The sequence below is a fragment of the Schistocerca nitens genome, chromosome 7 (genome assembly GCF_023898315.1).
Source record: "Schistocerca nitens isolate TAMUIC-IGC-003100 chromosome 7, iqSchNite1.1, whole genome shotgun sequence".
Taxonomy (NCBI): Eukaryota; Metazoa; Arthropoda; class Insecta; order Orthoptera; family Acrididae; genus Schistocerca; species Schistocerca nitens.
The window spans coordinates 80,062,815-80,134,903 of NC_064620.1; positions in this window are offsets into that span (position 1 = coordinate 80,062,815).

Sequence of the window (72,089 nt, forward strand, 5' to 3'; positions counted from 1 at the left end):
CTCATTGCAGCACAAATACACTTTACATGTACTACAATGTGAATGTGGTCTCGACTGAATTTTATTTTTCACACATATTTCGCATCGTCCTCTTTTACAACTGAACACTACAAAATGGTTTCCTCGGTTGCCAAGACGTACATCCTTCGGAACAGAAAAGTTATCCTTCCTTCTCTTTGGGAGAGTTATTTCATCTTTACCAGAGTTTCTCTTTTTGAGATTTGGCACTTGCTGTTCATTCATTAGCCCTAGTGACACAACACGCCTGAATTCCAGCAGTGGCAGTGCCCCATATAGATCACTGAAAATGACGTAAACATTGACAAAAACAATTTGTATTGCTCCCCAGAAGAGACGGTGTCACCATTTCTTTGATCGCTTGTCAAGACCATAAGTTGAACGTAATCTGTCTGCATGATCCACACCACCCATGTTTTTATTGTAATCACATACAATAACTGGGCATGGTATAGTCCTACTAGTTCCATCTTTCTGTTTTCTTGTCACTGTGCTCTATTCAGTGCCATGGAAGTTTGACGCAAAATACACTACTTTATTTTCCTTCCATTGAAATACTGTTAGGTCTAAAGATGACTCTCTGTGATTTGATTTAGACATTTTTCTTTAGGTAAATTCCCTGGCAAACCTTTCCTGTTTGTTCTAATTGTTCCACAGGCAAATGTATTTACCGATTTCTGTGTGAGAAAAAGTGAACAGAACAACTAGTGAGAGGTAACGCATTGTTGCTACAATAAAGTGTTCGCACAACCTGACGGTACTAATAAGTCCGCCTTATATTTTCCACTTTATCTCATTCACTTGTGACGTAATGCTTCAAACCATTATAAAAAAACAAAGAAGGTAAGTACGTACAATGGAAAACTCAACGGAAGTTTCAATAAACTGCGCGCAAGTTCAGGCAACACCATGGAAACAAGTACATACAATCTTCTGTTTTCACAGCAGCGCGCGAAAAACAATTTCAAGCTCTGACCGCCAGAGAGGTCTATGTATTGCACAATAACATCTATGAAACAGTAGATCAGAGTTACTGTTACGTACCGACAGGCTCTCAGATCACGAAACTGCACCATGAGAAAATAATGAGAGTCAAAACTTACTGGTACTTTTAAGTACCGTCAGGCAACAAAGGGTTAACCTAAATTGTCATAATGGCAAACACACACACACACACACACACACACACACACACACACACACGCACACGCACCCATGCCCGAGGGAGGACTCGAACCTTTCGAAGTTTCTTTCAAAGGAAAAAGTAGGAACTTCCCCTCACCGATTTGATCCATATTGATAGAGTGTACACGTCACGAGTAAGACTTCAACATATGTAAATAGGAAGACATAACTATTTACCGTTTTCGAGAAAATCGAGTTCGAAAATATTGGGCGTGGTTTTATATATTTCGTATGGACTCTAGGATTCAGGGAGTACACCGCTGAACGAGTAAGCACTTAGCTTCATAAGCACGAGGTCTGCGGATAGAATTTCGCTGCCACGGCTGCTTTTTTTTCCTCATTCCCGGGTAATTCTATTAATACAAATACTTGGTACGTCAGGAAATTATTGATGAAGGAGAACCATTTATGAATGTAAACCAAGTTGGTTTAGCAACACACGCACTGAAAAAGAAAAACAATGCACATGCAAAACTTCGGCTTTAATTAAAAGTGTTGTATGTTGCAATAATTGTTGTAGTCCATATTTTATGATCTACATCGTCCTGAGTCATGCACTGATCCATAGGTTACACTTATATTTTTTACAAACGTACATATAATAATATACAAACAATGACTATATGGATTTGATTGAAAGATTTTGTATATCCTATTGTTTCGTCCAGTCACCTCAATGAATTCTTTTCTCCGTTTTCCTGGAAAAAGGTTTTGAAAATAATAGATATATTATTAAATATTGATATTTTCAGAGTCATATTAAATCTGTTGTTAAAATTACTTGGGAATAAAAGAAAAATAAGTGCTGGTAGGAAGGTTCCATCCAAAGACCTCGTGCTTTATTAATTAATCCATTAGTCGCTAATTCCTTTAATTCAAGCTACCACGCAAAGTAGAATTAGGTGAGGGGAAGTTCGTACCGTCACCTTGTTATAACTTAAAAACAAAATAAAATACAAAGAATAAAGAATAAACTGGTGTTGTTTGCTGCCTTCTAACTATTGTTTGCTGTGTTTGTAAGTGTTCTTTTGTCTCGCAAGTAGATATGGACGACACTTTTTAGACTCACTCTTTTCGCAATTTTCCGTGGAATCTTTGCAAAAACGTCCGCTATGAATAATTTTTTCGTGGCTGTTGTTGGTTGTTCCTAAATTCTGTTACAATTTTTCGAATTTTTCGTAAAATGGATGGTTCCTCAAAATTTCATTTTCGCTGTTCGACTGTCGTCAAACCGCACAGCAGAAAGCTCACACAACACTTGCTGTTTGGTCGCTGACATGTAAACGAAAACGACCACTCGTGAAAGGCGAGATTCAGTACAGTAATAAAACGCCATACGCGTTGTGGCAGACTCAGTTGCCTTAGTCGATTGAGACAAGAACTGGTTTTTACACCCAAATCTTCTGTCTTCAGTCCCCATATTGGCGTGATTATTAACCGCTGTAGTGAACGGACACTGAACTGTAGCGCTTGGTTCTGAGCTCACACTCCGCTGAGCTGCAACCTTACCGGATGTACAGTACATTACGAGCAGACGTCACGCGGGAAGCGGCCAAAAGTCAGGCAGCCGGCGCCCCTGGAAGGTCGTTAGGGCTGTGGTCGCTACGCGGCCCGGAAATGGAGAATAGCCCAGGCACGTCGCACAGGAAACTAACCTGCTTTAATATGTATGCGGCGCTGCGGGCAGCAGAGGCTCCCATACGCGGAGCGAGGGACCGGCAACCGTTTCCCAGCGGAGGAGGCAGTTAACAATGCGTTTCAAGTACAACATACGGCAGCGGTTAGAGCACTGCGCTCCACATACGTTCGTGGCACCAGCGAGGGAAATCTGATGCCTGAGTAAATACGCTTATACCTGTGGTGGCTGCTGTACACAATGACAAACACGATACGAGATACGGTTGACTCCTTGACCAGCTCGTGGAGAATGTTGATGTAGGTTACACAACTGTTGTACAAGAAAACGACGCACCACGGAGGACTCACGCAAACTTTTCACAAATTTATATTCGTACAGGTATTGACGGAAAATACCAGATTGTAAACTTGGGTGCCGGATGAAGTGGCCGAGCGGTTCTAGGCGCTACAGTCCGGAGCTGCGCGACCGCTACGGTCGCAGGTTCGAATCCTGCCTCGGGCATGGATGTGTGTGGTGTCCTTAGGTTAGTTAGGTTTAAGTAGTTCTAAGTTCTAGGGGACTGATGACCTCAGAAGTTAAGTCCCATAGTGCTCAGAGCCATTTGGACCATTTGTAAACTTTGGTGGCCGGTGGGTGAATGTGTAACCTCCCCGCAAGAAATTAGAAAGTCAATGATTATAAAAAAATGTGCCAAATGTTGTCTTCCCACAAAACTGAATAGTAAAAATGAGCCAAGCGTAACCTCCTTGCAAAATTAAAGAATAATAATTGCCCAAAATGTAAACTCCACACAAAAGTCAAGTAATGAAGATTGCTCATTAAACCCACAATAATGTTAATTAAATAATGAACCATGAACTGAATGTAACATCTCAACACAAATAATTAAACCTGATAAATCTTATAAGGGCAGCAACGCTGACCTTCGGCCCTGTGTTCTGAATAGAAAAACCAAAATTCTTATCTCAGTAAAAAAATGTATCTATATCTGCTCTTATTTTTCGGCACAGCTCCGTGCAATGCTGGCCTATATTTAATTTTGATTCTTAGAGGAAATGCATAGGAAATATTCTTTAAATTGAAATGAGTATTTTCTTTAAAACAGTTACTTTATAGAAAAATTATTATTGGGGCATTTTTTTTGAACAAATTAATTACAATTAACATACGTTATTAGCTGAGTGCAATGCTGCTTCATTACCTTCTACAATAATACACATCGTCCACCACAATCCTGACCAGATTCGGAAGAACAGCACGCCGTCGACGCATGCCGACGCCTGCTCAGTACAACCGTCCACTCGCTACAACTACTGCCGACTGACTACTACTACTGCAGACAGAGTGCAACTCGCAACAGAACTACTCCCTCTGCCGACTCGCTACACACAACTGCACCAGACTGCTACAACTATCCAACAGTCGACTCGCGCGGTCAAGCGCAGACTAGCAACGATAAAAAAACTCTCTGGTCAGAGATTCTGTCATGCCTCGCCATCGCTGGTAATGAATACATACGTGTTTCAAATGTGTGACACCGTAGCACAGTTTCACCATGCAGTTCGCAAGGAGAGTCAACAGGGGTCATGTTGATCTCAGGGCATGAAGTCTTCACTGAATTTGTGACATTAACTATGCTTCGCAGACAGGTGCGTAAACAATATACGTAGATGTAAGTAATTGAGAGAGGACATGCAATTTAGCTCAAAGCAGTCGGCTACAGTACTCGGCGAATCGCTCGACATTGACTAGGAGCGATGCCAATACTCGATGATGCTTGCAGGAATGGGTGATCCTTGGCTGAACACAGCGTCAAGAAGAAGGTGTCGACCTAGAGAGACGACAGAACGAGGCAAGCGAGCAGTCGTCAGCGTGACACTCAGATCCCCGGATTAATCGTTATCATCGATCGGATGTGCAACGAGTGTTTCAGTGATCACAAGGACCATTGATAGGTCGCTCACAGAGAAGGGCTGAGCTCATGGCGCCCCTTGGGCCGACTGCCATTGACCAACAAGCCCGTCTGCAGAGGTGTTGACCACATCCGCCTCTAATCGGATTGACTGTATGCCTCAGGAGGACATCCAAGAACAGTGTCAGGGAGTGTTAAGCCGAATAACTGCTTGCATAAGGGCCAGAGGTGGACCAACGCGAAATAACCTTAAATAAATCACTTTTTGCGGAATTGTAAACATTTGTTTGTCTGTAATTGTGCATCAGAGCGGAGCTACCAATTTCCGTCCAGTTCAGATAATTCAATAGTAGTGCGTCTATTTTTTTTTAACTCGTGAGAATAAAGGCGACAGCAATGTGTGCAGGTGAAGTGCAAGGTGATTTGTTGTTGTGTCTTCAGTCCTGAGACTGGTTTTATGCAGCGCTCCATGCTACTCTATCCTGTGTAAGCTTCTTCATCTCCCAGTGCCTACTGCAACCTACATACTTCTGAATTTGCTTAGTGTATTCATCTCTTGGTCTCCCTCTACGTTTTTTACCCTCCACACTGCCCTCCAATGCTAAATTTGTGATCCCTTGATGCCTCAGAACATGTCCTACCAACCGATCCCTTCATCTAGTCAAGTTGTGCCACAAACTTTTCTACTCCCCAATCCTATTCAATACCTCCTCATTAGTTACGTAATCTACCCACCTTATCTCCAGCATTCTTCTGTAGCACCACATTACGAAAGCTTCTATTCTCTTCTAGTCCAAACTAGTTATCGTCCATGTTTCACTTCCATACATGGCTACACTCCATACAAATACTTTCAGAAACGACTACATGACACTTAAATCTATACTCGATGTTAACAAATTTCTCTTCTTCAGAAACGATTTCCTTGCCATTGCCAGTCTACATTTTAAATCCTTTCTACTTCGACCATCATCAGTTATTTTCCTCCCCAAAAAGCTAAACTCGTTTACTACTTTAAGTGTCTCATTTCCTAATGTAATTCCCTAAGCATCACCCGACTTAATTCGACTACATTCCATTATCGTCGTTTTCCTTTTGTTGATGTTCATCTTATGTCCTCCTTTCAAGACACTGTCCATTCCGTTCAACTGCTCTTCCAAGCCCTTTGCTGTCTCTGACAGAATTACAATGTCATCGGCGAACCACAAAGTTTTTATTTCTTCTCCATGGATTTTAATACCTACTCCGAATTTTTCTTATGTTTCCTGTACTGCTTGCTCAATATACAGATTGAATAACATCGTGGAGATGCTACAACTCTGTCTCACTCCCTTCCCAACCACTGCTTCCCTTTAATGCCCCTCGACTCTTACAAATGCCATCTGGTTTCTGTACAAATTGTAAATAGCCTTTCGCTCTCTGTATTTCACCCCTGCCACCTTCAGAATTTGAAAGATAGTATTCCAATCAACATTGTCAAAAGCTTTCTCTAAGTCAACAAATGCCAGAAATGTAGGTTTGCCTTTCCTTAATCTATTTTCTAAGATAAGTCGTAGGGTCAGTATTGCCTCACGTGTTCCAACATTTCTGCGGAATCGAAACTGATCTCCCCGAAGTCGGCTTCTACCAGTTTTTCCATTCGTCTGTAAAGAATTCCCTTTAGTATTTTACCGCTATGACTTATTAAGCTGATAGTTCGGTAATTTTCACATCTCTCAACACCTGCCTTCTTTGGGATTGGAATTATTATATTCTTCTTGAAGTCTGAGGGTATTTCTCCTGTCTCATAGATCTTACTCACCAGATGGTAGAGTTTTGTCATTACTGGCTCTCCCAAGGCCGTCAATAGTTCTAATGTGATGTCTCGGGGCCTTGTTTCGACTCAGGTCTTTCACTGCTCTGTCAAACTCTTCACGCAGTATTGTATCTTCCATTTCATCTTCATCTACATCCTCTTCCATTTCCATAAAATTGTCCTCAAGGTGATTTAATGGTATTAAATTGTCACCCAATGGCACCACAATTCCTCCCAACGCCACAGTGGACGCATAACACACTGGGAACATCGCCACATCCCCGCTTACTCTCATTTCACCACTTCTCTGTACGATGGACGTCAGAATCGCGAGACCCAGCGTTGAAATCTCGCGGTCTGCAGAGACACCACGGATCCGAATTGACACGAAAGGCCTCAGGAAGTGGGATAGAAGGGGTAAATGAAACCACCGTTTCCACTGGGCCGTTAATTCCCACACATTTCGCGGTCGAAACTAACACTTCGCAGTCCGATCAGCAACAGGACTACGCTCTTAACATTTTCTGACACGTGCAGGCACCCTCCGGGCAGTTCAACCCTTCTATAAGGACATCGTGGGACTTCAACACCACTGAAAGTAGTCTGATCTCTTTGTGACGCGACCGAATTTTTTCTCTGGTGCATAGGGTGAATCATTCGAGCAAACGGCAACTTGATCCGCAGCAGCAAAGGGATTTTATGCTATTTCAACCCCCCCCCCCCTTTCGGGGCCCCCTGTGGCCCAATCGCGGATGGGATTGGGTGAGAGGCTGAGGTCGGAGTGGTGGTAGAATTGAAAAATACATGAATCAAACGGCGATCGTTAAACGGCGATTGTTGGGAGTGGTGGTAGAATTGCAAAATACATGAATAAAACGGCGATTGTTGTAGGCACCTTTGAGCCAAAGTAGTAACTTCTGCATTGCAATGGGAGTCTATAACAGGGTTTCAAGAAAGTGACCCTTTAACTCTGTTGTGTGTTTTATATCGAATAAAATGCCAGCATTAGCTGCACTTTTCTTATTATTTTAAAAACCGTGACTGGTTTCAATATCTAATGCCATTAGCAGTGCTGTATGTCAGATGTCCGGCGAGCACAAAGAACTATTTGTGTCTTCACTGGATGTTTGTCGTATATCACTGGATGATGGACTTCAGGACCAAAACTGTGATTTTTTAAGATTAGATGTGTAACGGGTGCTTTCATTTTATTAAAAAATTATAGTACTCATGTGTGGTGTGTAGGTCACTAGGAGCGTAAAAACGCAGACTTGTGATTATATATCACATACTGAAGATGTAAAGAGCTGTAATTTGTTAAGCTTAAGGCTACTGAAAGCCAGCAGTGGCAATCAAAGACAGGAAATCAGAGACACAATGCAGAGAGCAGGCAAAAGTAGTAGTTTTTAGATTACCAGAGGGCAACAGTAATGCTAGAGCTGTGCGAAATGCAGACGTTCTGTACAGCTGTTCCAAGGAAGAAGTTTCACTTCAGAGAATTAATCAGTAACTCCACCCACCGAATAGACACTGTTCTAAGGCGTCGTAGCAGAAGATGGTCACAAAAGACACGCCTTAGCAGAAGCAGTTAGCTTGATACTTGCCCCTCACAACTGCAAAGTCAGTGACTGTACACTGCTCAGAATGCTACATCACCGGTACCCCTGGACGGGGCCAAATGATGTAACAGATGTGGAGCACTGTTGTTGCTGGCCATAAGAGGAAGGACATTTAGCTTTTAGCTGAACGCTGCTGCGATCAAACTTGGAGTTTATTACTATAAAGTTCAGAAACATTCCTGTTTACCAAGTAGGAGAGGGGAGAATCCTGAATGTGGTTGCTCAGAGGCGCCCTACCGGTGCAGGGCCACTCGTCTGAGTGGCTCAAGCCTTTAAAGTTCTGATGGATTTATTGGCTGCCTATAGCAAGGGACATATAGTGCGTCGTCACAATTGATGGGATCTTCCGTCTGTGCTTGGAGGAAAGTTTGGGGCAATCATACATCCTCGCTTAACAAGTATTGGTGTGGAATGGTTAGGAATAGAGTCTTTACCAGTGGAAGCTGACAGCATTATCAGATAAGCAGACATTTATCTTGCAGTTCTTCTGTAACAATAGTTACAGAATAAAATTATTGTGTTCTTCCAGTGTGTCTGAAGTGGTAGACCAAGGTCCCTGTGTACCCTTTACGAATAAGTTTGAGACTGAAATGGTCAAGGAATCAAGGATTGGGAAGTGTGAGTGGCGAGTAAGCCCACCATTAAAAGAGAAAAAATGACAACTTTATTTAACATAAAAATTTGTGTAATGCACACACTGGTAAAGTGAGCACATTTTATTGTTCAATCAAGCAAATGGAAATAATTACTAAACTGCCTGCAATACAACAAGTACTATTAACATGAAGAAGGTGCCAATAAAAACATCTGTTAGTGTACCACCCAAATAAATATTTAAAATGGTCACTAATTAAGCCAGCAGCTCAACATCAAAATTTATTTCAAACCCCAAAGATATAAGGGTACAATTTGACATTAGATTATTTAAAAGGCAGCCAGTAGTTGGATCAGAAGTCACTGTTGACAACATAATTAAAAGAAGCTAATAAAAAGACAGTTTAGCATTAAAAAACCTTAAGAAACCAAAGACCAAATTGAAAAATGTAATATCAAAATTTATTTTGCAAATGTCAACAGTTAGACCAAACACTGTACCGTCTCATAGATTGGAATTTGGTGCAAAGAGACTTAAAAAGCGGGAGGTTAAATTTGAACCAGACCCTACGCTGATGAAGAACAGCAAGGCTCGGCCTGAAGACTTTGCCTAGAATGTGGCATTTACATTCTATGTCGGTTGCAACAGGTTGTCCCACTAGTTTTGCGCGTTTGCAATTAAAGCAGTTAAGTTTTAAAGCTCCAAAACAGAAGAAAACTTTACCACTCATACAACAGAAACTTAAAAGAATTAGATGTCAGCCCGCATCTCGTGGTCGTGCGGTAGCGTTCTCGCTTCCCACGCCCGGGTTCCCGGGTTCGATTCCAGGCGGGGTCAGGGATTTTCTCTGCCTCGTGATGGCTGGGTGTTGTGTGCTGTCCTTAGGTTAGTTAGGTTTAAGTAGTTCTAAGTTCTAGGGGACTTATGACCACAGCAGTTGAGTCCCATAGTGCTCAGAGCCATTTGAACCAATTAGATGTCATCTAAGAGCGGAATTAGTTTGGCATCTTACCTATCACTTAAAATATAAATGAATTTCGCAAATGAGTAATCAGTTAATAGATGGTCACTATGGCTGAATCGCACAAATTTAACCGAGTACAATCTCATGGGGTTAAGGGTCAAGCATCCTTTGACAGATTACCGTCAGGGAGCATAATAGTTACAAACGAACACACCTAATCTAGCACTCGCAGTGCCACTGTAATTTTGAATTAAAGGAAACATGAAAATTTGTTGCACCCGAACTCCCACAATAACCAAAACAGTAAGTTCACGCGCCTTTGTCTCAGCTCAGTTATTTCGCAGTACAGCAGACAGGAGCCCACCATTATAAGATAGTAATGCCTGTCGCACAACCTAGAAGCAGGTACATCTCGATGAAGTATTTTGCGTGGCGGAATTTAAACCTGGATCATCAGCATTGACTGTTCCACAACAGATGTGGAGATGGCTTGGATGAAAATATGATTTTTACATTTTGAAATTACGTGACGTTGTCAGTGTTCTAGGAGGCGATCTCTAAATACGAGTGTGGTGTTGTAGATTTTTTCACGAAAACTTTCTATTAGCCAAGACTGCAAGGAAGCGTACATCGATTATTAGTTTCACCCAATTAAATGGCCACCTTTAAATCACATAATAGAAAACAGTGTCTGCACCGGATACATGGTGATTCAGCGTATCGATGGATATTATCCGTCCACAATTCCTTCAAATTCAACACGCTACATTTTCGTATTCTTTCGCTTGCTGCATGCAAACTACCAGTCCAACGGATAAAACGGACCCGACCTTGTAGTAGAAAATTGACACTACTGGCCGTTAAAATTGCTACACCACGAAGATGACGTGCTACAGAAGCGAAATTTAACCGACAGGAAGAAAATGCTGTGATATGCAAATAATTAGCTTTTCATAGCATTCACACTAGGTTTGCGCCAATGGCGACACCTACAACGTGCTGTCATAAGGAAAGTTTCCAACCGATTTCTTCATACACAAACAGCATTTGACCGGCGTTGCCTGGTGAAACGTTGTTGTGATGCCTCGTGTAACAAGCAAAAATGCGTACCATCACGTTTCCGATTCTGATAAAGGTACACTATCGCGATTGCGGTTTATCGTATCGCGACATTGCTGATCGCGTTGGTCGAGATCCAATGACTGTTAGCAGAATATGGAATCGGTGGATTCAGGAGGGTAATACTAAACGCCGTGCTGGATCCCAACGGCCTCGTATCACTAGCAGTCGAGATGACAGGCATCTTATCCGCATGGCTGTAACGGATCGTGCAGCCACGTCTCGATCCCTGAGTCAACAGATGGGGACGTTTGCAAGACAACAACCATCTGCACGAACAGTTCGACGACGTTTATAGCAGCATGGACTGTCAGCTCGGAGACCATGACTGCGGTTACCCTTGACGCTGCATCACAGACAGGAGCGCCTGCTATGGTGTACTCAACGACGAACCTGGGTGCACGAATGGCAAAACGTCATTTCTTCGGATGAATCCAGGTTCTGTTTACAGCATCATGATGGTCGCATCCGTGTTTGGCGACATCGCATTGAACGCACATTGGAAACGTGTATCCGTCATACAGGTCTCGGTCACCTCTTGTTCGCATTGACGGCAATTTGAACAGTGGACGTTACATTTCAGATGTGTTATGACCCTTCACTCTAGCCCTCATTCCATCCCTGGGAAACCCTACATTTCAGTATAATAATGCACGACCGCATGTTGCAGGTCCTGTACGGGCCTTTCTGGACACAGAAAATGTTCGACTGCTGCCCTGGCCAGCACATTCTCCAGGTCTCTCACCAATTGAAAACGTCTGCTCAATGGTGTCGAGAAACTGGGTCGTCACAATACGCCAGTCACTACTCTTGACGAACTGTGGTATCATGTTGAAGCTGCATGGGCAGCTGTACCTCTACACGCCATCCAAGCTCTGTTTGACTCAATGCCCAGGCCGTTATTACGGCCAGAGGTGGATGTTCTGGGTACTGATTTCTCAGGATCTGTGCACACAAATTGCGTGAAAATGTAATCCCTTGTGAGTTCCAGTATAATATATTTGTCCAACGAATACCCGTTTACCATCTGCATTTCTTGTTGGTGTAGCAGTTTTAATGGCCAGTAGTGTAATAGTGTGTGTACTGTGATATGATTTCACCCAAGGGCATGGTTTTCGAATGATTCAAGGAAACATACAAAATTGAGAATAGCCCGAAATCTGTGACGTCCTCTTCATTTACCTGTAGGGCTAACAGCTTCCACGAAGTAAGTGGGAGAATATGAAAATCTTGTGCGTGGTTTTTGAAGGCACTGTGGGTTGCATAAAACCCTTCGTTAGGGGCAGCTGAATCTCTTTCTGTTATGTAGTGTGAAGATGGCCATTTAATTGGCGGAAAATGACTGTATATTTATACAGCTGGATCAGGGTGAAACGAACGACAAGGAAAATGGGAAGCGCATACGGTTCAGTTTCGCTTTTATTTTGGACAGAACGCTCGTCTGGATGGAACCACCAGCGATGCTTCCGAAAGAATAACACAGCAGCGCGAGTCGGAAACAAAACACGGACACTCTTGCGCTCCGTAATTAGATAGTGGCTGCGGTGTCGTTTGCACGCCGCGCTCAGTTGTAAACGCGGCTCCGCTGGGCGGACACTAATGCCAGCAAAACAACTCAATAAATTTCAGATTACGGATGAAGCGAGCGCCCGGGGTAAGCCGATCCGAAAGCGTCCCCTCGCGGGCCTGTCATAGCCTTTTAATTATCATCCAGCTTCATTAGAACTTAACGACTGCTGTTAATCAAGTCGGCGGATAATCCGCTCAACTCCCGTCCGGTGCCGGTACGCTGTCGCTCCCCAGAACTCCAACTGGGCGTGTGACAGCGGCCGACACTCGAGGGTCGCTGCAAAGTGACTGAGTGCTCCAAGCGTCCACTCACCCCTCATTTTTCTGCCGGAGCCTTCCTTTTTCTAAAAAAAAAAATTGTTGCGTCGCAGTTAATTTTTTAGGATTCGACTACTGTAGAGGGGTATCGTCTGTGAGTGGCGACGATATGGGATCCATTATTCACATCTTCTGGCCCCATTTTTCTCTCCACCTTCCTAGAACTGCTGGCTGGCAGCTATAGTGGGTGGTAGAATGGGGTATCTGAGGTTAGGATGCTGGCAGTCACCACCAAGGAGGGATATCAGTAAGGCGGTGAGTGATGGATGGTAGATGTCTGTGTCAGCAAGGCAAATGACAGCAGTAAGTTAGCTGTACACAGCTGCTGGGGCAGGTGGTGTGGTCAACACGTGGCTCGGCGATGTCGTTCAGGTGAGGAAACGGTGACGCCAGTGGCAAGCCAAGGCCACTGACTCCAGTACTTTAACGTCCCACTGCGGCAGCTGGTCCTGCCTAGAGGTGGCCAAGTAGCCTCGGATGACGCACGGCTTGCCGGACATATTGTAGAAGGGGCAGATCACCACAGCAGACATTGCTGGAAGCAGCCATGAGTATTCCTGCCCAAGCGATGGCAGATGAGTGGTTGCACAGCCCTTTACGAGAGCCAGGAACCTCCAAGGTGGAAGTCTGGCAACAGCTAGAGTAGGACCCGAAGTGGTCCAGCGAGTGGAGGACTCAAAGTTCACAACGTCGGATGTGCCATCAGCCGTGGGGCTGCAGCTGACAGTGGCGGAATCTCGACAGAGGGCTGTCTGAGCCGCGGAAGTCTGACAACAGCTAGAGTAGGACCCCAAGTGGTCCAGCGAGCGGAGGGATCAAAGTTCACAACGTCGGATGTACCATCAGCAGTGGGGCTGCAGCTGGCAGCTGGTAGGGCTGGTTGAGCCATCTAAGCTCATAGACATGCAAACGAAGGTCCATCCTCATGACTGGTGGCCAGCGGGCTGCAGTACCTTTGATTAAAGAGACCAGTATTTATACAGTATTCGCACATCACATTCCCATTTTGTTACAACTTCTTGTATTATTACGTAAGTGGTGCAGGAAATTTATACCAAATCTTATCTACAGCTTAATTAATAAATCACTATTAAAATTATACTACCAATTCAATTAAAATTACTAGCTACACATGAAAATATGAATATAACTGAAATAAACATCTTTGGTCATGAACTTAATAAGTATTTCTTCATGTCATTTCTATACCGTGGTGAACCCTGTACGTAATTTTTTTGTGTTCCGAGTTCCCTTCCTGACCTCCAGAGCATGATGGCCACTTGGGTATAATATTAAGTGTGTAGTAAAACTGTTTTCCAGCAAACGCCGGAGTCCCTGGCACGTATGCACTGAGCGGCAGCGCTGTTTGGGATGGAACTTGGTGTCCCAGTGACAGCTACAGCAGGGCGCAGAAGGGCGAACTCGGCAACTTATGAAGTCATACTGTGAGTAGCAGTGAGAAGAGCGCCATCTAAAAACGATAGAGATCTGCAAGAGGATGGGATAGCATGAGACACTCGGAGCCAGAGTAACCTGATGGCCTGAAAGGAGGTTGGCATTAACTGAAGTGCAAGATTTGTAAGGAAAGCCCAGGATTGGCTCACCACAATTATTTTCGTGATGGGAACGGGAATTCACGAATGTCTATGTGCAGCCGCTATCATTGGCCGAAACGTGAAACCAACCATACAGTGGGAGAGAATTTCTGCTTCCTTCCCCAGTCTATGAAAGAAATGTGCGTTACTGGTTACTCACAGCAGATTCTTAAATAAGAGGGAAATAGCTAATATTTTTTTACGAACTTTTCAGTGGATGGAACTCGGAAGAGCCACAGTGATTGGCTAAAATCACAAGGCAGATGCTAAGGGTTTTGTTTTGAGTCAGATTTTTGCTTTTCTGAATTAATTCACCCATCCAGCTAGTTGAACTCGACATCTGTTTAGGCTACTTATATGTAATTTTCTGCGACTCTCCTTTAATCTGTTACCTGATTTAGGAGTCATCGGCAGTTTCTGTGGAGGCAGCTATTGTACATCATTATTATAGTTTCCTTTCCAATTCTATCCACCTGTCCCAAGATGTTAATGTGTATGTTTAACAGTTCGCTTGAACCACTGTGTACTTAATAACTACTTGTGTTATCTATTCATTGCCTGTAGTCCACGCATTTTAGCAACTAATAGGACATTATTATGAACTTTTGTTTTGCTCCACAGCAAATATCTGTGTGAGATATGATACTCATATGTCATGTGTGACTGGGCTTCCTCTATTGATTCAAGAATCTCACGTAATTATTTGTTGTGCAACTTTCACTTAATTAGGGTAGAAGCTTGTAATGGGACATTCTTTTTTAACATAACTTTTTTTTAAAAATAGAAATAACCGATACCATTTATCCTATCGATTCTTGTATAGGTGAACATTACCTCAGCTGTTTATGTAAAAAATTTCATATGCTTTTGCATACGATGTATTATATTTCAGACTAAAATGTATAAAAAGAAATTAATTTGTTACACTCTGTATGTACAATTAAAATTTTTCTTCTTTTGGAAATACTTGAAATTAAGAAATTTCTGTCATATTTAAAATTCATATTATTAATTGCACAATGTATTGCGAGTTATTAGATTTATTTCTGGACTCATTTACAAAACAATGATATATTTTAGCGAAGACTCTTCTTTTGTCAAGAAAGTGTGTAGACTCTTTTGCTTTGTAAATTCTTTGGAATATTATGAGTCCTGCAGAATGGAAGGAGTGGTAGGCATGCCTCTGATGGATACAGACGAATTTCTAATCTTGTCAGCAACAATGTGAATTTATGTTCTGAATTGGAAACTGTAAAGGCAGTGTGATATAGAAGAATTGGATAATATAAAAGAAAATAGTAGCAAAGATATTACTTCATCAGTTATTTAGTCACCTGGAACCCAGTAAGTCTATATTTCAGTGCAAGAATGTACCCCTAGACGCAAGACTTGGAGCCAACAACAAGAAGAGAAAATTAAGATAAGTAAAGAGTTTTTCTTTTGTATATCGTACGTCTCTCGGAGATTTTGGAAATAATGAAGAGACTAAGAGAAATTTAGTGGTTATGTGTAGAAGGGTAAGATTACAAGCTGAAGCAATGAATTAAGCTTATCCACTTATCGAGCATTAAGTTGACAGGCATATGTCTCAGGGAAAATGTAATTCCATTTCATTCAATTATTCATATAATGATATGACGTGTTTTCTGTTCACTGTGAAGGTCACCAGGTACAGATCTTAACAGTATTGCAGGTGTATGTTTAAAGTTCAACTGTGGTCCCACGTAAACCTCGAGAAATCTACGTCTCGGAAGTGAAATAGCCGGCCTGTCGTTCCTGTAATGGCTGTGCCATCCTACTGCGCCACTGATATTTCCAATTCCGCTGCACACTGTGATGTGGTAACCACCTGGCGTTTTTCAGCAGCAGTCCCTCTCCAATAACCTTCCGTCAGTTATGGTTCTATCCGCTCATGCCGCTCCCTGTGTTAGCCTCGGCAGATGTCTTAATTTTTACTTAGCTGCACCTGATTAACTACTCGCAGGGCAAAAAAAAACTATTTCTTGTTGCTTTAGCGACAACGTTGAAACATCGTTGCAGGTAGTTACACCATAAATGTTGCAGATTAGGTGAGACATTTATTACTTTTGGCACATTAGTGAAAAGTAATTACACATTAGCGTAACAGTTCACAAACTAAAGATTCATACATGAATGCATGTGATGAAACATTGTCAGTAAATATTTAGTATGTTGCTATGATTTAAAAGTTGAATCTAATGGTACACTTTCCGTTCGTTTTTCAGGTCTCCAATATAATGTTAATTTCAAATGCGAAAAAGAGGTTAGTGGATCATAAACTGTTGTTGACAGATGGTTGAAGGGCAATAAGTGTAAAAAAATCTCTGGTTAATAATTTTAAAAACTTTTTCTTCAAATTCACTGATGAAGCGCTTACTTAATTAAATCGCCATCTGAAGCTAAGAAAAACTTTCAGTCTTTGTTTTACCATTCAATGTTCAGTTATTTGATTAATGGCTCACGTAGGGTCCGTAAAATTTTTTTATGTACTTGTATGCTAAAATTTAGGGCCCCGGTTATGATTTTTACACTGGTAGCATAATGGTTCCTGTTGATTTTATTTTAAACGCTATACTGCGGTTGTTCACCCTTGCAAAATTATAAAACTAAATTACACATTACAGATAATCTTCTGAATCTCTTCTGGGGGAACTTAATGCAAGCTGGATATCCTAATTTGTGAGAAATGTTGTTATTATTACTAGCAAATTTAACAATTGTTCGCAGTTGCTAAATACAGGATGTCTATAATTAAAGTTCCAGTTCCAGAACGCTGTAGGAAGAAAACTGCTCAGAATGACATCAGAATTGAAAAACATATTATTGTCGCAGGGGAAAACGTCATGCAAAGAGAAAAACATTAATCGAAAATTTGCGTTGTAAGCATCAGAATATGCACACCAACAGACGCGCGGAATACTGCTGTTCTCATTTGGCGTCCCAAACGCCCAACATGAGTGTCCCCATGAAGATCCGAGAGCTGCTGATAAAAAACTTTTACAAGAAAGGTGACTGTGCACCATTGGCGTTGCAGAATATCGGGACACTCGAAGGTGTGAAAGAAAGCACTGGTCCGACGTATGCTGAGGGTCTGGAGACATTGGTTATAACATGCGAAAAGACAGGTTATTTCGAAGTGCTTTGCTGCGGGCGTCTGTCGAAGATGGGGTCACAGCATTACAGGGGGGCTCGTGCGGTGGTGTGAAAATATGTAGTGCACGGGAAATGATCCGTACGTTGGACATGCCTGCGAGCACCGTGCATAAAATCGTACTAAAAATCCTTCATTGCGATGCACACAAAACACTGAACAACAAATTTGAAGTGAAAGGGTGTGTAAATTGCATGATTTTGAGTTATTTATGTTTATTGCAGTATAAAATGGTATAAAATCATCACATCCATAAATATTTAGCTCTAGTTTTTTTAAAAAAGTAATCTACAATTTTGTCTAGATAACTCACTAACTAAATATGCATTCATGTTCCAAGGTTCAGCATAACAAATTTTAAGTGAATAATTACTTGAATTATGTTATGTGCTATGCACTGATAAATTTCAGTGCCATTCTCGAAGTACAGAAGTAAAATATTGAGAAAATATGAAGATAATGATACATGAATGAAAATACATTGTAAGTCTACTTTGTACAAGAACTATGTAAAGCACAAAAGAAAATATATAAATTAACAGGCCACAAACGTATATAAATGATTACAAATGTTAAGTATCCTTATGTACAGTATATACAATTACCTATTTAGTTCAAAGATAAATTGAGATGATGACCGTTTTCGCTTGCCTTGACGTTTATACACATACTCGGGAACATCCTTTATGACAGTCCAGCAGTAATCTGCTAAAATAGTAGGGCTCCACTTTCCGGCATACTTCTTCTCAAATGTGGCAATATCTTGATGAAATCGCTCCTGATGCTCATCACTTACTGCACCCCAATCGTTGGCGAGGAAGTCATAATGATTATGTAAGAAATGCATTTTGAATGAAATGTTGCAAGCTAGTTTTTCAGAAGATGACAACATGTTATCTACAATTCCCTTGTAATTTATTGCTCGTTTGTTCCCTAAGAACTGTAAACAGATTTTCTTAGAACATTCCCTTGTGTGATTCCATCAAAAGTAGGTTCTCCAAAAAGCTCTCGAATCTGTGGGCCTACAAAGATGCACTGCAAAGGGCGTTAAATGTCCTTTCCCATGCATCCAATTTCTGAGGTTGCTGGCACAAGTGTTGCAGATCACATGGTAAGCCCAGGGTTTACCCTGATCACCTACTTGGCACCCAAAATAAAAACAGTACTTTTTTAAAGCAAATGCAACTTTTCCACACACATAGCAAAATGTCAGCACTGTTAGCACAAACTCGTGGCATTTTTTTCCACTTCAATAACAGTTAACTTGAACAACTGGTAGTTAATCTGGAAACACACGTGAAAAAAAATTTACACCCATTAATAAAATCACTGAAGTTGAAGAGGAGGGAGACAAAAGGATCACTAAAATTGGTATCCAAATGTTTATAACCAAGATATTGAACACAAGTAAGACCAGGAACAATAAAATCATCCATTGTTACTAGTTATTATGACTTTGACAAACCATTAAAATTTTTGATTTTAAAATTAATATAAACAGCCGTATGTAATTATCTCAACGTAATAAAACAGTGTAAAATGAAAACTAAAGCTATTTTTTATTAACTTTGTGATATTCGCGATTAGCACATTAGAATTGATAGGAATTGGCTATTTTCATTCGATTTACATTTTCATTGTTGCAGAGTGAAGTCAACCACGTTCAAAAGTTGCTTCCTGCTGACCAGTAAGCCAGACATACGTTCGATCTGGAATTTCTTGCTTGCATGGAAGTGAACAGTGAATTACGCTGGAGCCTTCTGTGGAGAGGCGAAGGCGATTTCCATCTTGAAGGACGTGCCAATAATCAGAATTCCAGGATATGGGCAATGGAAAATCCGCATGCACATCAACCGGTACCACTTCATTTTTTAAAGGTGACTGTGTGGTGCGGATTGACTTCATTGTTTATCGTAGGGCCGTGGTTTTCGAGATGAGCCTACAGCTCCGCTTACATGTACCATCGCTGGTAAACGCTGTGAGACACTCTTGCGCACCAACGTGGTTCCATCCCTTCAACAGCGTGGATGTGTGGGTAGCATCATTTTTGTGGAAGATGGCGGTCCTCCGTACATTGCACAGCCATTGAAGCAGCTGCTGCAAAGGCATTTTGGAAATGCCAGAAATATCACCCGTCATTTCCCTGCTGCCTGGCCATCCCAATCACCTAACCTTAATCCGTTTGACTCCTGGCTGTATAGTTACCTGAAAGATGTGTTCAGTACTCGAATTACTAACGTAGCTGAAATGAATGCACCCATTACGCAAAGCGCTCTGAATGTGACCCCCGAGACATTCCGACCTGTTGCGGAACATGCTGCTTCTCGATTTCAACTACTGACAGAAAACGGTGAACTGCGTACTGATGTCATGCGCCAGTCTCAAGACATCTACAAACTGATGTCATTTTGCTTTTTATGCGGTTTTTAGCTCCAGGATAAGTAAAACCCAATGTCATTTTGCTTTTTATGTGTCTTTTGACCCCATAGTCATTACAAAGCGATGTCAGTGCGGCTATATGTAGTTTGTTCCTCAGGACAATTAAAAACATATTTTGCCCATTCGACGTGCCATGGTGGATGGGCTTATCTGCCTAACAGTGTACTTGTGCATTCATGCACATCAAACAGTACGGATAGTGTAACGTGCAATTCAAACAATAGCCATCGTACTGCGATTATTTTTCATCTGCAGCTGACCCCATTTACGTCAAGACGATTACAGCCCGATCTGTTGATGAACTTTTTTCTTTTCCGTGGCGTTTGCCCCTGCGTCAGTAATATGGTGTTCAAACGTTAAGTCATTCTGAGCAGTGGTTCTCTTCCTACTGCGTTTTAAAACTGGAACTTTAATTGTGGACTTCCAGTATGTTCAGAAATTTATGAACTTCATAATCCCCTTCTCCACCCTCTCTCTGTTAATTTTCCTCTCCTCCTCTATCTGTCCGGCTCCTCATGCTCGTCCCCTCTCTCTGTCCATCATAACCTCTCACTCTCTCTCTGAATCTCCTCCTGTCCCTCCCTTTGTCCATCTTCTCATACACCTTTCTATACCTATTCCGCCCACCACCCCCTTCTGTATCCATCTACTTCCCTCTCCCACTCTGACCTTCAGTCTTGTTTATTATTATTATCAATTCAGATTCCGCAATAGTATTCCAGTGATGATCTCATAAGCCTCAAATATAACTTTTCTGTTTTCTGCGAAAAGCGACAGTGAGGAAGGAAACAATATAGCCCATTGTTGAGTATTTAGCTTTTACTTAAAAAGTTTAAGTAATGAGGAGGAATATGTATGGAAGAAACAATTTTTACAAAAGTTTAAATGCCATGTTAAAGTATTAAATATTACTGCGAGTAGGAAACCAAAACCACATTTACTCACAGAAGACCGAAGTAAGCATTTTATTTCACACAGTCGGTTTTAAAAGAAAAGCAAAACACTGTCGTTTAAAGCCATACATAGGCTCTGTCCATGTGAATGATTATTGCAGTGTCCTGTAAGAATTTGAACTAAATTAGCTCAGACCTTTTAGAGATTTTTGTTAACAGCTTTTCCCTATTACATATTGTATAATACACTTACATATTATATACGTATTTAAACATATACAGCCTAAATCCATCCATCCGGACGTTTATTGGAATAATGAGTAAAAATTTGAAGTTAAAGAAGTTTCAGAGGTTTGTCGTAACCACCACTTCCTTATATATATTGCCTGATTTGTAGCGATGCACGGCTATGACGAAAAGAAATCAGAACCCCGGATTTTGAAATATAACTCTATTTTATACCAGTACAAGTGTTGTAACTGCAATTTTAAAAAGCGCAGCAAAGCTTTATAATAACATTTTAAGAAGTCTAAATTTCAAGCTCCCCCACCCAACGCCCGCCTGCCCCCTGCCCCCTCACCCCCTCTTTTACAGGTTCTTGTTCTGGAACCACTTTTTTTTTTTTTTTTTGCAAATGAAGCACGTGTTTCCCGTATTTTTATGTTACAAGATGGCCCCCTAGTAGGAATACGAAAACGCACGCGTATTCGGATGCAACGTTGTTACAAAATTTCGAAGAAATCGGGCTGAACTTCAAGATTTACAACAAACGATCAGTTACATTTTTATTTATATACATGGGCGTTAGTAATATTGGATTTGTAAAAAGGAGTGTGAAGAGAAGGACGGAAGATCTGTTTAAGTTTATCCATTATGGTTGCTTAAAAACCTGTGGATATTTATTCAATACAAACAGAGAAAACAGCAACCTATCACTTTTTTGAAATAGTAAGCTATATGTAACCTCACGTGCACAACCTGAGGAAGAGCTTGAAAAGTTTCGAAAACCGGTTTCTGGAATGTATACCTACTACAAAATATAGACTGATTGCAGTTTCCTGAATTTACGTAACGAAGATAAGGGTTTAATTTTCCATCAACGACGGCGTCATTAGAGATGGACCACAGGTTCAGGCTTGGGAAGGATCGTCGATTCCTTTTCAGATAAACCGTTGTAAGTAGGCTGTTTAGGTTTTTTTTATTGGTAATGTCACGTAGCGCTCAGTATGAAAATCACTGGCTGTGATGTGTGCAGTCTGTGGCTAGTCTGCATTGTTGTCTGCCATTGTAGTGTTGGGCAGCTGAATGTTAACAGAGCATAGCGTTGCACAGTTGGAGGTGAGCCGCCAGCAGTGGTGGATGTGGGGAGAGAGATGGCGGAATTTTGAGAGCAGACGATCTGGACGTGTCTCATTAAGAAAGAGTAAATTTGTAAGACTGGATGTCATGAACTGATATATACAATATCACTTTTGAACAATTTTAAGTTTTAATCTTTTATTTAGTTGGAAGTAGTGGCGCTCGCTGTATTGCAGTAGTTCGAGTAACGAAGATTTTTGGGAGGTAAGTGATTTGTGAAATGTTTAGGTTAATGTTAGTCAAGGCCATTATTTTGTAGGGATTTTTGAAAGTCAGATTGCGTTGCGCTAAAAATATTGTGTGTCAGTTTAAGCACAGTCATGTATAATTTTTCAAAGGGGACGTTTCATATGGCGACCCTGCCAGGATACCAACCTGGAATCTTCACGTTTCTGTTGGTCATAGTACATGCACAATATGTGAAATTAAGGGACTGTTAGCGCTTGCACGTGTATTAATAATTCAGCAAGGGACTGGTTAACAGCATTGCTGGTTCTACGGACAATTCCAAAAATTTTGTGAGTTCACAAGTGGTTGTTTATGGACTTGCTATATAGTACAAACTCTTCGATGGTGATTGTGCACCTGCACAGTCGCAACAGATGGTTGCTGGCCGTCTCTACAAGGACTACAGTGGGTCTGCATCTTTGATGACCTACCAATACCATTATTTCTACAAGGACTGCAGTGGATCTGCACCTCTGGTGGCCCACCAATACCATACTCTCTATCAGGACTACAGTGGATCTGCTCTGCGATGACCTACCTACCAATATTCTTCAAAACTTCGACTGACTCTGCTGTGGGTTTGCACTGTTGTGGCCCATTACCTGTTTGCATGTCAAGAGTTAGCACTGTCTTTCCGTTGGAAGGACAACACTACTCCTTCAAGACTGCATGGAAAACCACAACATCCATGTGCATTATCTTTTACTGCTCAGACTTTGAGAAAAACACTGCTATTCTACTGTGATGAATGATCAGGACTGTCTTTATGGACTGTGAGAAAATTTTAACTTTTGACCACCATTGTATCAATAAGTGTGTGCATTATATTTCTTTGTTATTGTAATTGTGAAAAAATTTTAATGAACATGTATTGGCCAGTGCCCAAAACAATTTGTAAAATTTTTTTGGGGAGCATTGGGGCTATATAAGTAGGCTGTTTAGGTTTTTATATTGTTAACGTCACGTAGCGCTGTGTATGAAAATCACTGGCTGTGCTGTGTGCAGTCTGTGGCTAGTTTGCATTGTTGTCTGCCATTGTAGTGTTGGGCAGCTGGATGTTAACAGCGCGTAGCGTTGCGCAGTTGGAGGTGAGCCGCCAGCAGTTGTGGATGTGGGGAGAGAGATTGCGGAATTTTGAGAGCAGACGATCTGTACGTGTCTCATTAAGAAAGAGTAAATTTGTAAGACTGGATGTCATGAACTGATATATATATAATATGACTTTTGAACAATATTAAGTTTGAATCTTTTATTTAGCTGGCAGTAGTGGCGCTCGCTATGTTGCAGTAGTTCGAGTAACGAAGATTTTTGGGAGGTAAGTGATTTGTGAAAGGTATAGGTTAATGTTAGTCAGGGCCATTCTTTTGTAGGGATTTTTGAAAGTCAGAATGCGTTACGCTAAAAATATTGTGTGTCAGTTTAAGCACAGTCATGTATAATTTTTCAAAGGGGACATTTCACCGTCCGTGCGAGAAGTGCCACAACAAAACAGGTAAATATTTTAGTATGCTGCTATGCTCCCTTCTCTGTATTCGGTATTCTGGAACCGGATAACGTAATTGAGTTCAACGTCGTGAAGATGTTCGTTTTAATTCTATGGGGTGAACTGGAATTCCACCATCAAAATTTCCGAGGTTTCTCACGGGTACTTTCTGACTGTTTTGATATGAGAGGCACATCGAATCCGAAGATTTGTTGTAGGGTAAACCTTCAGCTAGAGGGCGTCAACTAAAAATGTTTACTACGCACCGCTGTGGTGGCGGTGAAATCCGGACGAACACTTTGATATGAAACACGTTTGGTCTATCTAACCGGGAAACTACCACAAACTGGCCTACAAAAAAAAACCTCGTAAAGAGCTGCTACGTGTCGCACGAGATACTAAATATCCTGGCGCCTATTATACCACAAGCTTAGGCCGTCAGATCCTGGAATTTTTTTTTTATTCCGTTAACATTAGTAATTTAAACTTTACCGTGAAGGTAATGAAAGAAAAAAGTCTTTTGTAAAGAGTATGTAAAAACAAATTACATTTACAATTCGATCTAAGTGTATCATTCAAAGGCACAGTATCGTAGTAAAGAAGCATAGGAATAAGACGATTTAATGGATTTTCTGACGCTGTTTAAAGAAAAAAAAGTTTGAGGCAAAATTAATGCAGACGTTAACTCTTTTGTAAGTACTAGAATCAGGTGCGTATCAGTAGTGAAAGTCGATTTTAGCTAGAAAATGTAGTGCTCTTCAAACAGCAAACTGTAAGATTGCCTAAGCTGATGGCGTAAGAAGGCGAGAGGATTTAGTCTCACGTGGCCCATTTGGGGTTGTTTCCCGGCATGTCAATTCATATAAACCCGTATCAAATTATCCGCCTTAAGGTCCCCTACACCACCGTGATACCTTGTAAATAGATATCGTTTCCACGCTGTATACTTCATAAGCCCCGTAACGGTGTGTGCCGAGAGTTGTCTGCAGCAACGTCATAGAACTTTTGCATTGGAGTCTTGTTGCGTTACTCCGTAGTTTGCGTTGTACGTATTGGTCTTGAATTTTACGTGTTTTTTTACAGCTGTAGAGATATTCTCACAGAGTAACAAATAGTATATATTACGTTCTTCCATTGCAACGAGCCAACAGAGACCACGTGTCCGTAATTCCAAAATACTCAGTAAACAACCGTGAACAAACTTCGAATTTCTCTTTGAATTGTTAGTTAACCCTGTTCATGTTGTAGTTCGCGTATCATTGAAGTCGACGCAGCAGTGCTGCCAACGTTATCACTCAACCCTGACTCGTTTCACCTCAGCTCCGAGTAAACTTCTGACAAGCTCACGAAGTTGTCCCCACAGGTACAGCAGCCCTACTATTTTCGATGGATGAGATAGTTCCCAGTTTCTCTTAAAGCTGAGACACGTTGGGTGTTGATGACTACGTTTTAGACGCAGAAAGAAGACATCGCTGTGACAATAACTCGCGACATCCTGGCAGACTATTCAATTTTTGCAGTTTGCAAAACACGGCTTCTTCATAGCTTCCATCCGAAAGCCAGAAATGGTAAGTAAAAGGCTTCCCCTGAAACAGCTCGTAGCATGTTGAAATGGGGACTGTGCAGTCATTGTTATTGTACACTGTTAATGTGCAGACTCTGACATTTCAGCCGAATTGTGTCTGTGGTTCGACGCGGTGAGATTCATATCGAGTACAATTTCTCTGGCTACAACGGTTCCTATTTTTTACGTTTTCATTTAGAGTGTAGCAAGCGCTTTAATTTCGTTTCTCCCTCTATTTTCTTCATCCATCTGCTTTGTGGCTCTCCATAGAAATGACGGTGGAATAAATTCAAACTGATACCGCACTAATCAAATCGGAAAATGTATATATTTTTATTCTTTTTAGTGAGACTGGTGCGGACTGACCTACATTGTGAAAGGAAAAAACATTCCAAGCGCTTGCTTCAGCAACTCTGGAAACACATAATAAAATCGCAAATTTTTTAAATCACGCTGTTAATGTTATTCCTGACCCTATTTCGAAGTTCTTTTGGTAACGCAGATGAAATCCACTACGGGAAGCAATCACCACCAACCTAGCTCACTGTGCAATACGTTTATGTGCAGAAGGGTGAAAACTATTATCAGTGATCACGTGAACACCACAAGGCTTTGCTGGAGCGGATTTTGGACGGTCAGCTTAGACAGTCGGTTTATAGTAAACATACCCATACCGAACGATATTTCAACGAACATAGCTCCTATAATCCTCCTTATCCTCCCGAAAAGATAACTGTGTTTAACACTTTTTCACTTTCAGTTGAAGCAAATCGTAAGAGAACCATCGCAGCACCGAATAAAGTTATATATCCTCGATCTAAGTTAAAGTAGTTTCTGAGAAATGAGCGCAGGGGAGCAGGTGCGGAAATCAGGCAAGGCCGTTCTGCGAAAGGTAGAAGTCAAGTGGTTTGCCATTACCTTCCTCCGAATTGTTATGTAGTGTCAAGTGTGGTATATGTTTTAGGAAGATGACTATGTTGTGTACTTGCACACTGATCAGCCAGAACATTATGACAGCCTATGTAATAACTGGTATATCCACCTCTGGCACGGATAACAGCTGTGACCATCGTAGCATGGAAGCAGTGAGGCCTTGGTAGGTCCCCAGAGGGAGATGATACCACACTCGCACGCACATGTAACCTAATTCCCGTAAACTCCGGGGAGAGGGCTGATGAGCTCTGACACCATGTTCAATCACCTCCCAATGTGTTGAATCGAATTCAGATATGGCGAGTTCGGGCGCCAGCACATCAACTGGAACTAGGCACTGTGTTTCTCGAACCGCTCCATCACAATCCTGTTCTTGTGACTTGGCCGTTATCCTGCTGAAAAATGCCACTGCCATCGGGAAACATGATCGTCAAGAAGGGATGTATGTGGTCTGCATCTGGTGTACGATACACCTTGGCCGTCATGGTGTCCTGCATGAGCTCCTCTGGACACTTGGATACCAGTGTGAATGTTCTCCAGAGCATAATGGAGCCCCCGCCAGCTTTTCACTGTCCCGCAGCACGAGTGTCAAGGAGCTGTACCCCCCTGAAGAATGGATTTCGCGCCCTCATATTGGCATGATAAAGAAGTTATCGAGAGTCGTCAGACCATGCAACGCTCTGCTGCTGCGCCAACGTCCAGTGTCGACGGTCATGTGCCCATTTCAGTCGGAAATGCTGATGTCATGGTGTTAACATTGGCACACACAAGGATCTTCAATTGCGGGGACTCATCGTTAGGAGTGTTTGGTTCACTGTGTGTTCAGACATGCATGTACTCTGCACATCATTAAATTCTGATGTTAATTCTGCCACATATCGCTGCCGGTCCTGTTTTACCAGCCTACCCACCCTACAACGTTCGACATCTGTAATGGGGGGGGGGGGGGGGGGGAGGGGAGGCCGCTCAATCCTATGACTTCTGGACGTGGTTTCACCTTGATTTTACCACGTATTGAAGACACTCACCATACCACTACTCGAACACCCAACAGGTCGTGCAGTTTCTGAAATGATCGTTCTGAGCCTCTGGGCCGTCAAAATCTGCCCTCGGTGAAACGGGCACGTCTTCCCCATTATACATACGGGCCAGCCTGCTCATTGATACTGCAAGCACTGGGTGTGTGTCTGACTAGCAATCATTCCTCGGCAGGTGACGATGCTATGGCCTGGACGGTTTGACATCGATAGTAAGTCGGTAATCATCATGGTTTGGCTGAGCAATGTACAGTGTCTTAACAGACATGGATTAAACCCGTGTTTTGGACGCCTAAGAAAATCCGAAATGTATTGAAAGGTAGTAATGGGCTCAGACCCAAGAACTTTCACTATTTCGTTCGAATGTGGCAATAATTACGTGAGACATTCTGTTCGAATCACTTATCAGCGATGCACTGAACAGCCGTGGCACATCAAGTGAAAAAATTTATAAAATTCTGCTCTTGCCAAACACAGACCCACAACTAACTGTTTTAACAGGCAGAGAGTCAAGTGCACGGTTCAGACTACTGTAACTCAGTCATTTAAGAAGCTGTGTAAATTACAATTAGTGTCAACATCTCTAATGTAGATATGGTCTCAGCAATCAGCAATGGGTAGAAGTGACCACTTGATGTCAAGAGATTGCACAGGGTTGCTTCTAGGATTATGCATCGTATTAGAAACAAGGACGCCACAGATGACGTTTCATTCTTGGCGCCAATGTAATGTGTGGTCGCAGATAGCACTGCAACATTATTTATAGCTGTGTGGTTACGCTACTTCTTCGACAGTCCGCTGCTTTCAGGACGAACCTAAGAAATTTGTGTTGTCTGTCTTTCAATAAGTCGTTTTCTTCTAGTGAACCTAAAATGTGCAACGTAGTATACGTTTCAAGTTGCTACTGCATATAGTTATAAGTCATATGTGTCTGTAATTCTACGGGCTGGCCAAAGTGGCCGAGCGGTTCTAGGCTCTACAGTCCGGAACCGCGCGACCGCTACGGTCGCAGGTTCGAATCGTGCCTCGGGCATGGATGTGTGTGATGTCCTTAGGTTAGTTAGGTTCTAGGGGACTGATGACCACAGCAGTTAAGTCCCATAGTGCTGAGAGCCATTTGAACCATTTTTTAATTCTACGGATTACTCTTGTTTCCGTTGTCCAGTACTGGTGCAGCTTTCCAGTCTTTAGGTACTGTAAATAAGCTATTGTGTTGGCTATTGTGTCAGCATTCTGTATCTAACCGGCATACATCCCGGACCAGAAGACTTGACTTTATAAAGTTATTTAAGCTGCTTCACTACACCAAGGATATCTAGCCCAGTTACTGATCTTAGCAGCTGTCTTTGATTCGCATTTTGCGATGTTTTCGTCGTCTGGTTTGGTGGAGGAACTTCGGAAAACTGGTTTTAGTAACTCTGCCGTAGTGGCACTGTTATCGGTGATCTTATCATCGGTATCACGCAGTACAGATATTGATTGTGTCTTAGTCCGGGCTAAGTTTCGAGCTTCAGTAAAACATACGACAACACAACCATATGACAAGTTAACTATGAAAACAGCCCTGAAAATTAAACCTATGTATCCAGGTGCTCATATTTCATCCTAGGACCGACCGAGAGTAGCCTCACGCTGCCAAAAGTCCGTTACGGGAATGCTGATGTTTTTAAAAATATCAAGAATCCCACATTTCGTTTTATACAATATCATTACCGGCCCTCGATATCTGGAAGAAAGGAGTCGATACATCTATATATTGTCCGCCGCCAGTATCTGAATCGTGAGCGCGACAGAATGTCAATCCAAAGGGCCGGATTCGATTGCCGGCTGGGTCGGAGATTTTCTCCACTCCGGGACTGGGTGTTGTGCAGTCCTAATCATCATCATTTCATCCCTATCGACGCGCAAGTCACCGAAGGGGCGTCAAATCGAAAGATTTGCACTCGGCGAACCGTCTACCCGACGGGAGGGTCTAGTCACACGACATTTACATCTATATATCGACGAAGAAATGTCGACCTACTGATCTATAAAAATATCAGCTGCACATTGTAAATATACTGCCGGTCTTAGAACTGTATATTTAAAAACTGATTTATTGTTAGATAGTCTTCACATCAACAAGCTGGCAGCTCGCCCGTCCCCCTCAGAGCAAGAACTGAAAGGGCTTTTGCGATAGGTCCGTCGTTCGGTTTCATCACATACTGGATTTGTTCGGAACCCTTCATGTCGACTTCCCTCTTTTTTTTCCATTTCTGCCAATGCCTGCTACCTAGCAGTTGTTGTGTCAGAATTGCCTACTGAAACTAGACGGTGCAGTTTCTGCTGGTAGCGCCGAGCGCAGATTAGCTTAGCATTTCCCCTCGCACGTCTCCGTCCCCCGCAAAGACCAATCTTTACGTTCAGAATTTTGCTCCTCATTTTCAAAAAAATGGCTCTGAGCACTATGGGACTTAACTGCTGTGGTCATCAGTTCCCTAGAACTTAGAACTACTTAAACCTAACTAACGTAACGACATCACACACATCCATGCCCGAGGCAGGATTCGAACCTGCGACCGTAGCGATCGTCATTTTCAGCAGCTGTTTTTCCAAGAATACCAATGTGAGGAAACAGCACACTATTTGCGTTAAAAGTGGTTCGTTAACGCATCTGGTGTGCTATTTCTCCACATCGGAAATCTTGTTATTCCATTGCCACCACCATCCTCCAGTGCAATCGGACTTCTTTTGTGCCACCTGTACCTGCTTCACACAGTCAAAGGGTGCAAGTGATGAAAGCCCAAAAAGTAGTAAGACTGCTTCACACAGTAAAAGTAAAATTGTTTTCTACTACAATTTCAAAAGAACAACTTCAAATATTTACCGAAAATGGCGGAACAAAATGTAATACAAACTAAAAATATCGGCACTCAATACGGCCATTCTGATATAAATATATCTGTGAAGATGTGTATCGATATTTGTATATATCGATATGTGTAGGAGATGTCGATATATCGATATTTTATCAACAGCCCAGTACAGCACGCGGAGAGGAGATCCCACCCTCCAGGAAAGCCCGCCGGCGGCCATGTCCCTACACAGCTGCCTGCGTCACATGCGATTCCACTCAGCCCGCCTCGCGGCCTACAAACCCCTGGTTGGCTGACGAGACGCACGCCAGCTGACGCCGCATCGCCTGCTGCCTGCCTCTCGCGCTCCGGACTCACAAACAAATTAATTCGGGGAGGAACCGTGCAGGCGTGCCAACTTTCACTCGGCTCTCGTTTTCCATTCGGCCGAGCAACCGTCCGACTGCACCCTCCCCCCCCTCCCCCCAATAGTCGCTCGGCAGACTTTCCCTGGGAGAACCGCTGCTCCGGACGGGAGACTTGGAAAGGTACCAAAGCGAACTTGGCTCCAATCTTGCGGGCCGCCGGATCGTTACCTTTCATTTATTTCCCCATTAGCGAGTTTGCGTGAAGGAATACGGAGGTGGTCGCTGCATTCCTGCGCGTCGGGACAATGGCCATTGTCTTAGGGGAGTGTTCATTGACGTACTGTTGTCACTGTTGCTATTTTTCTTCGGTGCTTGTTGCTCTTATCATCAGTATCGTCTCCAAATGACACACTTGAACTGAGAGTCTATCATAATTCTGAAAAAAATTGATTTACTGCATCTCAGATCACATGAAACACTTTGTAAGTGTGCAAATTTAAATCCCTGCAATTTTATTGTTCTCTCTCTGTGTTGCTTACGGTCTAGTGCAGTTAATAAGTAGGCAACACAACATGCGCATTCCTTAATGACAAAAGTCTGATACATCAGTACGAGCTGATATATACAGGAGCGCATCAGCATAATTTGAGCATCATTATTTAGTTAAATATATACATATTTCAGAAATCTATAAAAAAAATTTTATATTTGTCTATATCATTGTCACAGAAATAAATTAAAATACGAGTACGAGGGTAAGTCCATAAGAATTTGCAACCAATTTTTATAATTTCTTACAACAAGGGTATAAAAAATGTTTTATCACATTCTTCAGTCGTACTTACCCTGCTTTTCAGTGCAGTGTTCCACCACTGCGCAAGCAATCCGATAACCACTAATAAAAAGTTTTTCGTTGCACTGCTTCCTTGACCTGTTGATCAGAGCTGAGCTGATGGCCTGTAACGCATCGTTATGTGGACCTTCTAGAGTGATGACTCGATTGACAAACGTTTCAACCTCGTTGGAATGGCCACCCAGTAGGTGGTGACAGATTTTCAGCACAGTTGCGCTAGTGATCTTCATTGAGTTGTTTTTGAACCCATCTCGCACATACTATGCAGGATGTTTCCGTAGCAGCGTGCAAAAATCTAAGAGGACGTAGATGATGCTCCACTAAAGAATTTGAGGTAAGGAACCTGGGCTCGGAGAAGCCATCTTAAGGAGATCATAGGAATAAAATCACTTTGCTGTGTACTTTTTATTTACATTTTTTTACTGCAAATACCATCATTGACATAGTGAACGTACCATTTGTTCTGTATCTCACCGTGTTGAAACTGAAGGTCATCAACATCAGTGCAAGCATGAAATCGGCGAACAAGATTATGACCTTCAGTCTGGAACCGCGCGACCGCTACAGTTGCAGGTTCGAATCCTGCCTCGGCTATGGATGTGTGTGATGCCCTTAGGTTAGTTAGGTTAGAATAGTTCTAGGGGACTGATGACTTCCGCTGTTAAGTCCCATAGCGCTCAGAGCCATTTGAACCATTTGAAGATTCTGACGTACCCTGACAAATATCCCTGGAGTGTTTAAAATCACATCACAGGCAGCTGAAATTATAGCAACTAATTCCAACTCCGTATGCATTGGGGTCTCACATGCAAGTGACTTTAATATCCCCATAGAAAATAATCAAGGCGATTCAGGTCACGTGACCTCGTAGGCCATGGAGTAGGACCGCCCCTTCCAATCAAGCGACCAGGGAATACAGGATTGAATTGGTTGCAGACATCCGCATTGAAGCGTGGCGTTGCTCTTTCATTTTGTATCCACTTCCTCTAATAAACAGCCTCGGGTATGTTCTCCTACAACTTAAAACAGAACTCTTTGCACGAACTTTATGTGCAGGTGGCCATTCAGCTGGCTCGTCGTTCTTGTATCCTTGTAGGAAATAAATTGTGTACATGTAAATAAATAACACAGTACGTCTAAACTTGTACTCATGTTAGTTGTAAATAATGGTTTGCCATACCATTAACAGTCATTCATATGTCATTCAGTATTGAGGCACGGGCTTGTTCAATATTGGCATCAATTGGGCTGTAGCTGAATGCACCGCTCTTCCATCCATCATGCACATTCGGCCACTTCTGAAATGTGTTGTCCACTGGGAAACACTTCACTGTCACAAAACATAGTCCTTGTATTGTGATAAAAGACTTTTATGAATTACGGTTCGTGGTACATCTCCAGACGACAGAAAACACATTGCAGATGAGTATTCTTTTATTGTGCAAACATAGATTGGCGTGGCCATTTTTATGTTGCAACAGTGCAATACGGACTGATGTCATACCTCTGCAACCAGCCACAGGCAAAGACAACGGTGACATCTAGCAGATGGTGAGCAGAAGAAGCTGTCTAGTTCAATTAATGACAGAGCGAAACTCCGTGTATCAATTGATTTTTACCTTTGTGGCTTCAACCACGCAGCCCGACCAAGGTCTCAGGATGCTTTCCCTCTGTCATCAATCGAATGTTTACACTGGAAATCGACTTCCATACATCCACAATTGGACTCTCCTCTGCCCAAATCCCAGCCTGAACAGGTTGTAACAAAAGAATCCCACAGTCAAATTCTGCCAAACTTCCATTCGGATTTAATGCTTTCATTTTAATCATTTATCCAAAGGAATACTTCAAAGTAGACAGGGTGCGGCGCTTAAACCCGGACAAATGAAACATTTTTTTAAAGCAAATTTATTGAAACAAAATACAAATGAAAATGAAAACCCTTTTACATATAAGCAGTAGTATCTAAGAAGAGTAGTAACATTACACGATGTAACCCGCTTCGGCCGCAATGCTAGCCTTCAACTTTTTGCGAAGCGATCGCTCTTTAAAACAGCGCTATCCATAGTCGCGAATGCTGCTTCGGTAGCGCTGCGTACAAATGCGACATTAGGGTGCCTCGTCTTATTGGTAACTCTTCCGACTACGCTAGGTTGGTATGTTCAAACCCGGTCTACTCTGGGCCAGAATTCCTTTGACCAGAACTTTTCAAGTCTCTAAATGTCCATTCTTTAATGGATGGTTGCGGAACTCGGCTATTCGATACAGGATGTCAAATTAAACACCTTTCAGCCATCTAGTTTCCAAACTTATTGTATTTGGCTACCAATTTCGGCGATTTACTATGTCATTTTCAGGGCCTGACCGCAAAATTATGTTCAAATGTGTGTGAAATCTTATGGGACTTAACAGCTAAGGTCATCAGTCCCTAAACTAACACACTACTTAACCTAAATTATCCTAAGGACAAACACATATCGGAGTGGCCGTGCGGTTCTAGGTGCTACAGTCTGGAACCGCGTGGCTTCTACGGTCGCAGGTTCGAATCCTGCCTCGGGCATGGATGTGTGTGATATCCTTAGGTTAGTTAGGTTTAGGTAGTTCTAAGTTCTAGGTGACTGTGACATACAGAACGTTTCAATCTTATTGGACAGCCAGTTTTGGACTAAATGGCTTGTATGAGGTCGTTCTCTGATATCCCGCGCATTGTTCGCTCCCAGGCATTCAATACTGACGCCAATTTCCTCAGCAGTTGCAGCGCGTTCTCCGATGACTGCTCCTGTTCGTGATAGGGGTTTCCTCAGATAAGGTTTCCTCACCGGTTTAGCAGCACCTTCCCCAGATTTCTCCGAAGCATTATACGTGGCCACAGTATCGTAAAGAGCTGATCTCGGGTACCCGAAGAATCGAACTATTTCAGTGGGCGAGCGCTCAGCGCGAAGACTTTGGTAAATCGTCGCTCTACGGTTGCTCTTCGCACTTATCCGTAACATCTCGGCCGTTTTGAGGTTCTGACTTTTTACTAGATGCCTATGGCTTTCAGGAACGCCAATGGCGACCTCCGCGGAACTATGATATGGCGGGAAATTCAAATTGAAATTTGTCCAGATTTAAGCGTCGCAGACTGTATGAATCGAGCTCTAATACGGCAGACCAACTGAAGGGAAACGTACTCTCCACTGACACAACAGATGTTAAATTCTGTTCAAAATGGTTGAAATGGCTCTGAGCACTATGGGACTTAATATCTGTGGTCATCAGTCCCCTAGAACTTAGAACTACTTAAACCTAACTAACCTAAGGACAGCTGTAATATTGCTACATGAATTTGCTATGCTGAAATCGGGTGCTAATAGTAGAATAAAAGCGGGTTACAGCCGTGAGCTGTCTGGGGAGTTAACCGTGCGTTTACTGGGCAACTGTTTCAGGACTGGGTATCTGGTCTAGGTTTACCACATTACCAATCAGACTAACATTGATTATGATCTTTTACAGTCATACAACAACCGGTAACATGTATATATATATATATATATATATATATATATATATATATATATAAGGAGAATTTAAATAAAACGAAAGAATTCAGTTTATATTTGGAAATTTATTTTTAAGATTGATCATCGAAATTTCAGCATATTATACGTGAGTTATACTGAGCTGGTGCCTTATTTACGATTGTGAAAATGTGAGATTGGAATCTTACGGAACACATAAAATATGGAGCCAAGATTGGGAGACTGGATACAACACTGCATTCATAAAACAACACACAAAGAACATTGAAACACATGCAATAGAAAGTTAACCACAACCAACAGATTCAAATTTTCAGTCAAAGAAATCACGTTCGTAGCACAATGATGTCCGTCATGTAATTACCACACACTGGTATACTAAATTCATATTAACTCTTTGTGAAATCTTCCCAAGAAGAATAGCTGAGGGCTACTTTGATGATTACACCACATGCTTCACGTGGTCAAATTGGTTTACAGAAAGCGTATAACTCCACAGTAATTCTGATAATTAAAATAAATTAGATCGAAAAGCAAATTACAAAAGAAAAACCCTGAATTGGTTACTAACGTCTTACTATTAACCTGATGGGTCAAACAGTTATATAAGCACGTGGTACTGGTCTCACAGAGTACACACCACGTGGGTTGAACATAAAGAAAAGTTGCTATATTGAAAATATTATCAAGACGAGACGTTATAATCATACAAGCATTCGCATTTAAGATTGATCTTAGTTAGAGTTACTGACCAACACGTGGTTCCACTTTACTCATAAAGTAGTAACAAAGCAACAACCGGAAAATAATATGAACTTCACACGAGAATTACACTACGCTGCAATTTAAGATAACCTTAGATATTTTAGAGCTAACCCGAAATAAAAGTGATTAAATTCTCAGTTAGGCTGAACTTAACAAATCCATTGTTCTACGGACTTAGCAGACACCCGCTTAGCCGGAGATCTTACCATTTCAGACGCTCGCTACCGCCAGACTGCAACTCTCTACTGCCAGACTGCAACTGCCTACCACACGGCTGCAACTGCCTACTGCCAGCGTGCTTCCCTGATGGTGGCTCACAAACGGAAGGGGCCAGAGGGGCAGCTTCCTATACCAACCTGACAACGGACGGACCGGACCATACTAATAATAGAAACCTCTCTGCTTTTAGGAACCGTAGCTACCTGTTCCAACGTTGGTCCTACTGTTCTCTAGCAGACAGCCTTGTCTGCTACCCTCAAGCATGCAACTACAAACACATTTGATCATTCATCCTCTCACACAGAAGGGAAGGGGGATGACAGTATCTTATCGTATACAGTGTATAAAAGAAAGCGGATGTAGGTTCCGTATGAGACTGTGTGACATGAATTACATATAAGAATTACGTATAAACTGTGCTTTAAAGTGTAGTAGTGTGACAGATCGTTCTTGTTTACGTGTAAAAGTAACACGTTCCACTACTCAGTCTCCTCCCAGATAGTCAGAAACGCCACAGTAAATTTAGGAGAGGAATTTACTCCATAAATGACAACAAATTTGAGAAATTAAACATGAAAGGAATCCAACAGAGACCTTTCACAGCACACACATCCATGCCCGAGGCAGGATTCGAACCTGCGACCGTAGCAGTCGCGCGGTTCCGGACTGAGCGCCTAGAACCGCTAGACCATCGCGGCCGGCTACAATTCTGTGTAAACGGAGTTGAAATATGATTTTACCAGCTCAAAAATTGATGGAGGAACAGGGCGCCTATTTTTGCTGAGTGCTGCAATTTTTCATTTATTATTGTTGTTGGAATTATTAGAGATGTTATCTGATTTTGAACAAAATCATGATTTTCTATAAATGTACGTGGGTATTATTGAAACGGCGCCGGTATTATGTTGGACACACTGTACTACTGTACCCTGCATCTAACCGGCGGCGATGTCGTGGACACGGGTGAAAGACAGGTCTGGGGCTTTTGTCTGGCAGCCGTAAAGGCTGTGGCAGCACGGACACTGTTCACACCCGCCGACTGCCGGCCCGGGATGGAGTGAGAAAGTAGGAGGAAAGCGGCGCGCAAACGGCGGGGGAAATAAAGAGCAGAAACAAAGGGCCGAGTGGCGGTATCTGCGCGGCTAATGGCCGGCGAGGCGCTCTGAGTGCCGTCATTAAGGGCTGCCAGTGCCTGGGTAACACTAACGACTCAACCGCTGCCTGCAGACTAGCAATGCCCGTCCCAGCCTCCCGTGCCAGGGACGTCATAGAAGGGCGGGGCACCTGCGGCGCTCTCCAGCACATCCGGGAGCGCCGCCTTAAGGGGCTCCGGAAAGGCTCAAAATCATGAAAAGTTCAATTTTTACTTTTTTGCGTTTTCTGAATCTGCAGACTATTACCTTTTAATAGATATATAATTTATTCAATTCCGAAGACTACAACTATTTTTAAATTTTTTTTGAAATGTGTTCTACATGGGCGTGACCTACTGTGGCGCTGTTAAACTGCTGTCAAATGGTGCTATTATTAACGTCCGTGTTCATCAGGTACATTTTAGTGATGTGAGATAAAGTATGTGTTGTGGCTAACCTGTGATGGTTCAATATATATCGCTGGTGTGATTGTCGATTGTTTCATGTTTATTTACTCTGTCGTTATCTCGAAAATATTCGTAATTAATTCTGTTTCTTGAGGCTCTGTTTTGTTGAAGTATAATAATGAGTAAAAGTAAAGTTATTAGAAATCCTCTGAAGGCTTTTAAGAAAAGGAGAAATGTTGGAAAGCCAAAGGTATGTGTTATTACTGTAAACAATAAAGACGATAAGCAAGTGAGTGAACCTAACCTCTCAAGTACACCTGCCCATAGCAGTCAAAGTGGGAAAGAAAATACGTCACAGAAGAAGCTTGGTTCAATGAGGTGATAAAACCTATTTTCAGAGACTTAGCAGCACCTGAACTGTTGAAAAAGTGTATTCACGGAAAAACTTAAAACCCCAATGAAAGTGTAAATAGTGTTATATGGTCGAGAATCCCCAAGACTGTATTTGTTGGAATAGAAACACTTCACTTTGGTGTGTATGATGCTGTTGCGACTTTCAATGATGGCAACATTGTAAGGTGCAAGGTATTTAGAAATATGGGAATGAAGATAGGTTCTAACATGGTACGAGCGATGCTTGCTTTAGACAAGGAACGCCTTCGGGCTGCAGACAGGGCTGTAAAGAGTCTAGAAATACAAGCAAGAGTAAACAGGAGGAGGAACAAGAGGAAGCTGGAGGAGGAGTTTGCAGAGGATGAAGATAATCCATCCTATCGACCTGGAATGCACTAAAAAGTTAATCCAATCTTTGTCGCTCGATTCCCAAAACTTTTATCTTCTCATACTAATTACATGTTTTCTAAGGATCTTCCAAACATATTTGTTTCAAACTTTCAGTAAATGTTACACAGTACCTTCTGCATAATTTAACACAGCCTTTTTCCAAAAAACTGTATATTTTTGAATATATAAATAAAAAATTGCAAAAAATGTTGTGAATTTTCTTTACAATTGAAAAAAAATCATCTTTAATAACTGAACTAAAATTTTGTAAAATCCCTGTGTTAAGTTGTAGCCCATATTCCAATAAATAATCTGTAAAAAGTTCAACTTCCTACCTCAAATACTTTGTGAGGAAAGATGTAATTTATAAGCGTTATTTTAACATTCCAAGTATAGGGCGTTCAGCAGCCCCTTAAGGTGAGAACCGAGCAGCTCGTGAGCCGACTGCGAGCACGTTGTTCGAAAGTGTGTACAGGTTGGCGCACGAAATGTGTTACCAATTTACGATGCACATTAGATATCCCGCTGGGAGCTCTACAGCAGTACCAGTAGAGCTTGGAAAAACAAATGAGTTACGAAATGACTTGCAATTCACGATGCTGCCGCTAGGAGACTAGTAAGCAGCAATGGCTGACAATGGAAGACTGACGACACAGCAACGATCGGCAGTTGTATTACTTTTTCATGAAACGAAAAGCCTTATTGTGAGTCAGGGGCGTTTTCGACAACAGTTTAACACACGATGGGTCCGTTGCAAGAAGACCATCCACAGGTTGTACGATAAATTTGTATAGGAAGGAACAGTATTGGAAGCGGAGCGACCTCGGCCTAAGCCTGTTTGTTCGCCGGAGAATATTGAAGTGGTACGAGTTGCTGTACAGAGAAGTCCCGGGAAATCGTGTAGAAAGGCAGCAGTCCTACTGGGAATATCCAGACACTCCGTTCAACGCATTCTTAAAAGTGACCTCCATATGTACCCATACAAGATGACCTGTGCACAGAAGCTCACTGAAGAACACAAGCAGCAGAGACTACTGTTTGCTCAGGATAGGGAAGAAACTCTCAACAACGTTTGGTTTTCAGACGAGGCGCATTTTCATTTAGACGGTGTGGTTAACAAACAAAATGTACGCTTCTGGACCACTGAAAACCCACAAGTGCTTCATGAACGACAACATTATGCTCAGAGGATTACAGCGTGGGCAGCAATTTCCAGTCACGGACTTACTGGACCTTTTTCTTTGAAGAAAATGTAAACAGCGAGCGTTATTTGAGCATGCTTCGCAATAGCTTCATTCCACAGCTTCTTGCTACTGCCTTGCCCTTCAACACGCAGTGGTGCATGCAAGATGGAGCAAGGCCACATACTGCAAAAACTGTGTTGGAGTTTTTACACGAGCATTTCGACATGCGGATCATTTCACTCAGGTTTCCAGGTCGCTTCAATGACGGACAAAATTGGCCCCCCAATAGTCCATACCTCAATCCATGTAACTTTTTTCTTTGGCGGTACCGAAAGGAAAAAATTTTCCCAAAACGTCCACGTGATTTAATGGAGCTCAGAAGACTTATTCTTCAAGCTTGCAGTGAAATTACGGAAGACATGTGCCGTAGGGTAATCACTAACTTCAGTGTTCGTTTGAAGGAAGTTAGGAGACGAAATGGTGGACATATTGAGCATGTGCTGAGCTAGAACAAATCTCCATGGACGGCTCTTCATTGTAGTATATGTTCCTTTCAGATTGTATTGACAATAAAGTTTATATTCAAAAACAAAACGGTAACACATTTCGTGCGCCATCCTGTACGTTCCTCGTGAGCAGCTCGAGAGACACTGGGCCCGGTTCTCCGGCTGTCACATTTTTCATCGAGAACCAAAGGGGTGCTAAGACGCAGTGGGGGCGGCTCACTAGCGTGCTCACAAGTGTGCACACGGTTGCGAGCAATTTTGCTCACAGAATGCTAAGCGGAGGCTCTGCGCATCGGGTTCAGTTCCCCGAGGCCGTTCGTGAGCATGTCGCTCACAAGTGTATAAGGACTTTCACATCCTTGTGTCTGCCTGCATACGAACTGACGCGTCCGGTGTGTCATACCTCGCCACTAATAGGTACTAGAAGAAACATTTCTACATCTGTTCTTACACAATCATCATGCACGGTCCAGCCATAGTAATGTGATGACCGCCAGTGTCGACTTCAGCGCGCAGTAATCACTCAGAGCGTGTGGCAGCACTAGCAGTGGAGGGTACATAAAGAATGCTCGGGAGGTGGGAGATAGAGACAACAGTGCAGTCGTCGTAATGTGGAGTGATTTATCTGACGTCCAAAAGGGCATGATCTTTGGCTTTCGGGCCAAGGCTGGAAGCATTTCCGAAACAAATAAGTTTGTAAACTGTCCACGTGCCAGTGTTGTTAAAATATACCGTGTATGGAAAAACGCTACATCTACATCTGGTACTGAGACAACTGTGGTGCATCGCGGGCGGTGGATGACATGGGTGAATGGCGTCTGTGAAGAAGTGAAGGGGGGAATAGACGTGCAATTACTGAGCAGCTGATTGCCCAGATGAACCAAGAGGCTACCAACAGTGTCTCCTCAACGACCGTTCAGCAAACGTTGCTGCGTATGGATCTCCGCAACAGGGGCGTGGTTCATGAAACCATGCTGACTGCTGTTCATCTGGAAGGAAGGCTAGAATTTGCCCACCAGTGCCGCAACAGGAGGTCCACTGAGTGGCCTCAGGTGACCTTTCCAGATGAACCACATTGTACGTTCCCTTGGGCAGAGATGGTCGTTGGCGTGTACGGCATGAAACGTCTGAAAACAAACACACTGCAAACGTTTCAGGCTGTGTTCACTCTCTGTGCTGGGCCGAGACGCACCAGACTGGACCAGGACACGCCTGGATACCAAACCCACTCCTTTCAACAACGGGGTCACACTGGCGGTCGGGCTGCGTAGGCCTTACGCCCCAATCCTAATGTTCAATCACCTCTGTCGCTGTACCCTATTCGGCAACAGCTCTCGCTGTGCATGAAAAATACTCCTTTTTAAATTAAAAGACAAATCCATAACATTTCAGTGGCGGAACAATTACAAGCATTAGTGATATACCAAAATACTTCCACCTTTGTGTGCTATCATTTAATGGAAAGTTTTCCCTAATATCTTGGACAGATTATAATACGTTAGTATAGCTTGAGTTTATGAACCACTGTATGTACTACTCTTGCATAGATCGTGTGTGTGTGTGTGTGTGTGTGTGTGTGTGTGTGTGTGTGTGTGTTCCTCGCGCCACCCCCCCCTCCCGCCACACACACAAAAATTTAATTTTTTATGCTTTCATGCATGCTGTGCCTGATGGCATACATAAGGGAGGGAAAAGCATCCCAACCAGATGGCAAAGCGTTGTAAAGTCAGGTAGTAGAACATTAGTATAAACTTTTCTCTGTGAAATATTGTCGCAAAGGCCTTACTTTGACGGATGTAGAACAACATACATATGAATTTAAGCTGTGTCCAGCAACTTCAAGATTATGGAAGGAAGTGCATTAGATTGTAGAATCGAATGTAAATTATAGACCTTTGTACTTAATTTTGTTTTATTTATATTGGACCGATGTGCAGATGTAATATAATAAATTAGTAAATACTGTGAACCTCAAATTTATTGTTTAAGAGTTATATTTGTAAATAAATGTTCAACAAACGAGTTTCCGACACCCTTTGAAAGTAATATAGAGTTCCTGCTGATGCCAATGCCAACTGTTTGAATGTCATCATTGTTACAAAATTGTTCAGCTTTAACGTTGAAACCTACCTGTCGATGGCTATACTAAAATGGCAAACGCACTTGGTTATGTGATGATGTATGTCAATGGATGTTTCAGTTTTCTTCAGTGGTTTCCATGCATCTGTCACTACGCCGAATGTGCAACGGACAACTTTTCTTGCTCTGGCATGCGCATTATTGGACATTCTGCTACATGCTATACTGTCACGTAAACAAAAATATTTATTTTAAAACACATACGTTTTACAAAGCCGCGTGAGAAACCTGACGGAACTAAAAACATGACGCAAAACTAAAGGTAGCCGTTTTCTTTTTTCGTGGGGAAAGTAGATCTTGGAAGGAAAAAATTAGTTCATAAAATGATGTGAGGCGGCGTTATACACTGCCAAGACTCTTTACACCTAGAAAATCGGAGAGGTGGATTTCCCCCATTTTCATCTTCCCGGCAGTGTGAATGCGGCTTTGGGAAATGTTTTAGTGGCATTCCTTGGATGATTTCTTCATTTCGGAAGGTACAATGTATTATCATTCTATCTATTTATCTATCTATCAAGGCATCCATCCTTGGGGACTGTGTCCACCGCTACATGCCGTGTGTTTTTCCTTGGCATGGTGGCATCTGCAACATGCCACATAGTTCGCACTATACGTACTTTTTCGAAGAGCATCAGAAGGAGTTTGCCGTACTGCCATCGCCACCAAACTCCTTGGATATAAACTCAGTCAAGAATCTGTGGAACGACATTGATCAGGCAGTTCGCGCCATGAATCCTCAACCGAGAAACCTAACGCTGCTGGCCACAGCACAGGACGCAACGTGGCTCCACATCGTTGTCGGTACCTTCCAAAACCTCACTGGCTCTCTTCATGCACATCAGCGCTGCACAAGATTGTTATCTAGGCTTTTGGCAAGTGGTCACATTAATGTGACAGGACCGGTGTACAATATGCAGAAGAAGATACAAATGTACAAATATTTGTGCTCTCCATCTCTGTATTCTCTTTTTAGCCACCCTGGCCTCCTCCTCACCATCTTCCTCAACGACCTATACAACCCACAGATGAAGAGCGGAAATGAAAGACTGTCCATACTTCTTTATGCAAGGTCACCGAGCGAAATGGCGCAAACGCACTGGACTCGTATTCATGGAGGACCACATGGATCAAACACTAGGTCCTTCATTCAGTTTAGGTTGGTTTCCCTAAATCATCGATTATCGAGCTGGTTCCTCTGAATGATCACAGCTGATTTCCTTTCCATAGTTCCCCAATCCGAACTTGTGTTCCTTTCTAAAATGACCACTTTCCGCCCGAGGTGATGCAATGATAAAATCATAGACTCGTCTGTGGTAGAACGTTGGTTGATGCCCCGCCCGTCCTTCCTGTGTTAGGTATCGTGTGATTTTAGTAAATCGGTGAAAGAGAATGCCGGGATGGTCGATTTGAAAAGACCCGGCCGCACTGCTTAGGGCTTGCTGTCAGACTTTAGTTACCTCATCGTCACTGGGCAGCGTAACTCTAAACTTCCATCTTCCTCTGTAACGATGCAGTTTTCAACGGGACGTTTTCCTTCCTATATCGTTCTTATCAGGCCAAAATGGTATAATATTACCATCACTGTCGTTACGGGAGATGAGAATTGGTGTTTAAAAAGGAGACCCCATTCGACATGATAAAACACTATGTGCGTGGTAGACTGATCAGGGCACTTAACGCACTGTGTGGCACCAGCCTGCATAATCCTGAACTGGTAAGTGCCTAATCTAACGTAATCGCCAAGCAGCGGTATGCTCCTTAACCCTCACGCCTATGTCATCACTCTACACAATTCATTGTACCAGCGCGACCTCCGCAAAGAGGTCCGAAATCCGAAATGTTCGGCAGAGGCCTCTGCGAATTTTCGCCGCTACAACTAGCGCCTCTGTACGTACCCTATCGTTGCAGAGCTTCGTTTCTGTTGGTTTTATTAGCAGTTCTGCACTCCAAAGTACGAAAGTTGTGTCTGAGCTCGATACACAAAAAGAATGTAGGAACTGCATAGTGTAAAAAGAAACTCGTGAATCTGTATTGGAAAAAAATCAAGTTGTAAGTAGGCTATTTAGGTTTTCTTATTGGTAGCGTCACATAGCGCTCTGTATGAAAATCACTGGCTGTGCTGTGTGCAGTCTGTGGCTAGTTTGCATTGTTGTCTGCCATTGTAGTGTTGGGCAGCTGGATGCGAACAGCGCGTAGCGTTGCTCAGTTGGAGGTGAGCCGCCAGCAGTGGTGGATGTGGAGAGAGAAATGGCGGAGTTTGGAAATTTGTAAGACTGGATGTCATGAACTGCTATGTATATTATGATTTTTCAACACTATTAAGGTAAATACATTGTTTGTTCTCTATTAAAATCTTTCATTTGCTAACTATGCCTATCAGTAGTTAGTGCCTTCCGTAGTTTGAATCTTTTATTTAGCTGGCAGTAGTGGCGCTCGCTGTATTGCAGTAGCTTGAGTAACGAAGATTTTTGTGAGGTAAGTGATTTGTGAAAGGTACAGTTTAATGTTAGTCAGGGCCATTCTTTTGTAGGGATTTTTGAAAGTCAGATTGCGTTGCGCTAAAAATATTGTGTGTCAGTTTAAGCACAGTCATGTATAATTGTTCAAAGGGGTCGTTTCATAAAGTGAGTGAGGAAAGTACGACGTCCGTTTGGATTCTCGGTCAAACTTTCTCCAATGAAAAACTGTCTCTTCAGGTCTAGGATGCTGATTACTTTGTGGAAACCAAGCCTATTGTGGAGCTTTCTAACATCGAAGGTAGCGTGAGTGTCACCTGGTTTGCCCCACAATCGCTTTAAATAAACGTATGGGAACTACGCCATGAGGGGGACGCACTTACATGTGTCTTAAGACCACCACCCATCTTGCAGGAAATGTTCTGCCATGTCACTTCACAATTCGCCGCAGCGTAACTACTACCAGGTGCACCCGTCACATGTAATAGCTGTGCAGTGCCAGAGAGCCGAAGTGGAAAAATTTTATTTTTGTTTTGCTTAGCGCGTAAAACATTTCGTAAAGAAGTCATTGACTGGCATTACAGTAAACAAAAACTATATCAGAGCTGAGCGGGGTGCCATTTTGAGCATGTATCAGATTTTTCAGAGTTTCAGTGAAATATCTCAAGCTCCTTATGAATGTGTCTGTCTTTCCTACGTGCGGCTGAAGTATAGAGGCGACATTTGTTGGCTCTGAGCACTATGCGACTTAACATCTGTGGTCATCAGTACCCTAGAACTAAGAACTACTTAAACCTATCTAATCTAAGAACATCACACACATCCATGCCCGAGGCAGGATTCGAACCTGCGACCGTAGCGGTCACGCGGTTCCAGACTGAAGCGCCTAGAACCGCACGGCCACACCGGCCGGCGCTACATTTGTTAGTGGCACTTACAATCGGCCTTAATGGTAGATCATCTTTATCGATTTTTGGCAAACCATACAGTCGAGGTGGTAGAGCTTCTGAGTTGTGCAGATCCACTGAAAATTTGGCGAGAGAGAAGGCCTCTTGATTAACAGATTCGTATTCTGGTCCTGAGGCAGAAGCCAACAGCAACATGTCAACAAGAGCCACGGAGGCCTTAGCAGATTTTCGCCTATTGAGCGTCAGTGGCTCTCCGGTTCAGAATCGTTGCGTTGATAAATATATTTAGTGTACTGGAGCAACGAGTTAAATACACTAACATCATATGAATAAAAACGACATCGCGTTAGTAAAACAGTTCCGTAACAATTATTCTTAGGAAAACTGATGAATTGTTTTATTCTTTTACGTTTAGATTTACTGTTTCACTTGTCGCCAAAGAATTCCGAGAGTAACGCAGATGAAATATTTTTCAGCGTGCGCTGAATCTCCTGAGAAGGTGCCGTAGTGCCGTTGCGTCCTCTCCTGAGGTAGTCTGGTCCACAGCTCTTGTAACTGGTCCTTGACATCCTCGATAGTGGCACTGGGACGGAAGTCAAGTCGGCGCTTGTAGAGGAGCAACGTCCTCTTGAAATATGGCACCCAAATACTGTCGCTTGAGAGGTAACACATGAGTAAACAGAATATCCGTGACGTACCGCCGTGCCGTCGGAGTTCCTTCAAATAGCGCCGCCCAAGACCTGAGTTCGTACCCGGTGGCTCGCAACACCTTGACGCCATGAGTAACACCGCTGTACAACTTCAAAACAGTGTAAGAATGGGAACTCTCCCAAGGTCGTCACCATATTCGACGGAGACGGTCATCCAGGGTAGTACAGAACCGCGATTCGTCGTTGAACACAGTGGTACGCCCTTCATCAGCAATCTATGCTTGCCAGTGACGGCACCAATCCAAACGAAGCCATTTGTGTGGTAGTTTTAACGGCAGCCTATGTATGGCACAGTAATTCCCCAGTCTGGCTGCTGCCAGTCGCCAACTAATGGTGCTACATGATGCAGAATGTTCTGGTGAGTGCATTAATTGTTCTTGTATGGCAAACCCTTGTATTATTATTATTCTCTTAGCGTAGACATACATACTACACGCTGTTACGACTATATTACTTTTATCAAAAACGGCCACTTCCAGTCAATTTTCTGTTCGTTGGTCAACTTCATCTTCTGTGCAGGTGGCTGGAAACAGTCTTGAAGCATATGATGAACACTCAGGCCTTCTTCGTAGCCAGACTTAACATAATATTGATCAGTGTAGCCCTGTCATGACAAATTCCTGTCCTGAGACGGTAGCCAACAGTCGCTATGCCAACAGGTTCCACAAAAGCCTTAAAAGTTTTGTTCGGATGTGATGTTAGTAATGGGTCATTCCTCCATGAGCCCTTAACCCTGATCTGCCAATTACAGATCTCACTCTATTCAGCGACTTCAAAGTTCTCCATTTCTCATCATGTTCAGAAACTCTTTTCCAGCCAGCTCTACTCAGGGACTTCACAGTTGTCCATTTCTCGTTATAGCCATGATGTTAAGTTTCAGAAACACTTTTAGAGCCAGCTGAATGTAGTTCGTACCCCTCCATAGTTGTAACCTGAATTCTTCAGCATTGGCTCTAGGTGCCGTCGATCTTCTGAGAAAACTCCTCGGTTTCAGTCGTTACCGAGGATGGCTTATCTCCTGCTCCATTGTCTTTCTGTCCTCATTCATGGCTGTTTCTCTTCGAACCGGTGGTTGTGTTATTCCTGCAAGTTGGTAAAGCTTGACTAACCCAGTGTGACCCGTCATGTTTCTGTAAACGAAACGTTTGGCTTGCAGTTCTTGAAGTGCTTCCTGAAAGTAAGAAATCTCTCAAGTGCCACTCCTACATATTTTGGAGGTTCAGTGTGTTCCAGGCATTTGACTATACTATCTCTAATTGGCGCTAGGTTCTCTGTTACTCAAATGGGAAGCGTATGTGAAGAGCATACAACGTTCTTGGTGTACAACATGGCGATCATCCTTCGTGGTGGTTACATGCAGTCGACCGGAATGTTGACGACGAGTGAACCTTTGCCCATATTCCCAAGCAGTCCAACATCGGGCCACTACCCATAAAATCTGGGTATTGCACGATTCGCCCAGCCGGCCAAATAAGGACTTACAATGAGGCCCAACAAACCTGAATACTATACGATCCGATCTGCCGGCCAAGTGGAGACTCACATTGAGACCACTTTCAGACTCTTCCAGGTACTGATAACGCTTTCTCACAGGAGTATGCGGCATCTCCGTGTCATTCACAATGAACACTCAACATTTGACGCTGTACACGCCCTTCATATACATCGCCAGGCCTTGTAAAGAAACTAAACACGAAGGGCACGAACGTACTCTGGTGGTTGTACTATATCACAGAGTATTGCAACTCTAAATCGTTACATACCCACCGATGGTATGAACGCATACGAAATTACATTGGCATCCGACGACGTTATCTGGGTGCTTCACTTTGTTACCACGCAAGGTATATCAGAAAATGAGTGGCGTCTTGCCACGGTTCGCGCGGCTCCCCCCGTGGGAGGTTCGAGTCCTCCCTCGAGCATGGGTGTGTGTGTGTTGTCTTTAGCGTAAGTTAGTTTAAGTTAGATTAAGTAGTGTGTAAGCCTACGGACCGATGACCTTAGCAATTTGATCCCACAGGAACTTACCACAAATTTCCAAATTTCAAAAGAAAAAAAAAAAGAAAAGAAAAGAGTGAATGAAACAGTAGGTGCAGCGAATGACTTGACTGTGCAACGCCGATAGTGGAAGATGTTCGCTGCAGTAGTTACATTGTGATGTAAAGGTTAGCATTGCTTAGGGAAAAATGCAGGACAGCGCAAAACTGTCGAAAAAGTCAGATTTATAAAAACGGATAGAGATACGTTCTGTACTTACAAGAGATAACCGTTTGTAAAAGCAACGTTGACCCGGTGAATGGAAACTACATTACTAGTTTCCGTTTCGATGGAGCAATGAACGATAAAGGACTTAAACAGAACGTCTTTAAACTCATTCTGCCCTAATACCTCCCGGAAACGTCCATTGAACACGACAATGTGCGTTTATATTCTTCCTGAGATCTCTGATGAGCTATTCAGCACGTCAACTACGCTGATCATGTCATTCACGAGTCCGACATTCCACCAAAGTTGGTAGTGGAGGAATATTGCTTGTATTGGTCTGCATTACCACAAAAATCTCTTAACAAACACATGTGTGTAATGTGGTACACAATCTCCCAAGATTACAACCGAAACCTCTGTGCAAGAGTATAGGTACGCATAATAGTAGACGAGGCTATATAACGTACAGATACTGTTATCATAGACACGCTTCCTGAGTTACATGGGCCTGTGCATTCGGTCATACAGAACAAAGAATTTGGATGCTATGCGAGTACAGCTTCGTTTATTTGGGACCGCTGTTTCATTGTGTTCGTTTTCCACTTTGCTCCGGCATATGAGGGAGGAAGCAGTATGTTTCTAGATCCCTCTTTTAGCTTCAGTTCTCGTAATTTTAGTTATAACACTCCATGTGAAACGTCCCCTTTGAACAGTTATACATGATTATGCTTAAACTGACACACAATATTTTTAGCGCAACGCAATCTGACTTTCAAAAATCCCTACAAAAGAATGGCCCTGACTAACATTAACCTATACCTTTCACAAATCACTTACCTCACCAAAAATCTTCGTTACTCGAACTACTGCAATACAGCGAGCGCCACTACTGCCAGCTAAATAAAAGATTCAAACTACTGAAGGCACTAACTACTGATAGGCATAGTTAGCAAATGAAAGATTTCGGTAGAGAACAAATAATGTATCTACCTTAATAGTCATAATATATATAGCACTTCATGATATCCAGTATTACCAATTTCAAAACTCCGCCATCTCTCTCCCCACATCCACCACTGCTGGCGGCTCACCTCCAACTGCGCAACGCTACGCGCTTTTCACATCCAGCTGCCGCTGCCCAACACTACAATGGCAGACAACAATGCGAAGTAGCCACAGACTGCACACAGCACAGCCACTGATTCTCATACAGAGCGCTACGTAAAGTTGCCAATAAGAAAACATAAACATGTTTAATGTGAACTGCATCACGCGGCTTGACCAACGAGTTTTTAACATTTCTATGTCATGCTTATCCAGGCTAAAGAGGTAAGTAATTAATTGCTTAGTCTTTCTAAGAATATTATCTGTTTCTTCTGTTAACTAACTTAAGCAGCGTTCGTCAATTTGTGGCAAACAGCAGTAAGATTAGATTTTTATTTTTCAGTAGTGTTATTTGCAGACGAATCACGCTTCATTGCTTTTGGCCAATGACCCCGAGTTCTCTTCAGACGAGTAGATCGTGTCTTTAAACCTTACGTTGCTGCCGTGAATTTGCCTCGATATCTCGTGTTATATTTCAGTGCTGTATTGTTGATACTTCAGTCAAACATTATGTGCTCTTTGAGCCTCCTCACACACTTAACTCTGTATTTCATCCTTTAGTAGGTAATTTCCACTGTTGACAGGAAGTGCTGATTACCTTGATGTCTTTTTCATTTGGCAACAATTTTCTAATTACTTGATCTACTTGTATAACATAACGTCAACCGCTAACAGTACACCACCGTTGTTACTATCGCTTCTGAAACATATGCCCAATGATAAAATAGACTGAGGTCTGTTAGCTTAGAAATATGTAATTGTATACTTAGTCTGATATTCTAAAGTACGTATTTTGTTTATAACACAGCGTGAGGAATTTATCGTAAGACCTTCGTTAACAATAAATGCACTGGTATCCCCTTTCCAAACTGCTGTCTGTATTGCTGACAGTAGTTAACAAAACTGAATTACCTGACTTTGTACTAGATGCATTAAATGCATTCTTCTGTTTCGAGGAGACATTAGACTTCTCGCTCGTCCGGAATGCTGCAACTTAATACTCACATGTTTCGTAAGGTTCATATGCTTTCTGATTTCTGTCTCACTTAATCTGTTAACGCTGTAAGCTCACAGAGGCAAGAATTCAACACAGTCTCTACTAATTCCAATTCAGCGGTATATGATCACAAGTCTATATTATTTACAGACTCAGCAGAAACTTTGTTTGTGGTAATTTTATTTTTCTTCCTTCTATAGCTCGTTGATTTGTTTTCTAAAGGAATTTGGTATCTTTAGAGAAATAAAGTTCAGTGACAGAGATTTAAGTACACAGTGAAATGTAACTCAATCGAAAGTAATATGGGAACAGGTTAAATGTCAAACAGAAAAGTCGTGTATTTCAGTTTGGAATTGATGGAATTCCTTCAACATCCTAATAGGAAAAGAGCTCACTGGATTGCCCTCTGATTTCCATGCCTATTAGTTGGTAAATATTTGCGTAGTGCTCGTATTCAGAACAACTAGCGTTAAACTAAAGAAATGATTTATGTCACACTTACTTTACATTAACTTACAGTGTGGATAATGCGGACATATATGTTGTCAGTTTCCTAATTACGAACGAAACCGAAAATTTTTATTACGACGTTTTTTCCGGAAACACTTCCAAGCCTCAGTGTTTTACTACTTGCAAACGGACGGTGTCCGTAAAATGTCAAGATGTTAATCAAATATATTTTCATAAATGTACGATATTTGAGTTGTAATTGCAAAACTAGTATTAACCCGTTAAATCTGTTAACGAATATTACTGCATTTTATTCTGTACTACCGGTCACGATATCTTGAAGGGTTTATGAAATATTAGAATCCCACGGATTTCCGTTGGATTCTATGCTTACGATTATTGTTCACCATAGAAAAAGAAATACTGCGTACATTACGCTGGACACAGTGAATGATGCAAGAAATAGGATCCAGTACAGGCCAATAATTCAACATACGAAGATTACACTTGACTATTTATTACCTAATGATACTTAGTGCTGCCTAGCTGCACAGATTACACAGCGGAAAATAATTTACAGAAAAGTAACAAACTTTACTTAATTTTGTAATATTTTCTAGTTTTTTGTGTATTTGGCTTCATTTATTGTTTAAAATATATACTGCATTGTTACACTGGAAATTCAGGTTCATTTATTCTGTGATGGCCCCAAAGCCTTGTCTGTGGCAGCGGCTACACCTCGTAAAATAACTGCTGGCGCTTTGGAGCTTATAGTTTCTAAAGAACCACCGCTTCATTGTTGCCGATAGACGTGGGAAGCCGATCTGGGACGCACCATCCATCATCCGCCCAACTGATAGGTCCCGGGCGCCTGTCTCTCTTAAAGCCCACGCCCACCACCTCCTGATCTCATTGATCAGCTTTCCAAACACACCGGCTTCCATGGCGGGACCTGTCCTGTAGCTACCGGCACTGTTGATCGACGACATGGGCATTGAAGCACTGCGGTGGTGGTTGGTGAAAGTCAAATTATGTTGAAAATTGTGAAATAAGGGTACGAGATGACTTCACTGCATTTCCAATAACGTCATTTCGTCGTATATATTGGGCTTCGATTATTGGCAAAGGTTTTCAAAAGAGATATCTTTGAAGTTGATAATTGGCAGAGAGTTTGACATATTCATACGCCACAGTAAACACACTATAAAATGAAGTAACATATTTCCCAATCGGTCGAGGACAAAGAACGCGTAAAATACAGTAGCAGTTGTAACCAAGGACGTTTATACATATTGAAGGTTTCTTAGCCGCTTATTCAGAATATCGAGATGAAGGAAGTGGAGAATTTTGTAATAAAATTGTCGAATATGTCTTGTTACATTACTTTTATTTATATATGTGATTATTGGGAATGGTTTTAAAACGTCAAGTGCTCCTACGGATTTGAACCAGTCGTTAAAAGGCGACTGACATTTCGCAGGTTGGTTAGATGGCATTTCACACATTTACCAGTCTTCTCTCTACGATATTGCACTGCCTGTATTATTCCGAATTACGATACAAAGCTAGTTCGGACATGCATGCATGTCTTTTATGTGGTGGATATTTTTATGTTTTCTCGAGTCCATCTGTTGCTGTTTATACTATTTATTTATTTATTTAATTTTATGGCTTTCATTGGACCACTTTAGTTAAAAATACAAAGTTGTAAAGAAGTTGTTATACAGGGATACAATTTGGCTCAACAATAACTTAATATGATATTTAGGTAATATAATTATTAGAGTCTATTCTTATATGAAAGATGTTCTGCTCTTCTGCCTGCCCAATATTTCTTCATTCTTTCAGGTATTTTCTTTCTTACTTCATCTGAGACCACTCTTCCTGTACTCCTTTCATTGATTTTCATTTGTAGTCTGGTTTGCGGGTCTTGCAGTATTCTGGTTTTCTCTGTCTTGTTTTTCACGTCATCTACTGTAATTTGGAGTTCTTTTATATCTTCTTTAATTTTTGTGATCCATTTAATGTCGCTCTTGCTATTCCACAATTTCTGTATTATTTTCTTACTAATTGTGTTCTCTGGAGTTCTCATCAGATGTCCAAAGAGTGACATGCGTTTCTTCCTGATCGTGCTCATGACTGGTTCTATTTTCTTATATACTGTTTCATTTGATGCTATTCTCCAGTGTCCATTTTTTTCATACAGTTTATTTATACATGACCTAATTATTATTCTTTCTATTTTTAGTATTCTGTCAATTTCTGCTGTATTAGTTGTTTTGAAGATAGTTTCAGCTGCATATTATTTCTGGTTATTTAACTGTTTTATGGGGTTTTAATTTTGCATCTATAGATAGGTTTTTTGTTGTATGTAGTTGCATAGTTCAGTTTTTTTTATTCTATTCTGCCATGATGGCTTCTCATTTAGATTGTATGTTATTATTTCGCCTAAATAGTTAAATTTATCAAAATTTTTATTTCCTGTTCTCCTATTGTAATTTTGTTTGCAAGTGGTGGATCAGTTAGCATAATCGCCGTTTTTTCAAATGATACTCTAAGACCTACTTTCTCTGCTGTTTCTTGTAGTGATTTCACTTGTTGCCTGGCTTCTTGAACGCTGTTGGCTAGGAGAGCAAGATCATCAGCGTATCCCAAGCAGTTTAAGCTAATATAATCTTTTGCGCTTCCAATTCTTATCATCTTTGGATTGTCCTTGTACCATTCTCTCATTATGTACTCCAGAGCACAATAGAACCGTAATGGTGATAGGCCGTCACCTTGTCATAAGCCTGTTTTTATGAGGAATGGTTCCGAAATTTCTACTCTAAACTTCACTTTTGATTTGGTGTTGGTTAGAGTGAGTTGTATTATTTTAATTAGTTTGGATAAAGTCCTAGATTTCTTAAAAGTTTTGATACTGAAGGTCTGTGGAGACAGTCATATGCCTTCTTAAAATCTACAAATTTTATTGCCAGAGGTTTGTTCCGCTTCTTGTAGTATGCCATAATCAATTTTAAACTAATTATCTGCTCTGCACAGCTTCTCCATGGTCTGAAACCTCCCTGACAGTCCCCTAACTCCTGTTCTAATTGCTCCTTGATTATTTCATGTAGGATCTTGGATAGAATTTTGTATGTGCATTCTAGGAGAGAGATTCCTCTGTAGTTGTCTGGGTTGCTCTTATCTCCATTTTTGTGTAGTGGGTGGATGATAGCTATGGTCCAATGTTTGGGGAATCGTTCTGTTACCCAGATTTTTGTTGGAGCCATGTGTAAGGAGGTCTTGAGTGTGTCACTTGCATATTTCCACATTTCAACAAAAACCTGATCTTCTCCACTTGCCTTTTAATATTTTTGTTCTTTAAGAATTTTTTATACTTCTTGGAAAGTTGGAGGGTCTAGTTTGTTAGGTTTGGTTTTTATTGGGGTATTTATGTTGATTTGTAAGGGTTCTTTGGGTTCCTCGCAATTCAGAAGTTTGTTAAATGCTTTTGCCATGATTTCTGTATTTTTCTTGTTACTGTGTGTCAGTTTTCCACCTTCATCTTTCAGTATTAGTGTAGGGGCCTCATATTTTTGTAGTTGTTTCCCAAACATTTTATAGTAGTTCCTGGAGTTGCTTTTATGATAAATACCTTCTATAGAGTTTATAATATCTCTCTTTCCATTCAGATTAAGGGCACAGTATATGTTTAGCCTCAGCGCCTTGGAAATGTTATATTTAATTTAGGAAAGGTAATTTTCCTGACTTTAAATACTATGTATAAGGAACATTGGCTTCATTGATAATAGGGAGATCTTTGTAGTGTCAGTCAGTCAAAGATTCGGAAATCTGGTGACCATGTGATACTTTTTGTTCGTTAAACTGCGTCGCATACAAACTCTCATGTGCGTATTAGGCTTATTCCCTAATACAGTTTGACACTTAAGTTCAGGGACAGAGGGACAGGGTAGCATACTGTCATGATTCTAGTGAATGTCAGTATGAATCTCGACGTTTCACACCAAAAGCGACAACAACAAGAAAAGATGCAACGACTGTAACACATTTGTCGAAGTTCATTTTAGTTACTAGTTATGGATTTTTTCCCTTTTCACATCTGCTATTTTAACAGTCACATTGTCATCAGACAGGTCATTCGTTGTAACAACAACCAACCAATTCTTAACTTTGACTGCTTTAAGAGTGTAGACGTTGTCATGAATTAGCGTACGTAGACAGTAATTATGTGGACAATAATTAGTTCATGTTCAGGTTGCTCTACACTTCGACAGGTGGACAATTTGAGACTCTTAATCGCGCAACAACTGAATTACGTAAAGGTTAGTTACCAGCAAAATGTTAAAGTACTACTGTTACATATAGTGTCCAAATTAATTGCGTGGTCGACTAAAAGGAGAACAGCAGTTACATAAACAGTTTGACACTTAAGTTCAGGGACAGAGGGACAGGGTAGCATACTGTCATAATTCTAGTGAATGTCAGTATGAATCTCGACGTTTCACACCAAAAGCGACAAGGCTAATGAGCCCACCAGTCCCCTAGACTTAGAACTATGAAAACCCAAGTAACTTAAGGACATCACACATATCCATGCCCGAGGCAGGATTCGAACCTGCGACCGTAGCAAAATGTTGTCAAAATACGTGTTTAAAGCCGGCGGTGAACATAAAATGTCGTCAGAAATTAAACAGAATGGTTTCTCAGAAAATTATTTTCGACAGATAATTCGGGAGCCCATTCAAAGTTTAAATAGTTGCGAAAACATACTTAACTTCTTAGAAACAAATACCTTTTGAGCAAACGGGGAGCATAATGACCGATGCATTGATTAGTGACCTCAAGGATCCTGTAGTGAGACTAATATCGTAACATCCAAATCCACCAAAAATAAACGCAAATTACATCTATATAAAAAAGCAGATGAAGTTCGCTGTAGGCGTTTCCATAAAACAGTCTTCACTCCTTCACATCTATGTGAGCCTAGACCTGATGTGGTTTGAATTCAGAAAATGGTATCGACGGCATGAGAGAGATATTTACTAAATAAATTATAAGCCATAGTACTGATCCCCATGGTACAAAAAATAGGTCAAAACACTGTTCCATAAGCAACAAAGAAAGCATGACAAATTTAAAAGAACGCAATATCCGCAGGATTGGCGAAGTTTAACAGAAACTCGAATTCAGCGCGAACTTCAATGCGAGATGCATTAAATAGTTTCCACAACTGAACTCTCGGAATCTCGCAGAAAACCCAAAGAGATTCTTTTTACATGTAAAGTATACCAGCGTTAAGACGCAACCAATACCTCCCCTGCGCCATATCAATATTGGCATTACTGATGACAGTTCCACTAAGGCAGAGTTACTACTTAACCAAAGAAGACGAAGTAAATATTCCAGAATGTTATACAAGAACAAAATGATTTAGACAAGACATCTGTAAGGTGTGAAAAGTGACAGTTGACTCTACATAATGACAAATGTGAAGTCATCCACTTGAGTACTGCAAGAAATTCTAAAAGTTTCGATTCACGATAAATCACACAAAACTAAAGGCTGTAACTTCAACGATATACGTAGAGATTACAATTACGAATAACACAAATTGTTACTATCACATATGTGACGTCGACGGAAAAGTAAATTAAAGACCGAGCTTTATCTACAGAAGACTTATAAAATGCTACAGGTCTGGCAGAGAGATTGCTTAGACCACGCTTGTCCGCCCTCTTCCGGAGTATTGCTGTGCTGTGTGAGAAATCAGACAGGACTGTCGGAAGACGTCGAATAAGTTCGTGTTATCGCAAAATAGGGGACAGACTGTCATGGAAATGATATGAGAATCGAGATGGCAGTCATTAAAGAAAACGAGTTTTTCGCTGCGGCAGGACCTTCTCAAGAAATTTCGATCACCAACTTTCTTCTCCGATTGCTAAAATAATCTGTTGGCACCCACCTACATAGGAAGAAATGATCGTCATGAAATAAGATAAATCAGAGCTCGTACAGAAAGATTTAAGAGCTTTTTTTTCGCGAACCGTTATAAAGTGGACCGGTGGAGAAATAGTTTGAAGATAGTTGGATGAACCCTCTGCCGGGAACTTAATTGTGAATTAAAGAGCAATCATATAGATGTAGATGTAGGTTAGTGAAACGAGACAGACACACTGCAGGCAAGAAATAGTAGAGGACAAGGACAAACATCCTCGATTACAACAAGTTTCTAAGGGCTTCACACAACCATGACAAGACCAACAGCAACTGGAAGACAAATACTAGACACGAGGAAAGAGAGTAACCATGTGACAAGCAAGGTGGTTATCAAGCAGTCCTAGTACTGACAAGTTGGATCTGACAAGACCAAGCACGAGGGCTGAACTGGCCATCAGTGCGCTGTGCAGCTGCATGGAACGCTATTGGCCGCCATACTCACGTGGCGAGATGATGGCGCTCTCACCATGCGAGTACACTGCTGTGCGGCCACAGTGACAACCAGAGGCCATATGAGTCCATCTCCTTGGCGGGAATTCAACCTCCGTAACGCCTGATCCAGAGCCTCTCTTGTGCGGTCCGAGGTGAGTATATGCCAGCAGTGGATTTCACTCTACCCCATGCCTGATCATCATACAAATCAGAAATGACACTACACTACATGCACACCCGTTACAGTCATCTACAGTTGTCAGATATACTTAACATGCGCAACTCTCTCACTTCGCGAAGGAAAGATACCAATTTGCACGAGGTATAAGAAAAACCTTTCCAATTAGGCTGGTGAACCTACCACTCTGACACTCCCAACCAAGCATGCCACACAACTTTAATCTACCTTCTACCTTTCCCCCGGAATTTCTCCCTAGAAAATGTTTCTCTGACGTCATTATGTCGAGTATCGTATGCATTTAATTTCGTTTTTTCTCTGTATCATCCTGATTACTGTACTTTTCTACTGAAATGTAACATTATAGTTGCTTTCAGTTCAGAAAGTTTCCATCTTCCCCACACATACGTCTCTACGGTTTCTAATTTTTTCTTTGCTTGTTTCTCCAGAGTTCATCCTTCACACCGAGCGAGGTGGCGCAGTGGTTAGCACACTGGACTCGCATTCGGGAGGACGACGGTTCAATCCCGTCTCCGGCCATCCTGATTTAGGTTTTCCGTGATTTCCCTAAATCGTTTCAGGCAAATGCCGGGATGGTTCCTTTGAAAGGGCACGGCCGATTTCCTTCCCAATCCTTCCCTAACGCGAGCTAGCTTTCCGTCTCTAATGACCTCGTTGTCGACGGGACGTTGAACACTAACCACCATCCTTCACAAATATAGCTTAAAATGATACAAATAAATGTTTCCACGACTTTCTATCTTGTTACTGTATTAAAGTAGTCGTTTGCTGTAAACTATTTACATTTCTGAGTGCCTGTTTAGTCACTGAAATTCTTCGTTTTATACCCATTATACTTTAGTTATCATTTGTTATTGTACTAGCCAAGTAACAAAATACATTTACTTGCATTAGAATTTTGTTTCCCATCTTAATTTTCCCTTATTTGTCTATTAAAATTATATGCTACCATTGTTATGATATTGTTGGTGTTTATTATCAGTTTGTGGTTACCAAAAGCATCAGACAAAATTGTTAGCATATAGTTTATATCCATTTTAGAATCTGCTTAATTCTCTATGTCATCAGCAAATCGATACAGTGTATTTATGTACCATTAATTTTGATCCCTGCTTTTTATTGTTTGTACTGCACTTTAATATAAAAACTCGATCGATTTCAGCTAGATTTGCGACACATACTGAATGCTATATGGCAATCAGCATTGTGGAGCAGGGGGGGGGGCGGGTTTGGGGGAGGGCTAGAACCGCGTAGGCTCCTTAGGAGCAGAGATGTAGGCAATAAAGTGTTCATGCCCCTGAAAAATAGACTGTGCTGCATGACAGGCATGTTGAGTGGGTGGGTATGTCAATGGCTGCACAGAGAGATAGAGAGAGGGGGGGGGGTGTAAGGTGAATAGTGAGAGAGATGAAGGATGTGATGGATAAAGGAAAGAGGGAGGAGGAGCTGAACAGACAGAGAGGGAAGAGGAGGCGATGAACAGATATCTTGGTAAGGGGGAGATGGTCAGAGAGAGGGCAGGGACGGGCAGCGAGAGATGGGGAAGGGGTTCATGGACAGATAGAGCAGGGAGGAGCCATATTGTGGAGGTGGTATCACGATGCATTTCAGAGGCTACACATGCAGGTGTGGACGAACAGAGATTGGGAGGAGGTGATTGACAGAGAGAGTGTGGAGGTGGAGGGCTTGGATTAAGAGAGATGGGGGTAGATAAGAGACAAAGAGAGTGGAGAGATGAACAGAGGGACAGTGGGATTAGAAGGAGAAGGAGGAGGAGGAGGAGGTGGTTACAGGTGGGTGGAGGAGATGAATGGAGAGGATTTGAAGGAGATGAGCAAAGAGGGGGCAAGGATGGGTTGAAGACAGTGTCAGGAGGAGGTGCACAAAGAATTGGGGGGGAGGGGGGAGAAGGAGACGATCAGAGACAGGAAGAGGAGTAGCTGGGTAGAGAGAGGGGTGAGGATAGGGAGATGCAACAGACAGGTGCAACGTTAGAGTGGACGTGGGGAGGTGAAAAAGGGAGAACGGCGGGAAGTAGATGTACAAATGGAAACAAAGATTTGTTTGGAGAGAGGGGTGGGGAAGATGGACGAAATGAGGGTATCATAAGACGAAGAAGGGAGGGATAGGGTGAGGAGATGGAGAGGTAGAGGTGGGACGATTAGTTGGGCAGAGGGAACTTGAGGAAGAGGTGGTCACAGAGAGGGGAGAAGAGAAGATGATTGCCTTACAGGACAGTTTCCTCGGACACCTTTCCTTACCCTGGCCTCTTTCTTAGTGACCTAGATATCTACTTCTGTAACCTGGTTGCTGCGCAGACAGAGAATCAGTCTACCACCCACAATATCGACAGCTGATGTGTTTTCCTGCTGAACCCAGTTCTTCGTAGTAACATCATTCATACTGACATTATAGGTTACCTGGTTCCTCTGTCCTTCTCCTTCCTCAAATCAAATTGGTCCTCAAGCAGATGTTGGTAAATTTAGCTATTGGTCTTTCCTTAACAGTAGTGAGCGGAACTTTTGAATCATGGCTTAGCAATATCATGTTTCTATAATTTTAACCATTGCTGGTAGTTCCATACTTAGGTATCGCATTTGTTTTTTATAACACCATTGTTAGTTGTAGAGTAAAGACTACTGGGCTGGCCGGCCGTGGTCAACGAAATTGTGTCATTCCTAACGTTTCGTAGAGAGCTGCGCTGTAATCATCTGAAGTGTCCCTGGTTACACTGAGTGACGCCAACGTATCGGAAACAGGAGCACCTTTGAAGAACTTCAGCGCACCTCTGGATAAAATGTTAGGAATGCCAGAGTTTCGTGAAGCACACCCATACAATCTGGAACGTTCATCCACTATTAAAGTTTCATTCTCGTAGCAGGCGCAGAGAAATTTGAACAATTGTTCCTTCTCCTCATCCACAGCATAGTTTAATAGCTGCACAGGAATTTTATCTGTGCAAGTAACTCTGTTTTTATTCAAGTTGTTATTGTGAATCAGAGACAGAAAATTTCATAAGCAACATGCTTTGTACCGTTTCTCCTCGGCGCACAGCACAGCGATTGAGGATGCCGTGAATATGCTCTCGCTTGCATTCGACAGGCGGTGGCTGGGCCGCCACGCAATCGCCGCGCGGCTCCGTTTACTGCCTCGGCTCGCTCTGCACCGGCAACCGAACGCACTCGCTGTGACGCCAATTCGATACGCTGCTGGCACAAAGGACGCCGCTGTATCAAATCGCATTTGGGCGCACCAGAGGGGCGCCTGTAAGAGGAGCCGATTCTCTACACATCGTGTCGCCTGGCCACAGGCAAAATGGCGAACAGCCTGTGGTTCGGGGACGGTGCTACGTGACCCTGCCGCAGTGAGACGAGTTTCACTCAATTACAGCGTGCTGCCGTCGAGATAAATGGAGTTGAGTGCAGCGTTAGTGAATGGTAGTTCGTGCAGTATCCCTTTAGAAGTACGTTATACACCAGCTCCTATTCACTCAGCTTTAATTTTGGTAGCAACCTGTTTATACAGTAGAATGACTTGTAGTGGTTTGTAATTCATTCTCCCCCTGTACACCCTGATGCAGAAGTGATATCGGGAGTAGCTTGAGGTAGAAGCGACAGGGCCATTACTATTCACATTATACACTTAATCACCAAAGAAATTGATATAGGCATGCATATCAAATACAGCGATATGTAAACAGGCAGAATACGGACCCGTGCTCGGCAACGTCTATATAACACAACAAGTGTCTGACTCAATTGTCAGATCGGTAACTGCTGCTACAATGGCAGGTTATCACGATTTAAGTGAGTTTGAATGTGTTGTTATAGTCCGCGCACGAGCGATGGGACACAGCATCTCCGAGGTAGCGATGAAGAGGAGATTTTCCCGTACGACCATTTCGCAAGTGTACCGTGAATATCGGGAATCGGGTAAAACATCAAATATCTAACATCGCTGCGGCCGGAGAAGGATCCTGCAACAACGGGGCCAACTACGACTGAACAGAATCGCTCAAATTGACAGAAGTGCAACCCTTCCGCAAATTGCTGCAGATTTCAATCATCAAGTGTCAGCGTGCGAACCATTCAACGAAACGTCATCGATATGGGCATTCGCAGCCGAGGGCCCACTCGTGTACCCTTGATGACGGCACCTCACAAAGCTTTGCACCTCGCTTGGACTCGTCAACACCGATATTGCGATATTGGACTGTTGATGACTGTAAACATGTAGCCTGGTCGGACGAGTCAAATTGTATCGAGCGGATGGTCGTGTACGACTGTAGACCCTGCAGGTCAGCAAGGGACTGTTAAATTTGTTGGAGGCTCTGTAATGGTGTGGTGATGTACAGTCAGAGTGATATTTAAGCCCTGGTACTATATACGACATTGAACATGTGACACGTACGTAAGCATCCTGAATGATTACCTGCATCCATTGATATCCATTGTGCATTCCAACGGACTTGGGCAATTCCAGCAGGACAATGCGACACCCCACACGTCCAGAATTGCTACAGAGTGGCTCCAGGAATACTCGTCTGAATTTAAGCACTTCCGCTGGCCCAAAATTCTCCTGATATGAACGTTATTGAGCATATTTGGGATGTCTTGCAACGTGCTGTTGAGAACAGATCTCCACCCCCTTATACTCTTACGGAATCGTTTAAAGCCCTGCAGAATTCATGGTGTCAGTTCCCTCCAACAATACTTCAGACATTAGTCGAGTCCATGCCAAGTCGTGCTGCGGCACTTCTGCGTGCTCGCCGGGGCACTACACGATATTAGGCAGGTGTACCAGTTTCTTTGGCTCTTCAGTGTATACAGGGAGTCTCAAACCTTTTGGGTCAAATTGAAACAGGTGACAGTGGGTCGACAAACGATTATATTGAGACAAGTATCCAATGGCCGGAAAAGCATATGTGTTATAGGCGATCACAGCATATACCACATAACAGCAATGTAGCTCACAGTAATTGTTGAAAGTGACGACTGCTGTTGTCATTGTTCCTGCGAGATGTGCTGCTACAGTTGTTGGGGACTGCACCCCATGTAGCCCACGAAAGGATGTGATTCCAGCATGACGGTGCACCAGCCCACTTCCTTCTTAATTGCCGTGGACACCTAAACAGCACGTATCCTCGTAGTGTGATTGGAAAGGGAGGTCCTGCCCCACGACTGGTGCGATCGCGGGATTTCAAATCTCTGCACTTTTTCCTCTGGGTTTAAGTCAAGTCGTTGGTGTTTGACACCCCGTAGAACAGGATGAAGACTTTCTTGCTATGATTCAAGCTTCAAGCTGCCTGTCTCGTGGTTCAACAGTCACCAGGAATTTTTTTTTTTTTTTTTTTTTTTTTTTTTTTTTTAGAAATACATGCTTCAACGCGTTTCGGTGATAGCCATCACCACAATCACATTTAAATCTCGATATGTTGTGTTTCGTCAGTTCACACGTACAATCGTGGACAAAACGAGCGAGATCCCTCGCCTTTTCGTTATGCTGATCCGCACAGCTTCAAAGTCTGCTACACAGCATAACAGGCAAGGCGACGAAGTGCTACCAACATACTATGCAAGTTCGCTCAGCTGATGTGCTGAGATAGCTAGCACTGGAGAAACTCGCGCTTCGAAGACGCCACAGCATCGCATACCTCAAGTATAAGCCAATGTGTTGTATTCGCATATATGTGACTATGACTTGGATCTAAAGTGTAGTTATGGATAGTATGTAAGCTGAGATCGCGAATCTTACATCATGAATAAAGACAAGTGGAAATGAATTAGGCGTCTTTCCCCTTCCGTAACATCAAATATATTTTAGTTATTCTTTCTTGAATGGGCTGCGCAGGAAGTCATTCACCAGAAGTGAATAACTTTTTAGTAACATCAGATGATATTAACAGCATGCCGGCGCGGGTTAGCCGTGCGCTCAATGGCGTCATATCGCGGACCGCGCGGCTCCTTGCGCCGTCACTTCGAATCCTTCCCCGGGCATGGCTGTGTGTTAGGTTAGGTAGGGTGGAGTAGTACTAGATCTAGGGGACTGATGACCTAAGCAGTTTGGTGGCATAGTTCTTAGAGCCATTATTTGACCTTTCGCGTAAATTTTCTTTACATAAACGGCCGTATCTTTAGATTACGTTGACATAGCTCACTTTTTTACACCACCGAGGGACCGTACACGGCAAGAAGTGCGATACATTTCCGCTTATTATGTGCACCCGTACTCGATGTAAACGGGTTTTAAGGGTTGGGTAGGCAGATAGTGAGACTAGTAGGGTTCCATTTTTACCGATTTACGTGACGAAATCCTAACAACGAAAATAGCTACCACTGTTATTGATGATGAGGGTCGAATAATTATTTCCTTTGCTCTTTATTCGAAATGTTATAGTTTCAGTCGATACATCAGCATATTAATCATAGCTACGTTTTCGATCCAAATCACGTTTACAGGAATACAAACAAAATCCATTTGCCTATACAAGTGGTAATTCAGATCCCAGTATTAATGACACCGCGTTTTAGATGAACGAGCATTTCCATTGCTAGCTAGCTTAAGGAACACTTCGGCTAATGAACGTTTTCTGGCTATGGCACATCTAATGGAGAATTCGGAAGATTGTAAAATACGTTTGGCAGCTACGTCACCGTTTATTTCCTAGGGTGGTGCAGAATTATCCTACTAAATTTACTCGCTAATAACAGTTTTTTGTTATTTCGATAAACATCTCCAATGATTGTCACATAAGCGGTGACATAAAGGTAGACAATTCATGTTTTTGAGTCCAGAAAGCTCTATGCAACAGAAACTGGAGATCGTTTTGCCATTTTCATTGCGAAATTGCCGGCTTATTCATGTCTGGGGTAATAATAGGGGGCTGTTTGCCTGGGTTGTCTGCTAGCGAAGTGAAAGGTGTTTGCTACTGCAAGGGAGGTCTGGTTTGTTTTCGGTTCTAACCTCGATGGAGGCAGGTAGGCTACCAGGAAAGGAATTTCAAGAAATTCTCGGGCCCCCAATACGTTTTATTGCTACCTTCATTCTGTACCGGCGCCCTATGGATGTCGATATGAAACTCTTGTAGAATTTCATACTTGTTACTGCCTACTTTTTCCGCTTCTGTCAGTAATTGTATTGACTTAAGTGTGGCACTAAATGACTTCTAACTGAATTTCGTTATGAATCTTCACGCATTGCTAAATTTGCACACTTTCATGGTAGGTCAGCAACGGTAATCCAGTAAGACTGGTCTGAACGTTGACACAGACCATTTCGCGTCCGAATGCTCGTAATATTTTGCTAATTCCTAACGATCTGGGGTACTTTGTCTTACTAAAACAGTTATGTTATCTCGATAAGCTGAAATTCGTTTTATTGGCTCTGAGCACTATGGGACTTAGCATCTATGGTCATCAGTCCCCTAGAACTTAGAACTACTTAAACCTAACTAACCTAAGGACAGCACTCAACACCCAGTCATCACGAGGCAGAGAAAATCCCTGACCCCGCCGGGAATCAAACCCGGGAACCCAGGCGCGGGAAGCGAGAACGCTACCGCACGACCACGAGCTGCGGACTCGTTTTTATTACTACAGTTCATACTAACTAGCGTTTCTTCTTTCATTTGTATCTTATATTTAGGTGTTTGGTTAACACACTAATCAGCATTTATATAGTCTTACACATGATTGAAAACAGTCTGACAAATTTCGGAAAGTTTTTCAATTTCACGCCTGTGCATGGTATGTTGGTAGCACTTCGTCGCCTTGCCTGTTATGCTGTGTAACAGACTTTAAAGCTGTGCGGATCAGCATAACGAAAAGGTGAGGGGTCTCGCTCGTTTTGTCCACGACTGTATCATGACTGAAGATCTGGACTGATGCAGTGTATCGAGATTTAAATGTGATTCTGGCGATGGCTATAGCCTAAACGCGTTGTGGTGTATGCTTTTGATAAATACAAGTATTAACAGCGAACAAGGCGGACAGTTCAACAAAATAGTAATAATGATCGGGGCTCGTACAGTAACTTTATCTAATACGTGGACAGAAATGGGAATTCCTACAGCAAACTTTGTAGTGGTGTTTATCAAATAAAGGCTACTAAATTATTAAACTTTCATTCGATTCATAATTGATGCCCTCCATCAGAGTGGAGTTTGACGCCAACAGGTGAAGTTATGGGGAATTGATTTCGGACTGTTGTCAGTCTTCATTAGTGTCTGTTCATCCAGAGACGCAAGTAAACAAATATTTCCGGCCTTGCACAACCGAAATTCGTCAGTCCACTGGGAATACAAACCTATGACTGACTCAAGTACAGTATCGTGTCATATATCTTTTCCCAAAAAAACGTTTAGAAACATCTGCTGCCTGTGAAGGTTGCTTCACCGCTTTTTGTGACCATTATTCATGACCTCCATGCATCGACATTAGTTTCGCAGGCACTCCTCTGAGTATGTGATGCTGGGTGACAGGTGAGACTAGCGTCGCGAATCTTCTTTAACTTTTAAGTGCGTCGAGTAATACAAAAAGTTTTACACTTGTTACTCGTTTTTCTATCGCTCAGCACCTGATTAATTCTTCATACACCCACTTTCGATTTAATTTAATACAATGAGGGAAATACTCACTGACTAAAACGTGCTCCGAAACGTATTGAAAGCTGTTAAACCACTTTGAGATAACACCAAAATTTGTGTAAACGAGGAGTTATAGACTGTAAACCGCAGACTAAAGCAAGGACGTGGACCCTCACCAATAAATACACATATATTTATCAGCGAAGTTCTAGAAGAATGGAATTCTAAAAACCGGGAGAAAATCGTCCGGGGGAAAAAACAAATCCATTAGCACTATTTTATTTGTAGACGAGCAGTTTCTCCTGCCAGATAGTGAAGAAAATGGGTTTCAGTTGAATAACTTTTGACAAAACTATCAAATAGCTGTATCTGTAAATAAAGCTTAAATCATAGCAGTGGAAGGAAAAAACATAATAAGAGCAAAAAGAGATGTAAACAATACAATAGTAGAACACGTAAAATCATTTAAGTGTTTCATGACAGAGGTACCAACATACAAAACTTACTTCGATGTGGTTCAAAATATATAGAAATATAATGCTGTAAATTGTTGTATATGAAGTTATCTTGTTAAAACTATGAGAAAAGCTGAGACTACACAGTGTGGTGGCTAAACCTGCCCTAATGTATGGCAGTGAAAAGTGGATCTAAAAACTGGATCCTAAGACAAAACGGTGAACGAAGAACTGAAGCAGCTTAGATGAATTTTCTGAAGTCATTTCTTGGACTAACGCTAAGAGGGTGTGAAGTAAAGGTGTCAGAAAACAACTAGAAGTAAACACAATAATGACAGAAGACATTAGACACACCAAAAAAGGGAGGACCATCATCAAAACACTCCAATTGAGCGCCTGTTGTGGCAAGCATTACATTTCAATCAGACTGAAGAACGGGATACAGGACGGCCACCGAACAGATGGAGGCGACATTTTGTTGAATTCCCTTGGTTTCTGGAACGGGCCAGGGCTTACCCGTTGACAAGGAAGATGAGATAGAAGAAGAAGAAGAAGAAGGAGACCTAAGAGAGAATAAAAAATCTGATGTAGCTGAAGCGTTAGAAGGTTTATTTTTTTAATAAGCTGATGTCTGGCGACGTTTGAGTCGAAACGTGCAATGGCAAAAGAACTGATCGCCTGCTGACGTGATACTAACAGTAAGGGTAGTGTTTACCGTTCCCCCGTCGACAGACCTCCGCTGCTACACAGAGCTGCACGAGTTTGTCCGGATGTCGTTTAGCAGTGATGACCATCGTCAAAGCAGCGAGTCCGAGCGAGCACGGTGTAATCGCTGGGTGTGAAAGCTGCGAGCGCGGAACTGGCTCCCGCTAATGACCGCCTAACTGCGCTGCAGCTTTTCACAACACCTACGACATTAATTTCGGCAGCCAGCACCCTCGCAAAGCTGCAGCAGTTTACAGTTAATTACATCCAGCGCAACTTTTTCTTCGCGCCCGCGCGAATTAATCACCAGTGTTGTCCCAATCATTCGCACTCGTCGAAATCCCTAATGACCGCGCCGACGTGAACACTGCATCAACACAAACCGTGAGCAGCGATCGTGTTAACGGGCCCACATAATATGGCCGCTGTTTATCAGATACTCGTCAGCGCAGATTACAGCCGCAGATGACTCCAGCGGCGGTGGCTGTTTCCGCGTATCATTTGGTCACACAACTGCAGCTGTTCACAGAAAGCCGACTTACATCGATGAGCCACAACAATATGACCACCTATTTAGTAGCTTGTTGTTCCACCTTTCAAACACGGTACAACAGCAGTTCTGCTTCACATGGATTCTACAAGTCCTTGGTAGGGTTTACGGCAAGAAAGGAAGAATGAATTGATTGTTGGTGTTAATAACGATCATCCTCCTTTACCTCCTCTGCATTACTGCAGATGACGTCACATTCAGTACATATGTTCTGTGCATGCAGTACACGTGAGGCGTCTAGTTGTTTCCACTGCACTGTTTGGAATACGAAGGTTCTGTTATAGTTCACTAACCTGCTGTCTTCAAGTTGATGCCCCAGCGCAGAAAACAGCACGCAGGCCGTAGGTTCCGTATCTTGAGGCTGAAACTGACTTTTAGCGAGGTTATGTTCTGAAATAATGTATCACTTCTTTAGGATGCCACTCGCGTATTTTAATATAGCCACACGAGATGACTACATGATCTTAATACAGCACCTTCTGATACGAGATCAAACACAAATTTGTGGCACGTGTCTGTGCCTCATGACTACCGGAGTGAATCTTTTAATACTGAGCCAGCCGGGGTGGCCGAGCTGTTCTGGGCGCTACAGTCTGGAACTGCGCGACCGCAACGGTCGCAGGTTCGAATCCTGCCTCGGGCATGGATGTGTGTGATGTCCTTAGGTTAGTTAGTTTTAAGTAGTTCTAAGTTCTAGGGGACTGATGACCTGAGAAGTTAAGTCCCGTAGTGCTCAGAGCCATTTTTTTAATACTGAATACTGGCAAACTCATCCTGCCACAGACAACATGACTGTACATCTCGACTGCCTAATCCAGAGTGACGAACAGGAACTTAAATAAAAATTGGAAACACATCCTACGACAGACATGTCTGTTCTTCTCGACTGCCTAATTCAGAGTGACGAACAGCCCGAAACACATCGCGCGCCGTACCAGAAAAGGCGTGACGCGAACGCTTTTGAAGTGCTTCGTCTGCAATTTCGTCAGTCTTTTGTTTTTTGATTTAAATTGTTTTTAATAATTCTAAAATGACTGATTGATAGTCAGCTGTTGAGAGATATTTATATTATAAGTGAAGTCATTCCAATGAGTAGTTTAACTAATAATAATAACTATACTTTAACATCTTGGCTCCCTTGATCCGAACACAGCAGCCAATCATAGAGCAGTGGCATTATGCAGGCGGTCTTTCTCACGGTAACGGTACCGAATCTAACATCTGTCCCAGGTACCTCACACGACATTTCGTCATCTATATACTTGCATCTCCACTGCTCTTGGAACAGCTTGTTGGAGCCTAATATGATGGCTGACTAAGCCCGATATATTACAGGTTCCAGAAGTATATCGCTTCAGATGTCTACGTACAGGTCAAGCAGTTCCCGCAAATTACTGGTGGTGGTCTACGGGCACACAGCTGTAGCCCGATATGTGTTTCATTGGTGTAAACCAGGCGGATTTGCTGGACAAGACATCAATGTGAGTTCACTATGACACCCCCAAACCACTGTAGTACGATTCTGGCCTTGCAAAATGGACGGTTATTTTACTGGAAAGCATGAAACGATGCAGGTGGTCCACAACAATGTTTACGTAGTTCACTGCTGTCATGAGGCTTTCGATGACCACCACAGACCCTACGGAAGCCCAGCTCAATGTACATTCCAGCATAATCCAGCTCTCACCGGCCTGCATCTGTGGCGTGGTGTGTGCTTCGTGAATCCATTCACCTGGATGACCATTGACCTGGTATAACAATAAATGCGATTCGTATGACAAGCAACACGTTTCTACTGATCCACGGTGAAACATCAGCGATGCTGTGCCCACTGCAATCGTAACTGACGATGTCTTTGGGTTAACTCAGGAACACGTAGTGGTCATCTGACGTGGAGCTCCATATTCAACACTGGCTTTTGAACAGTGTGCTCCGAGACACTTGTGCCTGCACAAGCCTTGTACTCTGCCGTGAGATCCACCACAGATCATCACCTACCTGGATGACAATGTTATTTCACCATCCTTCAACCACTTTCCATAGATCCTCACGACAGCAGTACGCCAAAAGGTGACCATTTTCGCCGTTCCTAAGATTCTCGTTTCCAGAAGCAGCTCCGCAACAATGCATCCTTTGTCAAAACCGCTTATACGAGTGGATTCCCGCATTTGCGGTCCGCATCTTCTCTGTAATGACTGCCCATTCGTCTCTCTCCCGCTTACATTGTTTCCTTAGTGCGTCACGTGCCCGCTACACCACCAGGGGCCATTCAACCTCGCGATGGGCAATGATCATAATGTTTTGGCTCATCAAAAAAATGGTTCAAATGGCTCTGAGCATTATGGGACTTAACTTCAGAGGTCATCAGTCCCCTAGAACTTAGAACTACTTAAACCTAACTAACCTAAGGACATCACACACACCCATGCCCGAGGCACGATTCGAACCTGCGACCGTAGCAGTCGCGCGGTTCCGGACTGAAGCGCCTAGAACCCCTCGGCCACCGCGGCCGGCTTTGGCTCATCAGTGTACGTCTTCTGTGGTTGCTATTCCTCACCGAATTGACGCAGCTCATACCCAACAGATGTGGGAGGAAGTCGGAGCCATATTATTTGGCGTTTATCCTTTAACCTCTTACAGTCAACAAAAACCTAGGCATATCAAAAACAGCCTAACAATAAATTTATTCTCATGTGAAGTTTGTTGTTAAGAAAAGGGCACAATTTCAGAATAATAGTAGATATCAGAAAACTAAAAATCGGGACAAAAATAGCTCGTGCTATCCACAGCCCTTGCATGGAAAGGAGACACAAAAACACGCAGCAGGAAAAAATGCAAAACCCTCAAGGACTCTTTTCCTCGGAATTAGGGTATAATACGCTATGTGTGTGTGTGTGTGTGTGTCTTTATGTTGTTACGTGAGAGTGACCCAATGAATAAGTCGCATACATTTCTCACCTGCAGGTATGTAGATTCTGGCAGCACACGCCGCATGGAGGTATCCGATACACAGTATTTCGCGGACAATGGTTAATAATCTGCAGTCAGATGAAGATGGCAGGTGTGCTATGACTGTGTACCCGATTAGAACTGCGCTATTTTTGTGAGCCGAGGAATGTCTCAGAGCGCTTCCGTAGAGAAATCCGTGCTCTACATGGTTAGAACTGCATTTAATGGAAATTTGTGTTCAACCTTATACAGGAATTCAGCAAAGGACAAGAAAAAGTCACAAACAAGGAGCTTTCTGACCGACCTGGTTACCAAGTGATGGCACTTTGTTTCATGTTTAGAGTTAATTCGCTACTCCCATTGCGGGTTTCAGCAGTAAAAGGAACCACTTAAAATTATTGTATCACGAGAGGTGAGTCGTTAGATGTGAACGATGCCAAAGTAATTCTACGCTGCGGACTTCTAACGCCTTGTCGAACGATGTGTTAAGTGCTTAAGTTCACAAGTGGTCTATGTTGAAAACTAAAATACATTTCTGGCTCATACATGCTGCTCTGATATTTCTACCCTATTTTGCGACTTATTTATTGACTCACCCTCGTATAAATTATTTTTACGTAGATGTGGATTTAGGATTCACATGCAGTTCGGACTGGTTTGTTTGTTTGCTCTACAGTTTGGAATATATGTAATCTTCTTTAAACAGCTGTGGTTATTGAAATAATTTGCAAAACAAGATGGGAAAACGAGGTGGCGCACCACAGAAAGATTACGTCTGTACGTTAGATAACATCAGACGCAAAACAACAGCACATATCCTTTCAAGAAGGATACAGTGTTTTTTGAGAAGATGTAAAGGTACTGGATGCGAAGTTCCGAGTAAAGGGGAAGGAGAACTGGAGGCTATTGATGATATCATGATCTGATGGAGGAGATGATCTATGTAGTGATTGAATATGTAATTGAGAATAATACAGCATTAAAGTAATTGAAGAAAGCATCAGTTCACATACATAGGAAGCGATTTTATACCAGATAACTGAAAATATGAACAATCATGCGAATTAACGGAGTTTTCTGTAGGAATTTAGAGGATTCAAATATTGATGTGGATTTAACTACAGATGTGTAACAGATGAAGTAATACTTGAAAATACAGACCTGAAACAAATTTTCTGTAAATTTTGTGTCACCCACTGCTTTTAAAATGTAATCTGAGTACACAACTGATGTAATTTCA